Source organism: Rhinolophus hipposideros (assembly GCF_964194185.1).
Source record: "Rhinolophus hipposideros genome assembly, contig: HAP1_SCAFFOLD_30, whole genome shotgun sequence".
Classification (NCBI taxonomy): Eukaryota; Metazoa; Chordata; class Mammalia; order Chiroptera; family Rhinolophidae; genus Rhinolophus; species Rhinolophus hipposideros.
Genome location: NW_027669000.1, coordinates 316,943 through 389,031, shown reverse-complemented (window position 1 = coordinate 389,031; position 72,089 = coordinate 316,943). Strand labels below are relative to the sequence as shown.

General features: G+C 44.0%; 1 protein-coding gene across 1 annotated transcript; it reads right to left on the bottom strand.

Annotated features, from left to right (window-relative positions):
- Window positions 1-44,016: 44,016 nt before the first annotated feature.
- On the bottom strand, window positions 44,017-53,331 carry LOC308495723 (deoxyuridine 5'-triphosphate nucleotidohydrolase-like). The gene is made up of 2 exons (XM_081080707.1): window positions 49,266-53,331; window positions 44,017-44,125 (listed from the first exon to the last, which is right to left on the bottom strand). Exon 1 carries the CDS (start codon window positions 52,585-52,587, stop codon window positions 51,907-51,909), a length of 681 nt encoding a protein of 226 aa, XP_080936833.1. The 5' UTR covers window positions 52,588-53,331; the 3' UTR covers window positions 44,017-44,125; window positions 49,266-51,906.
- Window positions 53,332-72,089: the final 18,758 nt, after the last annotated feature.

The window sequence follows — 72,089 nt, the reverse complement described above, 5'->3', positions numbered from 1 at the left end:
GCATCCCACAACTAGATTGGAAACTGTTACTTGACAGGGAGCTGATGGGTCCTGGAAAAAACACTGTTCCCCAATTATAAAAAAAAAATTTGTTTCCAAAAGTTTTTTTTAAAAAAAGATATCTATACCTTGTTGAAGAAAATCAATCTTAAACAGGAGTTATTATCTATGAAAAGAGTACAAAAGTCATGTGAAAAAGTAGAGAATAAAAAGAGTGGAGATAAAAATTATTAAACCTCAAAATTCATATAGTCACGAATGTGGTAGAAAAGAGTGAAGCAGAACACAGTAATTTCTGGGATATTGAAGACTGAGCGAGACAGGATGTAGTAGAAAAAATTTTTTTAAATCTATTTTTACAGGTTAATTCATTGATTTTTAACACGCCTTAATTCATTTTGCTGCAAATTACGTTTTCGATATACATAGTGTATGTGATTCTTCTACTCCCCTTAACGGCAGTTGTTTTTATTTTTTATTTTTTTAGATTTCTGGAACTAAGGTGGTATTTGCTTCTCCTTTTAAATATTTCAGTTCCCATCATTATTATCACTCAATTGATCTTTGAGATTTGTTCTTTCTGGATAATCATTTGATTTTTAAGACCAATTGATATAAAACGAGACTCTTAGGAAATACAGAAAATAAAGTGCACCATATTCTTAGATTATTCAGTCATATTGTTCAATTTTTAAAATTTAATATTGATTCTCTTATTGGAATAGTCAAATGAGATGATTCAAAATATTTTCATGATTCAGATTTATTTTATTCCGTATAGATGATAAATATTTTAAACTTCAGCTTTTTTCACATTTAAATTGCCGTCCAAATCATTGACTTAAAACTAAAGAATACAAATAGACTGTAATTATTCAGTTTATAATTATTTTTAAAATGTATCCTTTCCGTTGGCTTTAGGAACCAGCAGCATCTCAAAAAAACGTACACCCGTTAAATGACCATGTTGGCGCTTCCATAAGTGACATGGAACTCAGAATTAAACGTCTGGAATCTGAACTCTTCAAAGTGAAAACTTCTTGTAAAATAGAATTGGAAGAATGTAAACACCTCTACCTAGAAGACTTAAAACTTAGAACATCATTGGAAAACAAACTAAACAAGTAAGTCCACAGTCAGAGAAAATCAATCGAGCTCATTAATTTGCCTCTAAAGTATAATTTTTGTCCAGGCAGATTCCTGAGATTGATAGGAAATGAAAGCTTACTAAATAGTATAATTTTGGAAAATGATGTTAGTGAATAAATTACTTGGGAGGGGGGTTCACAGTATGAGGGATATAAATGATGAACGTCTAAGTATTACCTTGTTTTGTACACCTGAAACTAATAAATAAATTAATTAATAAAAAAAAAATAAATAAAAAAAAAATAAAATGTTAGTTAGTTCAGGACATTTGCATCTCTCCCCATTTTTGGTTTTACATGATTGTATTTTTCCTTCTAGCGGTTTTCATAGAGTTAATCTGATCTACCAGTCTTTAAGCAAAGTGTTTTTGAAGCTTTATGATTTAGACAACACTATTTATTATAAAATTGCTTGTCAGAATTCCCCTAAATAGTTTTTAATGAGGTAACTATTATAAGATAACAACTTAAACCCAAAGGGTTAAGTACTCTGCATGTTCCGGCACTTGGTACATGTACTGTCTCCATTGTGCTCTGTGTTATTATCTCTGGAGGTCGCTTTCAGACAAGCTCTTCTTTCTAGTCTTTCTGATGTCCACAAGGCATATATGTGAAATATAGCGGAGGGTAAACAACGTAGGGGTGAGGGTAGTATAACCCAAGAAGTGGCTAAAAAGATAAGGTGGTGAGCCTGGGGGGGTGTGTGGAAGATAGAAAGCGCAGAGCCCACGCCCAGCGCCTTGGTCACAGTGTTATATTATAAGCTACACGCCTGCGGAGCGGTTTCATTCAGTAGGATCACCCACCAGGCTCCCTCCTTCTCCCCCAGAGGCTGTTGTTCTACATGACACCTCAGTCCTCAGGGTAATGAGGGCGTTACCCAAGGGCGGTGACAGCAAAGGCTTGAAAATATCTTGGTGGGATTTTTAAAAAATTCTAAACTCATTTGCTATGTACGTCTCATGGCAATCCTCAAGAATCTTATTGGTTCAGCCATTGCAGAAGGCAGCAAGTATTATCTGTGAAGCCGTCGATTTCACTGATAGCCCGTGTCCTCCCCTCCCTACTTTGAATTTCTTCTTAGTCTGGCATCCCCATAGAAACATATGTGCTTGTTTAGGATAATTTGAAAGCTATCCCTGTGCATGGTAGGTCTGCCCTGACGCATTTTCAATGTTAAAATGCTGTTTAATGGGAAATTTATTTTACTATTTATTATGGCAACTTGAAAAAAATGCAAGTCATTCAGGAAAAATAAAATACTAAGCCTTTGTTCTTACAATCTTCGCAGTGCTAATGATACGCTGGCAGAGATGAGAACCCAGCTTCTCATGAAGACACCACGGAACACTTTACTCAGCAGCGCTCCTGGGAGGCCTGTCCTGCTGCCACCTTGTATTGGAAGGATAAGTGATGGGTTCCTACCTCTAGGAAATCTCGCTCCAAGAGAACAGTCGGTGATTCCTAGGTCAACCCCACAGACTTCTAATAATAATGACACGTTCACCTACTTCATGAAGGTTAGTTATCTTCTTTCCTTTGGGTTTCAGTTGTCCGATATAATTCTTGTTCTTAACTTGGTGAGATTCTGAGTTGTTTCATTGACTAATGCACACAATGTGAAAGGCATAATTATGTGTGCTAATGTAGGAAGGAGACAGAAATTTTACAATCTTTTGTAAGTCCCTGCATCTCCCATGTTTTAAGAGCTAACTGTCATTAACTGTATTCAATAAATGTAATTGACTGACACATTTTAAATTTCTGGAAAAGCTGCTTTTCAATTAGATTTTACAAATGAAATGTTATTGCCTAACAACGAATGGTATGCTTTGAGATGCTTTGGCTTACTTCTGCATTGGTTTTAATTTGGCGATGGTTTATAACAATTTTAGTTGTCCTACAGCCCAGTTTTGCCACCCCTAAGCGTAAGTGAATGATTGACATTCACTCACTATATGTTGATGTTTCTTATTTCCATGAAACCGAGGTAAATCCTTGTTATGAATTCTGCAAACTTGTAACACTGAAAAGATTAATTTGTTCTTTCTAAGTTAAAAGTTGTTCTCTTTGTACATAATAGTACATCCTTAATTTCTATTTTACTTATAGCATTTTTTATTTTGATGAGTTAAACTGTTTTGCTTAAAAAGTAATAATAAAATAAAATATCTTGCTAAGCAACAGTACATTTTCTAAAGAGGTAAATTGAGCAAATATTTGAATTTTTAAAATGAAGTTCACTTATATCTGTACATCTTTTCTTTTAAATGGAGATTTAAGGAGATTAAAAAGAAATAGAAGTTGTAGCTCTAGAATTTAATTTAATTAGTTTCAGGTGCACAAGACAAGGTAATACTTAGACGTTCATCATTTATATCCCTCACACTGTGAACCCCCCCTCCCCCATTTCCCCTTTCACTATCCCTCCGACCTTGCACTGAGCCTTCACATTATATATATAAAATTATAGTTGGCATTCATTATTGTTCCGCTTTGGGTGTACAGTAGTACATTGATCAAGCATCTACATCTTCCCTGAGGTGGTCTCCCAGATGGGACCTGTGTCCATCAGATACCCTACAAAATCTTTACAACATTATTGATTACGTTCCCGAAATTATTTTTCAAAAACCCTGAGGCCATTTTGTGGTTACCGACTGTTTTCTAATCTCCTCACCTTCCCCCTTATCCCCACCCCCCCCACCCATTTAACAACCTTCAGCTTTTTCCTCTTTGTCCCCAGAACTGTTTCTGATTAGTTCATTCACTTATTCTTTTCTTTACATTCCGCATATAAGTGAGATCATATGGTACTTGTCTTTCTCTTTCTGACTTATTTCGCTTAACATAATGTTCTCTAGATCCATCCATGTTGTTGCAGATGGTAAGATTTCTTTTTTCTTTATGGCTGCGTAATACTCCAATATCTACATTTTGGCATCACTTGAATAATTGATGACTGAGGTGGCAATGATATGGCATCTTTAATAGCAACTTGTTTTCTTTGTGTAATATTGTTATTAAAATGTCCATTTTTGATCTCATTTCTTAAGTTCTTCATTCAGCTCCAGGATTTCTGTTTGGACCTTTTTTATAGTTTTCATATCTTAGATAAAGTACTCCTTCTGTTCGTTAATTTTACTCCTGAACTCGTTGAACTGCCTTGTGAGTTTTCTTGTATCTCATTGAGATTCTTCATGACTGCTGTTTTGAAATCTCGGTCACAGAGATCACAATCTTCATGACTTTGACTTGGTTTCTGGAGAAGTGTCATCTTCTCTCAGTGTTACCATGTCACCTTGGTTGTTCATGCTGCTGGATAGCTTGTTCTTCTGCAGGCTCATTTGAAATAGTGAACACTTTCTAATTTATGTACATTTTGATTCGAGCAATTCAGCAGCTAGATAATTAGACGTCTCTGTTTTGTTTTTCAGTAGCTGATGCAATAGCACAGTTTCTGTTGTCTCTCACTGGTGCTACCTGAGCCTGGGGGGTCCAGGTGTGGGGGCTTAGCTGTGAGTGTGGGAGTGCTGGCCTGGGTGACCAGGGTGATGGGTGTTGCTGCTGTATCCAGATCACCAGGGACTCTGGGCACCAGCACCGTGGGAGGGAACAGGGGAAGGGGGTGGTCAGGGAGAGCCTGTCTTGAGTCCACTGAGCCCACCTGGTTCCCTGTGGCCCTGGTAGCACTGTGCTGTGGGTGGAGGCTGGAGAAGTATTTCTGCTGCTGCTACTGGTCTCTGGTGGTTCCAGCACTGCTCTTCCTTCCTTCCTTCCTTCCTTCCTTCCTTCCTTCCTTCCTTCCTTCCTTCCTTCCTTCCTTCCGTTCTTCCTTCCTTCCTTCCTTCCTTCCTTTCTTTCGTAACAGCTTCAATGAGATGTAATGAACATAGCATGCAGTTCACTCATTTAAAGTATGCAGTGCAGTGGCTTTTAGTGTATTCAAAGCTTTACGCAGTCATCATCACAATCAGTTTTACAACATTTTCATCACCCTGGAAAGTATCTGTGTACTGTTAGCCTTCACTGTGTGCCAGTCTGCCCTTCCCACTCTTCCTAGCCCTAGGGAACCACTAGTGAACTCTCTGCTCCATATTGTGGTTTTGATGTATTTTCTGATGACTAATGATGCTGAGCTATCTTTTCACATACTTATTGTCCATTTGTATAACTTCTTTGAAGAACTGATGATTCAATTCCATTGCCCATTAAAATGGGTTCGTCTTTTTCTTGTTGAATTGTAAGAATTCTTTATATATTCTAGATACAAATCGCTTATCAGATATAGGATTTTCAAATATTTCTCCCTTTCATTAGCTTGCCTTTTCAGTTTTTCAATGGTGTCCTTTAAAGCATAAAGTTTTTTATTTTTTATTTTAATGAAGTCCAGTTATCTACTTTTGTTTGGTACTGTCATATCTAAGACACAATTGCCAACTCCAGTCATGAAGACATGAAGCTTCTTCAAAGCTTTTATAGTTTTGGTTTTACCTTTTGAAATAATTTTATATATGGTATGATGTAGAGGTTTAATTTTTCTTTTGCATGTGGATATCCAGTTGACCCAGTATCGTTAGTTCAAAAGACTGTTCATGCCCAACTGGATTTTTCGGCACCCTTGTCAAAAATCACTTGACTGTATATATGAGGGTTAATTTTTGGATCATCTTTTCCAATTTATTGATCTATAGATCTGTCCTTACGCCATTACCAAATCAAATGTTATGAGAACGCTTCCCCAGTCATCTTGCATATTACCAGATGCCTTATGGAATAATGAAATGTCAATGTAGGGGAATATCTTTAATTCCACTTCTGTGGAGATGTTTTGCTTCTAGATGGAGCCTGCGGCCCGCAGACCTTGGTGACCTTATGACATGATGGGATATTAGGCTTACAAAGTCGACTCATTCCTTTTGTTTTCTTCATTCAAAACATTAATCTTTAACCCAGTGCCTCCCTTTCACTCCCATTTCCATCAAATGTCGGTAATAGGATCTGATACTTGGTGGACAGCTTTCTTCATTTTGTCTATCTCCTAATCCATAGCCTCTTCCATAGATTTCACTGTCTAGGAAGGAGAAGATGAAACCTGGACCATCTGCTTTCCTCTTTAGAAATCTCTCTAATCCATCATCTTGCAATTGAAAAGTAGATTCTGTTTGACCCGGTTCTTTTCTGAAACACTGGTGCCAATCTTGTTCTTGGCATAGATCCTACATTCTCAGAAACACATTGAGATGCATAGTTGTATCTTTAGCTTCACATATAATTAATGGAATAAATATTTCATCCCATCCAAAGAAAACATTTCAAGAGTACAGCTGTTAAATTCAGGAAGTAATTAATCAATCAGAAACAAGTAAAAGATTTGTTTGCGGCACACAGCAGGAACACATACACCTGAACACCCGGCTCGCATTGTGGCCCGAGCCTCCCCACAACACGGGGCTGGATTCCAAGGTTCAGATCCTCAGAGACATAACCAACAGGAGTTGTGTTGCCCTTTGTGAAGGAGTCTTGGAATTCACACGGAATGTCTTTCAACATATTCTGTTCATTAGGAGCCAGTCACTAATGTTGACCCATATTCTAGTGGTTTTATGCAATGAATATTTCAAAATTTACGGACACATTTAAAAACCACCTTGATCTGTCCACTGGCCACAATTTTTTATATTCTCCCCACATGGAAAATACACTCATCCCTACACAATACTCGCCACAAGTCTCAATTTAATGGCATCAGGCTCAGGTTCGAAACTAAGATTTTACCATCTTAGTCTGGTGCAAATGGGGATGAAGGGCCTGGGTTTTGGTTTCTAGGATAAAGCCCCTTGAGGACAATTCCTTTCAATATGAAAACATGAGAAAGGAAGACAAGTTATCTACCACCCACACACCCAACATTCTGCTCGACTGCTGAAGTTTCCCCTGCAGAAATAGAAACTGGAAGGCACGTTAGTCCATAGCAATTCTGAAATACAGCCTGATGTGTGCTGTCCATTCTTTGATTAGGACTTAGTCCTAATCATGCCAATGCTTCTCCATGGCCCTTTGCTGTCCCCTGTGAGCTCTTTGTTCTGTCCTTTTCATAAGAAATGACCTGTGCTTGCAGCTCTTCCCTCAGCGTCATTCCTCCACCCAAATGTCTAAGACCCACAGGCCTCCTCTTACTTTTCACTCTCTTGGTTTTTATTAGTCCAAGGTAACAAGGTGGTTTTTTGCTACTTGATTATCCTAAAAACTTGGAGTTGCGTGAGAGTTTATTGGGGTTCGTGCCATCAGAAAAGCCACCGTCATACATCGTTTTGAGATAAGCTCTTGGGCTTCCTGTAGCTGTTGTAGGACCATGCCTTTAAAATTCTTTTCCTCTGAAGAGCCTTCCAGGAATTTAAGGCCCCACCTTAACACTTTCGAAGTCTTGAGGAAGGCTTTACAGTCTTGTCCTCATCCGTAGATCATGTCTTCCTGGGAGCACAGCGAATTTGATCTTCACTCAGAAGCCATTTCTTCATTTTAGCATGATTTGACAACAGGGCATGTGGGAGAGGCTGTAAATGGGAAACACATTTGAACACAATAAGTCCTGGTTCCTTTACAGTTCACAGTCTTTCGTTAGCTCATGTATCTCATGGATTTTACTTGGTTACTTCACAGCAAGAGTCCCCTTTTATCCAGATTTCAGACTCATTTTCTTCACTAGCTGAGAAGTCTTTGTGGCCAGCCCCTTTAGGGGCCCGCAAGCCCCCAATAACCGTCTCTTGGAGGCTCTTGTGGGTGTCGTTCTCATTCTTCTCCACATCCTTTCGGGTTCCATCTACCTCCTGGTGGAAAGGCACTCCTACAGGTTTTAGATTGCTTTTCTTGGTGGCCTCACACCATTTTGAATATCAGTATCAATGCCAGTTGTTCATTGCTGCTCAAGAAACCAACTCAAAAGCTAGTGGCTCAAAACAGCATCTGTTTTGTTCACCAGTGATGCAGTTGAGTGAAGCTCAGTGAGACTAGCTCATTTCTGTTCCACTTGGCATCAGCTGCGTTGCCATGAAGCTGCGAATGAGAATCATCTAAAGGCTGTTACACACACGTGTAGCAGTTGAAGCGGGGTTTTGGCCGGGACGCCCACTGGGGCTGTCTCAGCGCGAACATCTGTAGGAGGCCTCACTGTGTGTCCTGGGCTTCTTCATCTGCACAACATGGTGGCTGGGTTCTCAGGGCGAGCTTCCCGAGAGAAAGTCAGATGGAAGCTGTATCACATTTTCTGCCGCAGGCATAGCATTCTCACAGCAGTTCTGCCCTATTCCATGCACTAGAATCCAGTTACTTTTTAAGGCAAGCACATATTAAAAGGGAGGGAATTTCATGGAGAAATGTCAAGAATTTGTAGCCATGTTTTAAAAACACTACATCCATCCACTCTCCTCATCTTACCAAATAAGCATTGTATCTACAGGAAAGTAGTTCTACCCAACTCAGTATCACTGAAATCCCAGCAGATTTGTTGTTGTTATTATTGCTGTTTAGGATGTTCTTGTATATTGTGGAAAGAGAGGATTACAAGATAGCATTATCGAATTAAGACACTTTTTTGTTGTTGAAAAAAATGTAGCGATCATCTCACTAAACATTCACAGTGTGAGATGTAATTTCTCCTTAACCTTGGGAATCATTTCTTCTTGAAAGCAATTCAAATTACCATGAAACATTTGTAGCTGACGGAGGCCTAACTATCTCAAGATGAGTTACTTGTAACTCCCTACAACTTCGTAAGAAATTATCGAGAGTTAAAATGGGGAACAGGTGAGAGACTATCAACTCAGAGGTGACTTACAGTCATTTTATAGAAGAAAAACATGAACCAATCATTCAGGAAATCGTAGAAAATCAAGTACAGATGTTGTGTGGCAAAGTCGATGACAATAAAGGATACATTTTTGAGTCTCCTGGTGCTTTTCTCTTTGTTCTTCATTCTGAGTAATTCAAGTTTCCACATTCTAAGGATCTACTACAGTATCGATGACGTTTTATGGCAACTGAGTTTATTTCACAAATTGATACTGGTTTGGGGTTAGACTATTCTCAGTCAACTTCCTTCGTAACCAAATCATACTATCTTACTCATTCACAATGATGCTCTCAAAGCAAAACTGGAAACTGCATCTTCAGAATGTCTCCATCTCTGGGGTGGCCAGTTGGCTCCATGGTTAGAGCATCGTGCTGGTTCCAATCCTTGCTAACCAAGGTTGCTGGTTCGATTCCCACATGGTCCAGTTAGCTACACCCTCCACAACTAGGTTGAAAACAATGGCTGGAGCTTGGAGCTGAGCCCCCAGTGAGCGGCCGGCCAGTTGGTTCAGTGGTTAGAGCGCAGTGCTCATAACACCAAGGTTGCCTGTTCGATTCCTGCATGGGTCTGTGAACTGTACCCTCCATAACTAGTAGATTGAAGAGAACAATTTGACTTGGAGCTGAGCTGCGCATCCCACAACTAGATTGGAAACTGTTACTTGACAGGGAGCTGATGGGTCCTGGAAAAAACACTGTTCCCCAATTATAAAAAAAAAATTTGTTTTAAAAAGTTTTTTTATAAAAAGATATTTATGTTTTGTTGAAGAAAATCAATCTTAAACAGGAGTTATTATCTATGAAAGGAGTACAAAAGTCATGTGAAAAAGTAGAGAATAAAAAGAGTGGAGATAAAAATTATTAAACCTCAAAATTCATATAGTCACGAATGTGGTAGAAAAGAGTGAAGCAGACCACAGTAAATTCTGGGATATTGAAGATTGAGCAAGACAGGATGTAGTAGAAAAATTTTTTCAAATCTATTTTTGCAGGTTAATTCATTGATTTTTAACACGCCTTAATTCATTTTGCTGCAAATTACGTTTTCGATATGCATAGTGTATGTGATTCTTCTACTCCCCTTCATGGCAGTTGTTTTTATTTTATTTTTTTTACATTTCTGGAACTAAGGTGGTATTTGCTTCTCCTTTTAAATATTTCAGTTCCCATCATTATTGTCACTCAGTTGATCTTTGAGATTTGTTCTTTCTGCAAAATCATTTGATTTGTAAGACCAATTGATATAAAACAAGACTATTAGGAAATAAGGAAAATAAAATGCACCATTTTCTTAGATTATTAAGTCATATTGTTCAATTTTTAAAATTTAATATTGATTCTCTTATTGGAATAGTCAAATGAGATGATTCAAAATATTTTCATGATTCAGATTTATTTCATTCTGTATTGATGACAAATATTTTAAACATCAGCTTTTTTTACATTTAAATTGCCCTCCAAATCATTGACTTATACTAAAGAATACAAATAGACTGTAATTATTCAGTTTATAATTATTTTTAAAATGTATCCTTTCTGTTGGCTTTAGGAACCAGCAGCATCTCAAAAAAACCTACACCCGTTAAATGTCCATGATGGCGCTTCCGTAAGTGACATGGAACTCAGAATTAAACGTCTGGAATCTGAACTCTCCAAAGTGGAAACTTCTCGTAAAATAGAATTCGAAGAATGTAAACACCTCTACCTAGAGGAATTAAAACTTAGAACAGCAGCGGAAAACAAACTAAACAAGTAAGTGTAAACAAAGTCAGAGAAAATCAATCGAGCTCATTAATTTGCCTCTAAAGTATAATTTTTTTTTATAATATAGTCCAATTTATTGATAATTTCTTTGATAATAAATGGGTTTTTTTTTACTAATTTTATTGGGGTGACAATTGTTAGTAAATTTACATAGATTTCAGGTGTACAATTCTGTATTACATCGTCTATAAATCCCATTGTGTGTTCACCACCCAGAGTCAGTTCTCCTTCCATCACCATATATTTGATCCCCTTTACCCTCATCACCCACCCCCCACCCCCTTACCCTCTGGTAACCACTAAATTATTGTCTGTGTCTATGAGTTTTTGTTTCTCATTTGTTTGTCTTGTTCTTTTTGGTTTATATACCACATATCAGTGAAATCATAGGGTTCTCTGCTTTTTCTGTCTGACTTATTTCACTTAGCATTATTCTCTCGAGATCCATCCATGTTGTCACAAATGCTCCTATATCATCTTTCCTTAACGCCGAATAGTATTCCATTGTGTATATGTACCACAACTTCTTTATCCATTCATCTATCGAAGTATAATTTTTATCCAGGCAGATTCCCGAGATTGATAGGAAATGAAAGCTTACTAAATAGTATAATTTTGGAAAATGATGTTAGTGAATAAATTACTTTTAAAATGTTAGTTAGTTCAGGACATTTGCATCTCTCTCCATTTTTGGTTTACATGATTGTATTTTTCCTTCTCACGGTTTTCATAGAGTTAATCTGATCTACCAGTCTTTAAGCAAAGTGTTTTTGAAGCTTTATGATTTAGACAACACTATTTATTATAAAATTGTTTGTCAGAATTCCCCAAAATGGTTTTTAATGAGGTAACTATTTATTATAAGATAACAACTTAAACCCAAAGGGTTAAGTACTCTGTATATTCTGGCACTTGGTACATATACTGTCTCCATTGTGCTCTGTGTTATTATCTCTGGAGGTCGCTTTCAGACAAGCTTTTCTTTCTAGTCTTTCTGATGTCCACAAAGGCATATATGTGAAATATACCAGAGGGTTAACAACGTAGGGGTGAGGGTAGTATAACCCAAGAAGTGGCTAAAAGGATAAGGTGGTGAGCCTGAGGGGGTGTGTGGAAGACAGAAAGCGCAGAGCCCACGCCCAGCGCCTTGGTCACAGTGTTATATTATAAGCTACACGCCTGCGGAGCGGTTTCATTCAGTAGGATCACCCACCAGGCTCCCTCCTTCTCCCCCAGAGGCTGTTGTTCTAAATGACACCTCAGTCCTCAGGGTAATGAGGGCGTTACCCAAGGGCGGTGACAGCAAAGGCTTGAAAATATCTTGGTGGGATTTTTAAAAAATTCTAAACTCGTTTGCTATGTATGTCTCATGGCAATCCTCAAGAATCTTATTGGTTCAGCCATTGCAGAAGGCAGCAAGTATTATCTGTGAAGCCGTCGATTTCACTGATAGCCCGTGTCCTCCCCTCCCTACTTTGAATTTCTTCTTAGTCTGGCATCCCCATAGAAACATATGTGCTTGCTTAGGATAATTTGAAACCTATCCTTGTGCATGGTAGGTCTGCCCTGACGCATTTTCAATGTTAAAATGCTGTTTAATGGGAAATTTATTTTACTATTTATTATGGCAACTTGAAAAAAATGCAAGTCATTCAGGAAAAATAACATTCAAAGCTTTGTGTTTTACAATCTTCACAGTGCTAATGAAAGACTGGCAGAGGCCAGAATCTATCTTCGCATAAAGGAACAGCAGAACGAGTTTCTCAGCACTGCTCTTAGGAGGCGAGACCTTGAGCCACCTTGTGTTGGAAGTTTGAATACTGAGTTACTCCTCAGTGGAAATCCTGCTCCAAGAGAAAACTTGGTGATTCCTAAGTCAACCGCACGGGCTTCAAATGACAGCATGGGGTGTTACTGTACCAAGGTTAGTTATATTAGCTTCTTTCCCTTGGGTTTCATATTTCTTTGTTTTTTATTTCTTTGATATAATATTGTTTTGTTTTGTCTTATATATTCATTGGGGTGATATTGTTTAGTGAAATCATATGGGTTTCAAGTGTATATTTCTATAATACATCATCTATGTATTTCACTGTGTGTTCACCATCCGAGTCAGTTCTCCTTCCACCGCCATGTATTTGACCCCCTTTTCCCTCTTCTACCTATCTCTCTCCCCCCTCACCCACTAAGTGTTGTCTGTGTCTATGAGTTTTTGTTTCTTTGTTTGTCGTTGATGAAATTTTGAGTTGTTTCATTGACTAATGCACACGAGGTAAAAGGCATAATTATGTGTGCTAATATACATAGAAAGGAGACAGAAATTTTACAATCTTTTTTTAAGTCCCTAGAGCTCTCATGTGTTAAGAGTTATTTATTATTATTTAATAAATGTAACTAAAGTGATACATTTAAAATGCTTGAAAATTTGCCTTTAAATTTTATTTCAGATGTTAAATATCATTGCCTAATATATGCTTTGAGATGCTTTGGATTCTTAATTGGTTTTAGTTGGAGATGATTCATAAAAATTTTAAAGTTTTGTGCATCCCAGTTTTTCTTCCCCTAAGCGTAAGTGAATGATGGCCGGCCAAACACCTAACCACAAATGGATGTTTATTATTAAATGAAACAGATATAATCCTTTTTATTAATTCGGCAAACTTATAATACTGAAGAAAGATTAGTCTCTGTTTTTACGGTTAAAGTTATCTTCTAACAAGAGAGTATATCGTTAATTTTTATTTTATTCGTAGCACTACCTATTTCAGTGTTTTAAAATGAGTTGCTTCACAGTTGTACATATTCTAAATAGGGACATTAAGCAAATAATTGAATTTTTAAAATGAAGTTCACTTATGTCTATATGTCTTGACAACATTTGGGTAATTGATGAGTAAGGTGGCAGTGCTAGGGAGTCCTTAAATCACAACTCGTTTTCTTCGTGTGACGTGGTTGTTAAAAATACTCATTCTTGAGTTCTTGACCAGCAGGAGTTCTGTTCGGTTCTGTTTCATAGTTTCCATCTCTTTGATAAAGTTCTCCTCCGGGTCATTAATTTTACTCCTGAAGTCATTGAACTGCCTTCTGAGTGTTGTTATATCTCAGTGACATTCTTCATGCTGTTACTTTGTTTTGTTTTACCCTCCAAAATGTTTATTCCATTTAAGCAACATGGAGAATACAGGAAGGAAAGCACAAATCATCTGCTCGGATCAATTGGTCTAATTTATATGCAGCATACAATATAGAAAATTAGTTTAAAACGGTTAGTAGAGGTCAAATTGAGGAGGGCTTTAAGTGAGTTTGATTTTTTTTTCTCTAGGCAGCAGTAGGCATAAAACGGATAATGAAATAATAATTCTTTCATGGGGGAGTATATAATATGTGGCAGAGAGTCTGTTATCTCCTTTGTATTTGAAAAATTAAGTGAAGTATAATGTATGTCGTTAGTTTCAGGTGAACAAGCTTTTCCTGGTTCGTGCTAATCTTTGGCCCTAGAAGTAAATACTGTATGTCTTTTGACTATTGACATATAGTATTTTATATAATATAGTATATAATATACTCAGCTTCTTGCTGGGGCTACAGCTGAAAATAGCTCAGCCCTGTTTCTCTTTGCCCATGACTCGACTGTGTTGAACTGGGTTATTTTAAGCTGAGGGCCAGATTGCTGATTGATAAGTGTTATATATGTGCCTGAAAGTCATCAAGAAGTGCTATTTTTTTGTTTGTTTGTTTTACTGTGCAGATACTAGTTCTGTGTGTCTTCCTTTTTTTTCAGTGAATGAGTATTATTATTTTTAACTCTTTTTTATTATTAGTTTCAGGTGTACAAAACAATGTAATAGTTACACATTTATAATTTGTATGCCTCACATAATGATGACCCCTCTCCCCTCATCAACGACCCCTCTGACATCACATACAGCCATTACATTTCCACTGCCTCTATCCCTCATGCTGTACTCTACTTCTTGTAAACATATATATACATACATGTATATGTGTGTGTGAATAACAATTGTAGTTAACATTAACATTCATTATTGTTCAGCTTCAGCTTCAGGTGTACAGTGCAGTTGTCAGGCATCTACATCATCTCTGAGGTGCTCTCCCTAATGAGACAAGTGTAATCAGATACCCTACAAAATCTTTACATTATTGATTACATTCACCAAATTGACTTTCATATCCCCATGGCAATCTTGGGGTTATCGATTGTGCTTTGTAATCCCCTCACCTTCCCCCTTATTCCCACCCCCCTCCCATCTAGCAACCTTCAGTTTTTCCTCTGTGTCTCTGAGACTGTTTCTGATTAGTTCACTCATTTATTGTTTTCTTTAGATTCCATATATAAGTGAGATCATAAGGTATTTGTCTTTCTCTGTCTGACTTATTTCACTTAACATAATGTTCTCTAGGTCCATCCATATTGTTGCAAATGGTAAGATTTCCTTCTTCTTTATGGCTGCGTAATACTCCATTGTATAAATGTACCACAGTTTCTTAATCCAGTCGTCTACCGATGGGCATTTTGATTGTTTCCATGTCTTGGCTATTGTTATAGAACTGCAATAAACATAGGGGTGCATACATTTTTTTGAATTAGAGTTTTGGATTTCTCCGGATCCATGCCTAGGAGTGGAATTGCTGGCTCATAAGGTAGTTCCAGTCTCAGATTTTTGAGATACCTCCATACTGTTTTCCATAGTGGCTGCACCAATCTGCAATCCCACCAACAGTGCACAAGGGTTCCCTTTTCTCCACATCCTCGCCAGCGCTTGTTGTTTGTTGATCTGTTGACGATAACCATTTTGACTGGGGTGAGGTGGTATCTCATTGTGGTTTTTATTTGCATTTCTCTGATGGTTAGTGAGGTTGAGCCTTTCTTCATATGTCTGTTTGCCATCTGTATGTCCTCTTTAGAAAAATGTCTCCTCATGTCCTCTGCCCATTTTTTAATTGGGTTGATTGTTTTTTGGAGCTGAGTTGCGTGAGTTTTTTAATAAAGTTTGGATATGTCAATGGCAGATATCTTCTCCCATTCAGTAGGACCCTTTTTTGTTTTAATGATGGTTTCTTTACTGTGAAAAAAATGTTTAGTTTGATGTAATCCCATATGTTTATTTTTTCTGTTACTTCCCTTGCCCAAGGGGATGTATCAGTAAAAATCTTACTCCGGGTAATATATGTAAAGTTGCTTCTTATATTTTCTTCTAGGAGTTTTATGGTATGAGATGTTACATTTAAGTTTTTAACCCATTTTCAATTTATTCTTGTATATGGTGTAAGGAGGTGGTCCAGCTTCATCTTTTTGCATGTGTCTGTCCAGGTTTCCCAGCACCATTTATTGAAAAGACTGTCTTTACCTCACCGTAAATTCTTGCTTCCATTGTCGTAGATTAAATGGCCATATAGGCGTGGATTTATTTTTGTTCCGCTTGTGTGTTCACTGTTAACTTGTCTTCTAAGTCGCTGATTCGATTCTCTGACTCATCTAACCCACTGGTAATTCCTTGAAGCGTGTGCTTTATTTCACTTGTTATATTCTTTCGTTCTAACTGGTTGTTCATTATGATTTCTCTATCCTTCTTTATGTCGTCACTAAGCTCTTTAAACATTCTTATCATCAGTGTTCTGAACTCTGTCTCTGATAGGTTGGTTACCTCTATTTCATTTGGTTCCAATTCTGGAGGTTTCTTCTGTTCTTTTATTTGGGACATGTTTCTTTGTTTCCCCATTCTGGTTGACTCTCCGTGTTTGCTTCGATGTATTAGGTAGATCCCCTAGGATTCTCGGTCTTTGCTGGGTTATCTTATGTAGTGTGTGTCCTTTATATCTGACTTGCACCACTTCCCTATTCTCCTGTGCGTATGCTCCAAAGGTGACCCTGGTGTTGTGCATATTGTCCCGTGGAAAGTTGAACTTTCATTGCTTTTGGCTGGTCAGTAGGTGGGGTTATTCCTAGGCTGCCTAGTTGTGAGACTTAGCTCTGCCCTCGGTGGATGATCTGCTGCGTGAGGGTTGACCACTCCGATTAGACTTGGCCTCTATGGGCTCTTGTGCCTGTAGAGAATTCCCTCTGGGTGTGTCACTTGTAGGTCAAACCCAATAATACTCTGGTTGGGTCTGGAGTTGGTGTCAGGAGGTGTTGAATCTTGTGACTCTTGGGCTGGGCCCTGGGGTAGGGCAATTTCAGAACAAAGCCAATCACCAAGCACAACAGCAACAACAAAGTCAAAACCAAACACACTCACGTGTGAAAACAACCAATAACCCACACTCAACACAGGCAAAAATATCAAAGATACAAAAAAAAACAAAACAAAACAAAAAACGCAGCGCCAGTCTTGGCTTAAGCCCACTAAGTAATCTCCAGGCCGTCCTCTGCTGTACCAGAGAGTCCTCTGTGTATTGTTCAGGCGGAGCCGGTCACCTGGTGCCCAGAGTGACCCTGGGATGGCAGTTGTAGATGAGTGGGGCTATCGGGTCTGGATGGTAGCTTCTACAAAGTCAGTGCAGTTTCTGCTCTTGCCTGCACATATGTGCACTGAGAATAACACAACCAGCCCTGTGCCCAGGTCTCCTGAGTCTTAGGTCACTTCTTCCGTGTGTGTGTGCGTGCGTGCATGTGTGCGTGTGTGGTGGGAGATTTCTGAGCTGCTGAAAGCCCAGAGCTGCGACTGCTGCCTACTGCTAACCCCTGGGCATGTCTCCAGAGTTGTAATTGCCCTGCCCTGGGCTGGTCAGAAAAGGTGGGGACTGGGGATGGAGGAGTCTTCTCTCTCTCAGCCCAGCAGTGTCACACACTTCCCAGCTTCTTCCCTGGGTCACAGTAGCTACAAACCGGGTCCTCCCAGATCCTGAGCACTATGGGTCCTCTGTAATCTGACACTACTCCTCAGATCAGAGGCCAGCGTGAGTCTCTGGAAGGGTGGGGGTAGGATTGGGAGAGTCAGGGGAGGGGCCCAGGTAGGTGTTTACTTCCTTTGTCCCACCTAGGGCCCAGCTGGGGGTCTCAGCTGAGGTGACTGCCTCAAACTCTGCATATGCTGCTCTCTGGGCAGGGAGATGAGCTGTGGGACACAGGGAAAGAGCCCACCTCCTGGCTCCTGTGGTCTCTGTTCTGTCCTGGGACCACCTGCACCTCCGCAGCCATGGATGCGGGCCACGTCTCCCTTCCCACTTCCCCTGCTCGCCCAGTTTGCCCACCTTCAAGTCATCCTCCTACAAGTCTCTTAGCTGTTCTGTGTGATGAGCAGAGAGCATGACTGCTGTTTTGAAATCTCGGTCACAGAGATCACAATCTTCCGTAACTTTGACTTGGTTTCTGGAGAAGTGTCATCTTCTCTCAGTGTTAACCATGTCACCTTGCTTCTTCATGCTGCTGAATGGCTTGTTCCTCTACAGGCACATTTGAAGTAGTGAATACTTTCTTATGTAGGTACATTTCGATTTGAACAATTAAACAGATATATAATCAGAGGTCTTTCTTTTGTTTTCAGTAGATGGTACAATAGTGTAGTTTCTGTTTTCTCCCAGAGGTGCTCCTTGAGTATGGGAGGTCCAGGGGCGGGGGCTTAGCTGTGGGTGTGGGAGTCCAAGCATGGGTGACCAGGGAGATGGGTGTTGCAACTGTATCCAGGTCTCCAGGGTCTCTGGTCACCACCACCACTCAGGTGGGGGAAGTGGGTGGTTGAGGGGAGCCTGTTCTTGCGCCCGCTGAGCTGCTACCTGGTTCCCTATGTCTACTGGTAGCACTGTGTGTGGTCGTGAGACTGGAGAATTGTTTCTGCTGCTGCTACTGGTCCCTGGTGGTGCCAGCACTGCTGCATCTGGAGAGGGGTGGGGGGATGCTGCTGCTGCCCCGCTTAGCCTCCCCTGGTCAGTGATGTGGGAGCTGCACCCCGTCCCCTCCACCGCCACTGCCTTTGCTGGGGCTTCAGGCTCAGCCTTGTCCCCCTGGAACTGCAGCTGTGGGCTGTCCCTGTGCTTTCCTCCATCCTGCCTCCCTTTCACATCCAGTGCACCCTCCTTCCCTTTTACAGATGCGTGGTCTTTTAAGGAATCGTAGTGTGCTGAGCAGAAGATCCTTTCTTGGGCTATAGATGCCCGATGAGTTGTAGATATCGTGGAGATAGAAAGGGGTCTCTCTTGACATGATGTTTACATCATTCCAAAGGATATCCATTTTGATCAATGCAGGGTGGTTTGTGGTTTTGATGGTGTTTTGTGGCCTTCTTAATGCAGAGAAACATAGCACAGGCCTGTGCTAAATGGGACTCCAACCTTGTGTTTTCATTTAGCTTCCCCTTAATAAATCATAGGAGAACAAAGCCAAGGATTTTCGGACAGCCCTTCGGCTAAATGGAGTCCAAGTCCTTCAAAGAGGTGAACCTGGAGGAAGGACTGGGTACAAAAAGAAAGTGAATGGCCAACGCTTCTGTAAATTCTTAAGCATGATGCACAATTAAAATGTTCTCAGTGGTTTCACCACAGAAATCAGAAGATGAAAGAGTGTAAAGGCAGGAGCAATGAGAGAGAATATGCTTGTGGACATTTTTCCTTTAATTATTTTTTGGTAGGAAAGAGGTGTTTAGTTTTCAGTATTTCCTCATAAATTGGAAAATTGTTTATGTTAAAGTCAATGCCCTCATTCCAAGGCCAACGTTGTTCCCTTGTGAGGCGTTGGGTTGCCCAATCATGCAAGGCTGAATAAGAGATGGAAAAGCCCCACTCTGTCAAGATCCAGAGATAAGTGTCCCAAATCACTAGGGAACACTGGAAGGACTGATGATGCAATTGTGATGATGTGAGGTTGGACACAAGTGTACTAGATGGTAAAGAGAAATCTGTTTTGTGTTTCCAATTTCGCTATACTTAACCCCCACCATGAATAATACCTGTGTTGGTTTATATTGGTCACCCAAATTTGATTCTGAGGAAAAGACAAGTCATTTTAAGGAAGAATTTCCTCAACTTGAGTTTGCTTTCTTTAACTCATGATTTTCTCCTTCAAGTTCCCTTTTCTGTGTTTAGAAATGTTTATGCTTTATAAATTGAGTGTGTTTGACTTCTGTTAATAGGACTTGTGATATTAATCTGTCTTTATTTTTATTAATGACTTTAAAGCTAATACTTGAGTTAGAAAGCTACTATTTTGTTTCTCATGCTTTAACATTATTGAGCTACATGATAAAGTTTTACATATTCATTTTCTTTGAGTTGTACTCAGAAATTGATGGAATTTTCCGGAATATGAGGTAGTAGCTGGCATAGCACGCTAGCCTCAATAGGGAGACTTATCCCATTCCTGGCCCGCAGCTCCTTGGTTTGGTGACCTCAGGTGACCTATATAATCTCTGTGAGTCTTGGTTGCCTCTTATGCAAAATTAGGGACTTTCACTAAATAAGTGTCTTTCAGACCTGAAAAATATTCTTTTTATCAAAGAATAGTACCGTTCTTTGAGAAAATTTTTTTTGTTTAATGACTGTGTTTACCCAAAAATAAGACCTAGCCGGACAATCAGCTCTAATGTGTATTTTGGAATAAAAATTAATGTAAGATGCGTCACATCATGTCACATCATATCATATATCATACGCGGTCTTATATCATAGTAAAATAAGACCGGGTCTTAATTAATTTTTGTTCCAAAATGCATTAGAGCTGATTGTCTAGCTAGGTCTTATTTTCGGGGAAACACGGTATATAAAAACAGAGACCAAGGGTGGCCACATGCCTCAGTTGGTTAGAGTGCAAGTTCTTAACAACAAGGTTGTGGGTTCGATTCCCACATGAGCCAGTGAACTGCGCCCTCCACCACTAGATTGAAAACAATGGCTTGCACTTGGAGATGAACCATGGTGGGCAGCCGGTTGGCCCAGTGGTTGGAGCACTGTGCTCATAACACCAAGGTTTACAGTTCGATTCCCACATAGACCCATGGGAAGCAATGGGTTGAGCTTGGAATTGGGCTGCTGGTGGGGAGCCTGTTGGCTCAGTGGTTGGAGCGAGGTGCCCATAACACCAAGGTAACCGGTTCAAGTCCCACATTGGCAAGTGAGATGCACCATCCACAACTAGATTGAAAAAAAGAACAATTTGACATCCGGGAAAAGCAAACTGTTCCTCAGTAGTCCCCAATTAACACAAAACAAACCAAAGCAGAGATGTGTAGAGCTACCTAGCTAAAGGAGGGATGCAGACTCCTAAGCGGTGCTATCCCGTGGGTGTCCCCAGTGGAACCTGAGCTTTCTCTGAGACGTAGTCTAGTGAGAACTGCCAGTAATGAGAAAATCTTTCTAGTTGATATCCTTTGAATTAAAGTTTGCTGATACATTTTTTATGTATAATTTTCTCACCTTTGTATATATTTGATAAATGGAAAAGTATAAATAAGACTGCAGATATGTTGTCCTTATTAATGTTGGACTTCAAGCTACTTCCACCATCTGAACACACTCCTCACCTGGAAATAAACATACCGTGTTTCACCGAAAATAAGACATAGCTGGACCATCATCTCTAATGTGTCTTTTGGAGCAAAAATTAGTATAAGACCTGGTCTGATATTATTTTATATTACATAAGACCCATTCTTATATTATGTTAAAATAATACCGGGTCTTATATTAATTTTTGCTCCAAAGGTCGCATTAGAGCTGATGGTCCAGCTACATCTTATTTTCGGGGAAACACGATAGAAAGTGCTGAAGTAAATATTTAAGAAAAGAGCTGTTTTGGGGGAAAATAATAATAACGGTACATTGGTAGTTCCTTAATTCAAGTCGTGTAAAAATGTGATTTACATTTTATATTGTTGATTAACAATAACTTAAAACTGTTTCATGAAAGTCCTCTCCCTTCCTATGGTATTTAGTTATTGATTTTACACGGCCTGTCTGGTGATGTTGTTGTCACATTATTCACGTTATAAACCCTGTCTATCAAGCCATTCACAAAAAAAAGTGTTATGCAAATATTGGAAAACAAATTTGTCTTCCCCTGTCGGTGCCTGCCGACGAGACGAACAGTCCCTGAAGTGGGGAGTGAGGATTGAGAAAAAATAGAAGAGAGACAAAGATGGGATCGGGAGGGCAGGCAATTCTAAGTAGACTGCCGCAGTTCTAAGTAGACTGCTTCAGATCTAAGTAGGATGCCTGAGCTCAAGTTTATTTTTGCAGCTTATATACTCTGGGCATCAAAAAGTAACAGAACTGTCTGCAATCTAGTAGTTACAATAAAGGTAATACACAAGGGCCTGTTTTTTGGCCAGCTCCACACTTCCTGACCTTGTCTAGTTCTGTGTTCTCAAAGTAGCAAGTTTTGCCTTGCTGGGAGCACAAACCACTCAAGGAAGTCAAAGGTTCAACATTTCACAAAACAACACCTGCTAGCACTTCAGCACGGTTTCCCACAGGTCCCCCTTTTTTGTTATATATATATATACATATATATATATATATATATATATATATATATATATAATTAACACATGTGTTGCGCCTGGCTTAGGTGGTTGGTACAGATATGTCCATTTACCCGTCATAGGAGACCATCCCTCTAGTGAACGGTTCCTGTCTTAGGTTATGTACATTCTTACCAAATCCTTACCCGTCTTTGGCTGCCGACCCATTGTAGGGGCTTTATACACGGGTGTCAGTGACACGTTGAACCTGGGCAGATAATCTCAACTCATGAACCTTTGTTTGGAGATCGATGAAGCCCTTGAGTATTATCTTTCTGAGCAACGGAGTAAAACACATGAATAGAAGAACACCAACAAAGATTATTACAAAAGGCAGTAGCAAATGGAACAGAGCTAGAAAGGAGGGGAATTCTCCTCTGAGGTCCGAGTACCAAGGACCTGAAATGTTAACAGGTACCATAATGAAAGATGGTCAGTGGAGAACTACAGCTCTACTTTTGTCATTTGACCAATTGATGCTATTACTTAGGTTACACTGTATACAAGATACATTAAACTGGACCCCGTCAATAGGGGTGATGTTAGAATTTCCAATCATAAGCACATATGGAGCCTTGACACAAGCAGTGGTATTGCCTTCTACCTTGCCTCGACCCTCGTCCATACTCATAGTCACTGTATCCATTGCTCCCACTAGTTTCCAAATATGTCTTGGGGGCCGGGAGGTATACTGTCTCCAAAGGATGGATCTGCTGTTTTTTCTGTTCTCCTCACCGCAAGGACCATGGGCTTGTGGTGGAGGTGGGGATTTTATCCCTGATGTTTTTCCATCCTGCTGGCTGATGGAATGTGACACTCTGTCCTTGGTTGTCTCCGTGAATTGTCTGGCTGCCCACACGGAAACATCCGGTAACGTTGACAGTCTTTGCGAAGCATATGAGGAGTCCTATGCCTAAGCCGGTATGATTGAATCCAACAGCTTGTAGGACGGCAGGAGCAAATGGATGTCCTAATAGCCTAGTGTCATTTGTCCCACCAATGACTTCAGGCCCGTTCCACACAGTGGGGTGTAGCATGGGAGGGTCAGGAACATATGCCCAGTATGTCTCACCCTGAGGCATCTGCGCAACCAACAGGATCTCGAAGAGGCTCATCAGCAAGCCGCACCAACCTCTCAGGCAGCCACCGCGCACCTCCATTGCCCTGTGAATAAACACAAACATGCCCTCGTCCCCAAATTAGGATTGGGTCTGGCCCATGCCACTGGTTAGTAACTGGATCCCGCCATCTCACTTGGGCATAATCTTGTTCAGTGTTAGGATGCCAGAAACGATCTGCGGCAGATCTGCCACGCGCATCCAGGTTTAAAAATTTAGAACAAAGAGTGTGATTAAGGATTGTATGTGGGGAGATGGGGTAGACTCTAACGCTGCTGCCACACATTCTTGACATAGAGTAGGGCTTTAGCCATACCTTGGGGCAGCACCAGCCATTGATATCTCTTCATAGGTTCTTGTAAGTTAGTTGAAGCAAACCTTTTACAGTCCTTGGGGCACAATGGTATGGTATAAAAACAATCCTTTAAAGCCAGGATTCTCTTATATGTGTTTTGGGGTATAGCAGAAGGATTAGGCAATCCTGGTTGTAAAGCCCCCATGAGCTCCATAGTCTCATTTATTTTTCTCAAATCTTGTGACAACCTCCATTTACCTGATTTTTTCTTAATTACAAATATTGGAGATTTCCATGGAGAGTTAGAAAGTGTTGTATGTCCCTTATCGAGTTGCTCCTATTCCAGCAACCTTGCAGCCTGTATCTTTTCTGATGCTAGGGGCCACTGTTCTACCCAAACAGGTGCGTCGCTTTTCCAAGTGATAGCATCTGCATGGGGTACAGGAGGAGTAGTGACCCCCGTTAAAAATATCCCCAGCCAGCTCTCTGTGGTAAGGGCGAGGGAAAGATAGGCTCTTTTCTCCCTTGTCCAGAGGGACCTGAGCCATCTCTAGGCAGGAGTCCCTGATGGAACATCATCTTAGTGACCTGTTGATTAGGGCTGTACAGGTAAACTCCCATCTGACTCATGACATCTCTGCCCCATAGATTGACAGGCAATCCTGCCACTATGTATGGTTGAAAGGATCCTTCATGTCCCTCTTGATCTTTCCACAACAATATATCACTGCTCAGTTCTGGTGATTGAGATTGTCCTATGCCTTGTAACTGGGTTACTGTTTGCTGCTTTGGCCAGTGGCTAGGCCACTGATCTGCAGTTAAAACAGAGACATCGGCCCTGTGTCTAAAAGGCCCATGAAGGAACGGCCGTTAATGGATAGTGGTAATTCTGGCCTGGTGGTGAATGGCCTGGACCCAATAAGCATCTGATGAACCAAGGCCCGCGTCGCCTCGGGATTTATGGCCTGCTGTTTTACCCGGTTTGACATGTGGAATTAACAATGATTGTGCTATGCGTGGGCCCTTATCGATCACTGAAGTGCCTCCAGGCGAATGTGTCGTAATCTTGATCTCTCCTGTATAATCCATATCCACAACTCCCGGAGCAACCAATATCCCTTTCATGGTAATACTACTCCTTCCTAGGATTAGTCCCACAGTTTGTGGAGGCAGAGGCCCAAAGACCCCTGTAGGAATAGCTCGCATTCCCATCTCAGGTGTTAGTATTGTGTAGGCGGCGCTACTGAGGTCCAATCCTGCGCTGCCTGGGGTTGCTGGGAAGAGTTCCTGAATGGATTTCCCTGGTGGGGGACCAACTGCGGCAGCGCCCCATAGCATTGTTGCGGGGCCTGGGGCTGGCCCCTCTTCCTGTTTCCTGGAAGAAGAGGATTACCGGAGGCATCCCTCTTAGATTTACATGCATTGGCCCAGTGTTTACCTCTCTTACATTTTGGGCATAATCCAGGTTGTTTTGGGCCCTCCTTCCTTTGAGGCTGACCTTGTTTATTAGGGAAGTTTTTGATCATATGGCCCGGCTGTCCACACCCAAAACAGATGCCCTGTCCCTTTATTTTCTTTTGTTGTTGTTGTTGGAATAACATTTCTCTAACAGTCTTTCCTTGCAAAGCAGCGGCCATTGCAAGACCCTGTGTATAAGAAGGTCCTATTTTTGAGCACAACCAGACATAATCTGACAAGTCACTCTTATTTTTGTAAGGTCATAATGCAGCCTGGCATGCAGAATTAGCATTCTCAAAAGCGAGCTATTTAACTAACAGCATGCTGGCATCTGAGTCTCCCAGAATTCTTCCAGCCGCCTGCATTAATCGCGAAAGGAAGTCTTGGAAAGTCTCATCAGGCCCCTGGATAATTTTAGAGAGGTCCTCAGAACGTTTTCCAGGCATAGGAAAATTTTTGCATGCACGCCTGGCGGCAGCACTTGTTTGTGCATAAGCAGCCGGGTCAAAATTTAATTGTGTTTGCAAGTCTCTATAAGGTCCTTCACCTGCCAACATATCAAAGGAGATAGGAATGTTTTGTGTCTGATTTATCTCTGCAGTACTCTGACAGAATTCTGCAAAGTCAGACTGCCATAAGATATAGTCCCCTCCTGATAAGCAAGCCCTAGCAAGTTGCTTCCAATCACTAGGCGGCAGGGCTTCTGTAGCTAGTGATTCTAGCAGGGCCTGGGTGAACGGGGCATTAGGACCATATTGAGAACATGCCATTTTTAATTCTTTTAAACTTTTGAATGCAAAAGGCACATGGTCTCGGACAGGATTTCCTTGTGCGTCCTGTCTTTCTATCACTGGAAATGCCAACCCAGAATCTCCAGTATCTTCCCCTAACTTGCAGGCGGTTTGCAAAACCTTACGCAGAGGAGAATCACGAGGGCAAGTCTGTTCTGCCTGCCTCGATTGTACCATCTGCACCTGCACAGAGAGGGAGGCAATTGCTGACTGCAATCCATCAATCTCTGCCTGGAGAGGATTCAGATGTCCTGTCTTAGCACCTGTTTCTGTCTGAACCACCCCATTATAATCTTCAGGGTCATGATATCGAGGACCGGCTTCCTCTAGGCCTTCCTCATCTAGGCCCTCCTCACCTTGGGGGTCCAGTCCGTTTAGCACACTTTTAACATTTGAGTAAAAGACATTCTGCTTTTACCCTGTCCCATGATTTTTTACTCCCGACTGTGGTATCTCACCGCACCCCTTACCTTATGTGACGCGTCTCAGCTCCTTGCGGTGTCCTTCACTTTATCCCCAGTATTCAGGTCCCTGTTCGGGCGCCACTTGTCGGTGCCTGCCGACGAGACTAACAGTCCCTGAAGTAGGGAGTGAGGGTTGAGAAAAAAGAAGAGAGACAAAGATGGAATGGGGGGGAGGGGAGGAGGGGGGGCAGGCAATTCTAAGTAGACTGATGCAGTTCTAAGTAGAATGCCTCAGTTCTAAGTAGAATGACTCACCCCAAGTTTATTTTTGCAGCTTATATACTCTGGGCCTCAAAAAACTAACAGAACTGTCTGCAATCTAATAGTTACAATGTTGGGATACACAAGGGCTTGTTTTTTGGCCAGCTCCACACTTCCTGACCTTGTCTGGTTCTGTGTTCTCAGAGTAGCAAGTTTTGCCTTGCTGGGAGCACAAACCACTCAAGGAAGTCAAAGGTTCAACATTTCACAAAATGACATCTGCTAGCAATTCAGCACGGTTTCCCACATTAGTGTATTCAAAGCTTTATGCAGTCATCATCACAGTCAGTTTTACAACATTTTCATCACCCTGGAAAGTATCTGTGTACTGTTAGCCTTCACCGTGTGCCCGTCTGCCCTTCCCACTCTTCCTAGCCCTAGGGAACCACTAGTGAACTCTCTGCTCCATATTGTGGTTTTGATGTATTTTCTGATGACTAATGATGCTGAGCAATCTTTTCACATGCTTATTGTCCATTTGTATAACTTCTTTGAAGAACTGATTATTCAATTCCATTGCCCATTAAAATTGGTTTGTCTTTGTCTTGTTGAATTGTAAGAATTCTTTATATATCCTAGATACAAATCGCTTATCAGATATAGGATTTTCAAATATTTCTCCCTTTCATTAGCTTGCCTTTTTAGTTTTTCAATGGTGTCCTTTAAAGCATAGAGTTTTTTTTTATTTTAATGAAGTACAGTAATCTACTTTTGTTTGGTACTGTCATATCTAAGACACAATTGCCAACTCCAGTCATGAAGACATGAAGCTTCTTCAAAGCTTTTATAGTTTTCGCTTTTACCTTTTGAAATAATTTTATATATGGTATGATATAGAGGTTTAATTTTTCTTTTGCATGTGGATATCCAGTAGACCCAGTATCGTTAGTTCAAAAGACTGTTCATGCCCAACTGGATTTTTCGGCACCCTTGTCAAAAATCACTTGACTGTATATATGAGGGTTAATTTTTGGATCATCTTTTCCAATTTATTGATCTATAGATCTGTCCGTACACCATTACCAAATCAAATGTTATGAGAACGCTTCCCCAGTCATCTTGCATATTACCAGATGCCTTATGGAATAATAAAATGTCAATGTAGGGGAATATCTTTAATTCCACTTCTGTGGAGATGTTTTGCTTCTGGATGGAGCCTGTGGCCCGCAGACCTTGGTGACCTTATGACATGATGGGATATTAGGCTTACAAAGTCGACTCATTCCTTTTGTTTTCTTCATTCAAAACATTAATCTTTAACCCAGTGCCTCCCTTTCACTCCCATTTCCATCAAATGTCGGTAATAGGATCTGATACTTGGTGGACAACTTTCTTCATTTTGTCTATCTCCTAATCCATAGCCTCTTCCATAGATTTCACTGTCTAGGAAGGAGAAGATGAAACCTGGACCATCTGCTTTCCTCTTTAGAAATCTCTCTAATCCATCATCTTGCAATTGAAAAGTAGATTCTGTTTGACCCGGTTCTTTTCTGAAACACTGGTGCCAATCTTGTTCTTGGCATAGATCCTACATTCTCAGAAACACATTGAGATGCATAGTTGTACCTTTAGCTTCATATATAATTAATGGAATAAATATTTCATCCCATCCAAAGAAAACATTTCAAGAGTACAGCTGTTAAAATTCAGGAAGTAATTAATCAATCAGAAACAAGTAAAAGATTTGTTTGGGGCAGACAGCAGGAAGACCTACACCTGAACACCCGGCTCGCATTGTGGCCCGAGCCTCCCCACAACACGGGGCTGGATTCCAAGGTTCAGATCCTCAGAGACATAACCAACAGGAGTTGTGTTGCCCTTTGTGAAGGAGTCTTGGAATTCACACGGAATGTCTTTCAACATATTCTGTTCATTAGGAGCCAGTCACTAATGTTGACCCATATTCTAGTGGTTTTATGCAATGAATATTTCAAAATTTACGGACACATTTAAAAACCACCTTGATCTGTCCACTGGCCACAATTCTTTACATTCCCCCCACATGGAAAATACACTCATCCCTACGCAATACTCGCCACAAGTCTCAATTTAATGGCATCAGGCTCAGGTTCGAAACTAAGATTTTACCATCTTAGTCTGGTGCAAATGGGGATGAAGGGCCTGGGTTTTGGTTTCTAGGATAAAGCCCCTTGAGGACAATTCCTTTCAATATGAAAACATGAGAAAGGAAGAGACAAGTTATCTACCACCCACACACCCAACATTCTGCTCGACTGCTGAAGTTTCCCCTGCAGAAATAGAAAGTGGAAGGCACGTTAGTCCATAGCAATTCTGAAATACAGCCTGATGTGTGCTGTCCGTTCTTTGATTAGGACTTAGTCCTAATCACGCCAATGCTTCTCCATGGCCCTTTGCTGTCCCCTGTGAGCTCTTTGTTCTGTCCTTTTCATAAGAAATGACCTGTGCTTGCAGCTCATCCCTCAGCGTCATTCCTCCACCCAAATGTCTAAGACCCACAGGCCTCCTCTATTTTTCACTCTCTTGGTTTTTATTAGTCCAAGGTAACAAGGTGGTTTTTTGCTACTTGATTATCCTAAAAACTTGGAGTTGCGTGAGAGTTTATTGGGGTTCGTGCCATTAGAAAAGCCACCGTCATACATCGTTTTGAGATAAGCTCTTGGGCTTCCTGTAGCTGTTGTAGGACCATGCCTTTAAAATTCTTTTCCTCTGAAAAGCCTTCCAGGAATTTAAGGCCCCACTTTAACTCTTTCGAAGTCTTGAGGAAGGCTTTACAGTCTTGTCCTCATCCGTAGATCATGTCTTCCTGGGAGCACAGCGAATTTGATCTTCACTCAGAAGCCATTTTTTCATTTTAGCATGATTTGACAACAGGGCATGTGGGAGATGCTGTAAATGGGAAACACATTTGAACACAATAAGTCCTGGTTCCTTTACAGTTCACAGTCTTTCGTTAGCTCATGTATCTCATGGATTTTACTTGGTTACTTCACAGCAAGAGTCCCCTTTTATCCAGATTTCAGACTCATTTTCTTCACTAGCTGAGAAGTCTTTGTGGCCAGCCTCTTTAGGGGCCCGCAAGCCCCCAATAACCGTCTCTTGGAGGCTCTTGTGGGTGTCGTTCTCATTCTTCTCCACATCCTTTCGGGTTCCACCTACCTCCTGGTGGAAAGGCACTCCTACAGGTTTTAGATTGCTTTTCTTTGTGGCCTCACACCATTTTGAATATCAGTATCAATGCAGTTGTTCATTGCTGCTCAAGAAACCAACTCAAAAGCTAGTGGCTCAAAACAGCATCTGTTTTGTTCACCAGTAATGCAGTTGAGTGAAGCTCAGTGAGACTAGCTCATTTCTGTTCCACTTGGCATCAGCTGCGTTGCCATGAAGCTGCGAATGAGAATCATCTAAAGGCTGTTACACACACGTGTAGCAGTTGAAGCGGGGTTTTGGCCGGGACGCCCACTGGGGCTGTCTCAGCGCGAACATCTGTAGGAGGCCTCACTGTGTGTCCTGGGCTTCTTCATCTGCACAACATGCTGGCTGGGTTCTCAGGGCGAGCTTCCCGAGAGAAAGTCAGATGGAAGCTGTATCACATTTTCTGCCGCAGGCATAGCATTCTCACAGCAGTTCTGCCCTATTCCATGCACTAGAATCCAGTTACTTTTTAAGGCAAGCACATATTAAAAGGGAGGGAATTTCATGGAGAAATGTCAAGAATTTGTAGCCATGTTTTAAAAACACTACATCCATCCACTCTCCTCATCTTACCAAATAAGCATTGTATCTACAGGAAAGTAGTTCTACCCAACTCAGTATCACTGAAATCCCAGCAGATTTGTTGTTGTTATTATTGCTGTTTAGGATGTTCTTGTATATTGTGGAAAGAGAGGATTACAAGATAGCATTATCGAATTAAGACACTTTTTTGTTGTTGAAAAAAATGTAGCGATCATCTCACTAAACATTCACAGTGTGAGATGTAATTTCTCCTTAACCTTGGGAATCATTTCTTCTTGAAAGCAATTCAAATTACCATGAAACATTTGTAGCTGACGGAGGCCTAACTATCTCAAGATGAGTTACTTGTAACTCCCTACAACTTCGTAAGAAATTATCGAGAGTTAAAATGGGGAACAGGTGAGAGACTATCAACTCAGAGGTGACTTACAGTCATTTTATAGAAGAAAAACTTGAACCAATCATTCAGGAAATCGTAGAAAATCAAGTACAGATGTTGTGTGGCAAAGTCGATGACAATAAAGGATACATTTTTGAGTCTCCTGGTGCTTTTCTCTTTGTTCTTCATTCTGAGTAATTCAAGTTTCCACATTCTAAGGATCTACTACAGTATCGATGACGTTTTATGGCAACTGAGTTTATTTCACAAATTGATACTGGTTTGGGGTTAGACTATTCTCAGTCAACTTCCTTCGTAACCAAATCATACTATCTTACTCATTCACAATGATGCTCTCAAAGCAAAACTGGAAACTGCATCTTCAGAATGTCTCCATCTGTGGGGTGGCCAGTTGGCTCCATGGTTAGAGCATCGTGCTGGTTCCAATCCTTGCTAACCAAGGTTGCTGGTTCGATTCCCACATGGTCCAGTTAGCTACACCCTCCACAACTAGGTTGAAAACAATGGCTAGAGCTTGGAGCTGAGCCCCCAGTGAGCGGCCGGCCAGTTGGTTCAGTGGTTAGAGCGCAGTGCTCATAACACCAAGGTTGCCTGTTCGATTCCTGCATGGGTCTGTGAACTGTACCCTCCATAACTAGTAGATTGAAGAGAACAATTTGACTTGGAGCTGAGCTGCGCATCCCACAACTAGATTGGAAACTGTTACTTGACAGGGAGCTGATGGGTCCTGGAAAAAACACTGTTCCCCAATTATAAAAAAAAAAAAATTGTTTTAAAAAGTTTTTTTATAAAAAGATATTTATGTTTTGTTGAAGAAAATCAATCTTAAACAGGAGTTATTATCTATGAAAGGAGTACAAAAGTCATGTGAAAAAGTAGAGAATAAAAAGAGTGGAGATAAAAATTATTAAACCTCAAAATTCATATAGTCACGAATGTGGTAGAAAAGAGTGAAGCAGACCACAGTAAATTCTGGGATATTGAAGATTGAGCAAGACAGGATGTAGTAGAAAAATTTTTTCAAATCTATTTTTGCAGGTTAATTCATTGATTTTTAACACGCCTTAATTCATTTTGCTGCAAATTACGTTTTCGATATGCATAGTGTATGTGATTCTTCTACTCCCCTTCATGGCAGTTGTTTTTATTTTATTTTTTTTACATTTCTGGAACTAAGGTGGTATTTGCTTCTCCTTTTAAATATTTCAGTTCCCATCATTATTGTCACTAAGTTGATCTTTGAGATTTGTTCTTTCTGCAAAATCGTTTGATTTGTAAGACCAATTGATATAAAACGAGACTATTAGGAAATAAGGAAAATAAAATGCACCATATTCTTAGATTATTAAGTCATATTGTTCAATTTTTAAAATTTAATATTGATTCTCTTATTGGAATAGTCAAATGAGATGATTCAAAATATTTTCATGATTCAGATTTATTTCATTCTGTATTGATGACAAATATTTTAAACATCAGCTTTTTTTACATTTAAATTGCCCTCCAAATCATTGACTTATACTAAAGAATACAAATAGACTGTAATTATTCAGTTTATAATTATTTTTAAAATGTATCCTTTCTGTTGGCTTTAGGAACCAGCAGCATCTCAAAAAAACCTACACCCGTTAAATGTCCATGATGGCGCTTCCGTAAGTGACATGGAACTCAGAATTAAACGTCTGGAATCTGAACTCTCCAAAGTGGAAACTTCTCGTAAAATAGAATTGGAAGAATGTAAACACCTCTACCTAGAGGAATTAAAACTTAGAACAGCAGCGGAAAACAAACTAAACAAGTAAGTGTAAACAAAGTCAGAGAAAATCAATCGAGCTCATTAATTTGCCTCTAAAGTATATTTTTTTTTTTATAATATAGTCCAATTTATTGATAATTTCTTTGATAATAAATGGGTTTTTTTTTTACTAATTTTATTGGGGTGACAATTGTTAGTAAATTTACATAGATTTCAGGTGTACAATTCTGTATTACATCGTCTATAAATCCCATTGTGTGTTCACCACCCAGAGTCAGTTCTCCTTCCATCACCATATGTTTGATCCCCTTTACCCTCATCACCCACCCCCCACCCCCTTACCCTCTGGTAACCACTAAATTATTGTCTGTGTCTATGAGTTTTTGTTTCTCATTTGTTTGTCTTGTTCTTTTTGGTTTATATACCACATATCAGTGAAATCATAGGGTTCTCTGCTTTTTCTGTCTGACTTATTTCACTTAGCATTATTCTCTCGAGATCCATCCATGTTGTCACAAATGCTCCTATATCATCTTTCCTTAACGCCGAATAGTATTCCATTGTGTATATGTACCACAACTTCTTTATCCATTCATCTATCGAAGTATAATTTTTATCCAGGCAGATTCCCGAGATTGATAGGAAATGAAAGCTTACTAAATAGTATAATTTTGGAAAATGATGTTAGTGAATAAATTACTTTTAAAATGTTAGTTAGTTCAGGACATTTGCATCTCTCTCCATTTTTGGTTTACATGATTGTATTTTTCCTTCTCACGGTTTTCATAGAGTTAATCTGATCTACCAGTCTTTAAGCAAAGTGTTTTTGAAGCTTTATGATTTAGACAACACTATTTATTATAAAATTGTTTGTCAGAATTCCCCAAAATGGTTTTTAATGAGGTAACTATTTATTATAAGATAACAACTTAAACCCAAAGGGTTAAGTACTCTGTATATTCTGGCACTTGGTACATATACTGTCTCCATTGTGCTCTGTGTTATTATCTCTGGAGGTCGCTTTCAGACAAGCTCTTCTTTCTAGTCTTTCTGATGTCCACAAAGGCATATATGTGAAATATACCAGAGGGTAAACAACGTAGGGGTGAGGGTAGTATAACCCAAGAAGTGGCTAAAAAGATAAGGTGGTGAGCCTGAGGGGGTGTGTGGAAGACAGAAAGCGCAGAGCCCACGCCCAGCGCCTTGGTCACAGTGTTATATTATAAGCTACACGCCTGCGGAGCGGTTTCATTCAGTAGGATCACCCACCAGGCTCCCTCCTTCTCCCCCAGAGGCTGTTGTTCTAAATGACACCTCAGTCCTCAGGGTAATGAGGGCGTTACCCAAGGGCGGTGACAGCAAAGGCTTGAAAATATCTTGGTGGGATTTTTAAAAAATTCTAAACTCGTTTGCTATGTATGTCTCATGGCAATCCTCAAGAATCTTATTGGTTCAGCCATTGCAGAAGGCAGCAAGTATTATCTGTGAATCCGTCGATTTCACTGATAGCCCGTGTCCTCCCCTCCCTACTTTGAATTTCTTCTTAGTCTGGCATCCCCATAGAAACATATGTGCTTGTTTAGGATAATTTGAAACCTATCCTTGTGCATGGTAGGTCTGCCCTGACGCATTTTCAATGTTAAAATGCTGTTTAATGGGAAATTTATTTTACTATTTATTATGGCAACTTGAAAAAAATGCAAGTCATTCAGGAAAAATAACATTCAAAGCTTTGTGTCTTACAATCTTCACAGTGCTAATGAAAGACTGGCAGAGGCTAGAACCGATGTTCAGGCAAAGGAACAGCCGAAGGAGTTTCTCAGCACTGCTCTTAGGAGGGGAGTCCTTGAGCCACCATGTGTTGGAAGTTTGAATAGTGAGTTTCTCCTCAGTGGAAATCCTGCTCCAAGAGAAAATTTGGTGATTCCTAAGTCAACCGCACGGGCTTCAAATGACAGCATGGGGTATTACTGTCCCAAGGTTAGTTATATTAGCTTCTTTCCCTTGCGTTTCATATTTCTTTGTTTTTTATTTCTTTGATATAATATTGTTTTGTTTTGTCTTATATATTCATTGGGGTGATATTGGTTAGTGAAATCATATGGGTTTCAAGTGTACATTTCCATAATACATCATGTATATATTTCACTGTGTGTTCACCATCCGAGTCAGTTCTCCTTCCATCGCCATGTATTTGACCCCCTTTTCCCTCTTCTACCTCTCTCTCTCCCCCCTCACCCACTAAGTGTTGTCTGTGTCTATGAGTTTTTGTTTCTTTGTTTGTCGTTGATGAAATTTTGAGTTGTTTCATTGACTAATGCACACGAGGTAAAAGGCATAATTATGTGTGCTAATATACATAGAAAGGAGACAGAAATTTTACAATCTTTTTTTAAGTCCCTAGAGCTCTCATGTGTTAAGAGTTATTTATTATTATTTAATAAATGTAACTAAAGTGATACATTTAAAATGCTTGAAAATTTGCCTTTAAATTTTATTTCAGATGTTAAATATCATTGCCTAATATATGCTTTGAGATGCTTTGGATTCTTAATTGGTTTTAGTTGGAGATGATTCATAAAAATTTTAAAGTTTTGTGCATCCCAGTTTTTCTTCCCCTAAGCGTAAGTGAATGATGGCCGGCCAAACACCTAACCACAAATGGATGTTTATTATTAAATGAAACAGATATAATCCTTTTTATTAATTCGGCAAACTTATAATACTGAAGAAAGATTAGTCTCTGTTTTTACGGTTAAAGTTATCTTCTAACAAGAGAGTATATCGTTAATTTTTATTTTATTCGTAGCACTACCTATTTCAGTGTTTTAAAATGAGTTGCTTCACAGTTGTACATATTCTAAATAGGGACATTAAGCAAATAATTGAATTTTTAAAATGAAGTTCACTTATGTCTATATGTCTTGACAACATTTGGGTAATTGATGAGTAAGGTGGCAGTGCTAGGGAGTCTTTAAATCACAACTCGTTTTCTTCGTGTGACGTGGTTGTTAAAAATACTCATTCTTGAGTTCTTGACCAGCAGGAGTTCTGTTCGGTTCTGTTTCATAGTTTCCATCTCTTTGATAAAGTTCTCCTCCGGGTCATTAATTTTACTCCTGAAGTCATTGAACTGCCTTCTGAGTGTTGTTATATCTCAGTGACATTCTTCATGCTGTTACTTTGTTTTGTTTTACCCTCCAAAATGTTTATTCCATTTAAGCAACATGGAGAATACAGGAAGGAAAGCACAAATCATCTGCTCGGATCAATTGGTCTAATTTATATGCAGCATACAATATAGAAAATTAGTTTAAAACGGTTAGTAGAGGTCAAATTGAGGAGGGCTTTAAGTGAGTTTGATTTTTTTTCTCTAGGCAGCAGTAGGCATAAAAAGGATAATGAAATAATAATTCTTTCATGGGGGAGTATATAATATGTGGCAGAGAGTCTGTTATCTCCTTTGTATTTGAAAAATTAAGTGAAGTATAATGTATGTCGTTAGTTTCAGGTGAACAAGCTTTTCCTGGTTCGTGCTAATCTTTGGCCCTAGAAGTAAATACTGTATGTCTTTTGACTATTGACATATAGTATTTTATATAATATAGTATATAATATACTCAGCTTCTTGCTGGGGCTACAGCTGAAAATAGCTCAGCCCTGTTTCTCTTTGCCCATGACTCGACTGTGTTGAACTGGGTTATTTTAAGCTGAGGGCCAGATTGCTGATTGATAAGTGTTATATATGTGCCTGAAAGTCATCAAGAAGTGCTATTTTTTTGTTTGTTTGTTTTACTGTGCAGATACTAGTTCTGTGTGTCTTCCTTTTTTTTCAGTGAATGAGTATTATTATTTTTAACTCTTTTTTATTATTAGTTTCAGGTGTACAAAACAATGTAATAGTTACACATTTATAATTTGTATGCCTCACATAATGATGACCCCTCTCCCCTCATCAACGACCCCTCTGACATCACATACAGCCATTACATTTCCACTGCCTCTATCCCTCATGCTGTACTCTACTTCTTGTAAACATATATATACATACATGTATATGTGTGTGTGCATAACAATTGTAGTTAACATTAACATTCATTATTGTTCAGCTTCAGCTTCAGGTGTACAGTGCAGTTGTCAGGCATCTACATCATCTCTGAGGTGCTCTCCCTAATGAGACAAGTGTAATCAGATAACCTACAAAATCTTTACATTATTGATTACATTCACCAAATTGACTTTCATATCCCCATGGCAATCTTGGGGTTATCGATTGTGCTTTGTAATCCCCTCACCTTCCCCCTTATTCCCACCCCCCTCCCATCTAGCAACCTTCAGTTTTTCCTCTGTGTCTCTGAGACTGTTTCTGATTAGTTCACTCATTTATTGTTTTCTTTAGATTCCACATATAAGTGAGATCATAAGGTATTTGTCTTTCTCTGTCTGACTTATTCACTTAACATAATGTTCTCTAGGTCCATCCATATTGTTGCAAATGGTAAGATTTCCTTCTTCTTTATGGCTGCGTAATACTCCATTGTATAAATGTACCACAGTTTCTTAATCCAGTCCTCTACCGATGGGCATTTTGATTGTTTCCATGTCTTGGCTATTGTGTATAGAGCTGCAATAAACATAGGGGTGCATACATTTTTTTGAATTAGAGTTTTGGATTTCTCCGGATCGATGCCTAGGAGTGGAATTGCTGGCTCATAAGGTAGTTCCATTCTCAGATTTTTGAGATACCTCCATACTGTTTTCCATAGTGGCTGCACCAATCTGCAATCCCACCAACAGTGCACTAGCGTTCCCTTTTCTCCACATCCGCGCCAGCGCTTGTTGTTTGTTGATCTGTTGACGATAACCATTTTGACTGGGGTGAGGTGGTATCTCATTGTGGTTTTTATTTGCATTTCTCTGATGGTTAGTGAGGTTGAGCATTTCTTCATATGTCTGTTTGCCATCTGTATGTCCTCTTTAGAAAAATGTCTCCTCATGTCCTCTGCCCATTTTTTAATTGGGTTGATTGTTTTTCGGAGCTGAGTTGAGTGAGTTTTTTAATAAAGTTTGGATATGTCAATGGCAGATATCTTCTCCCATTCAGTAGGACCCTTTTTTGTTGTAATGATGGTTTCCTTTACTGTGAAAAAAATGTTTAGTTTGATGTAATCCCATGTGTTTATTTTTTCTGTTACTTCCCTTGCCCGAGGGGATGTATCAGTAAAAATCTTACTCCGGGTAATATATGTAAAGTTGCTTCCTATATTGTCTTCTAGGAGTTTTATGGTATCAGATGTTACATTTAAGTTTTTGACCCATTTTCAATTTATTCTTGTATATGGTGTAAGGAGGTGGTCCAGCTTCATCTTTTTGCATGTGTCTGTCCAGGTTTCCCAGCACCATTTATTGAAAAGACTGTCTTTTCCTCACCGTAAATTCTTGCTTCCATTGTCGTAGATTAAATGGCCATATAGGCGTGGATTTATTTTTGTTCCGCTTGTGTGTTCACTGTTAACTTGTCTTCTGAGTCGCTGATTCGATTCTCTGACTCATCTAACCCACTGGTAATTCCTTCAAGCGTGTGCTTTATTTCACTTGTTGTATTCTTTAGTTCTAACTGGTTGTTCATTATGATTTCTCTATCCTTCTTTATGGTGTCACTAAGCTCTTTAAACATTCTTTTCGTCAGTGTTCTGAACTCTGTCTCTGATAGATTGGTTACCTCTATTTCATTTGGTTCCAATTCTGGAGGTTTCTTCTGTTCTTTTATTTGGGACATGTTTCTTTGTTTCCCCATTCTGGTTGACTCTCCATGTTGCTTCGATGTATTAGGTAGATCCCCTAGGATTCTCGGTCTTTGCTGGGTTATCTTATGTAGTGTGTGTCCTTTATATCTGACTTGCACCACTTCCCTATTCTCCTGTGCGTGTGCTCCAAAGGTGACCCTGGTGTTGTGTATATTGTGCTGTGTAAAGTTGAACTTCCATTGCTTTTGGCTGGTCAGTAGGTGGGGTTGATCCTAGGCTGCCTAGTTGTGAGACTTAGCTCTGCCCTCGGTGGATGATCTGCTGCGTGAGGGTGGACCACTCCGATTAGACTTGGCCTCTATGGGCTCTTGTGCCTGTGGAGAATTCCCTCTGGGTGTGTCACTTGTAGGTCAAACCCAATAATACTCTGGTTGGGTCTGGAGTTGGTGTCAGGAGGTGTTGAATCTTGTGACTCTTGGGCTGGGCCCTGGTGTAGGGGAATTTCAGAACAAAGCCAATCACCAAGCACAACAGCAACAACAAAGTCAAAACCAAATACACTCACGTGTGAAAACAACCAGTAACCCACACTCAACACAGGCAAAATATCAAAGATACAAAAACAAAACAAAACAAAAAACGCAGCGCCAGTCTTGGCTTAAGCCCACCAAGTAATCTCCAGGCCGTCCTCTGCTGTACCAGAGAGTCCTCTGTGTATTGTTCAGGCAGAGCCGGTCACCTGGTGCCCAGAGTGACCCTGGGACGGCAGATGTAGATGAGTGGGGCTATCGGTTCTGGATGGTAGTTTCTACAAAGTCAGTGCAGTTTCTGCTCTTGCCTGCACATATGAGCACTGAGAGTAACACAACCAGCCCTGTGCCCAGGTCTCCTGAGTCTTAGGTCACTTCTTCCGTGTGTGTGTGCGTGCGTGCATGTGTGCGTGTGTGGTGGGAGATTTCTGAGCTGCTGAAAGCCCAGAGCTGCGACTGCTGCCTACTGCTAACCCCTGGGCATGTCTCCACAGTTGTAATTGCCCTGCCCTGGGCAGGTCAGAGAAGGTGGGGACTGGGGATGGAGGAGTCTTCTCTCTCTCAGCCCAGCAGTGTCACACACTTCCCAGCTTCTTCCCTGGGTCGCAGTAGCTACAAACCGGGTCCTCCCAGATCCTGAGCACTATGGGTCCTCTGTAATCTGACACTACTCCTCAGATCAGAGGCCAGCGTGAGTCTCTGGAAGGGTGGGGGTAGGATTGGGAGAGTCGGGGGAGGGGCCCAGGTATGGTGTTTACTTCCTTTGTCCTACCTAGGGCCCAGCTGGAGGTCTCAGCTGAGGTGACTGCCTCAAACTCTGGATATGCTGCTCTCTGGGCAGGGAGATGAGCTGTGGGACACAGGGAAAGAGCCCACCTCCTGGCTCCTGTGGTCTCTGTTCTGTCCTGGCACCACCTGCATCTCCGCAGCCATGGATGCGGGCCACGTCTCCCTTCCCACTTCCCCTGCTCGCCCAGTTTGCCCACCTTCAAGTCATCCTCCTACAAGTCTCTTAGCTGTTCTGTGTGATGAGCAGAGAGCATGACTGCTGTTTTGAAATCTCGGTCACAGAGATCACAATCTTCCGTAACTTTGACTTGGTTTCTGGAGAAGTGTCATCTTCTCTCAGTGTTAACCATGTCACCTTGCTTCTTCATGCTGCTGAGTGGCTTGTTCCTCTACAGGCACATTTGAAGTAGTGAATACTTTCTTATGTAGGTACATTTCGATTTGAACAATTAAACAGGTATAAAATTAGGGGTCTTTCTTTTGTTTTCAGTAGATGGTACAAGAGTGTAGTTTCTGTTTTCTCCCACAGGTGCTCCTTGAGTATGGGGGTTCCAAGGGCGGGGGCTTAGCTGTGGGTGTGGGAGTCCAAGCCTGGGTGACCAGGGAGATGGGTGTTGCAACTGCATCCAGGTCTCCAGGGTCTCTGGTCACCACCACCACGCAGGTGGCGGAAGTGGGTGGTTGAGGGGAGCCTGTTCTTGAGCCCGCTGAGCTACTACCTGGTTCCCTATGTCTACTGGTAGCACTGTGTGTGGTCGTGAGACTGGAGAATTGTTTCTGCTGCTGCTACTGGTCCCTGGTGGTGCCAGCACTGCTGCATCTGGAGAGGGGTGGGGGGATGCTGCTGCTGCCCCACTTAGCCTCCCCTGGGCAGTGATGTGGGAGCTGTATCCCGTCCCCTCCACCGCCACTGCCTTTGCTGGGGCTTCAGGCTCAGCCTTGTCCCCCTGGAACTGCAGCTGTGGGCTGTCCCTGTGCTTTCCTCCATCCTGCCTCCCTTTCACATCCAGTGCACCCTCCTTCCCTTTTACAGATGCGTGGTCTTTTAAGGAATCGTAGTGTGTTGAGCAGAAGATCCTTTCTTGGGCTGTAGATGCCCGATGAGTTGTAGATATCGTGGAGATAGAAAGGGGTTGTCTCTCTTGACATGATGTTTACATCATTCCAAAGAATATCCATTTTGATCAATGCAGGGTGGTTTGTGGTTTTGATGGTGTTTTGTGGCCTCCTTTTATTTTTTTTTTAGTTTTATTTTATTTTTACTTCCCTCACAACGTGAACCCCCTTCCCCCCATCCACCACCACCCCGACCTCACACCGAGCCATCACATTATACACATAAAATCATAGTTGGCATTCATTAATGTCCAGTCTCTGGTGTACAATGCCATGACCAAGCATCCACCGCATCCCTGAGGTGGTCTCCCAAACAGGAAACATGTCCATCGGACACCCAAAAAAATCCCCAAACACTATTGAGTAAATTCCCCAAAGTAATTCTCAAAAGACCCTGAGGCCATCCTGTGGTCACCAACCGCCCCCCAATCCCTTCAAACTTCCCCCCATCTCCAACCCCCTCCCCCCCACCCATCTAACAACTGTGGCCTTCTTAATGCAGAGAAACATAGCACAGGCCTGTGCTAAATGGGGCTCCAACCTTGTGTTTTCATTTAGCTTCCCCTTAATAAATCATAGGAGAACAAAGCCAAGGATTTTCGGACAGCCCTTCGGCTAAATGGAGTCCAAGTCCTTCAAAGAGGTGAACCTGGAGGAAGGACTGGGTACAAAAAGAAAGTGAATGGCCAACGCTTCTGTAAATTCTTAAGCATGATGCACAATTAAAATGTTCTCAGTGGTTTCACCACAGAAATCAGAAGATGAAAGAGTGTAAAGGCAGAAGCAATGAGAGAGAATATGCTTGTGGACATTTTTCCTTTAATTATTTTTTGGTAGGAAAGAGGTGTTTAGTTTTCAGTATTTCCTCATAAATTGGAAAATTGTTTATGTTAAAGTCAATGCCCTCATTCCAAGGCCAACGTTGTTCCCTTGTGAGGCGTTGGGTTGCCCAATCATGCAAGGCTGAATAAGAGATGGAAAAGCCCCACTCTGTCAAGATCCAGAGATAAGTGTCCCAAATCACTAGGGAACACTGGAAAGACTGATGATGTAATTGTGATGATGTGAGGTTGGACATAAGTGCACTAGATGGTATAGAGAAATCTGTTTTGTTTTTCCCATTTCGCTATACTTAACCCCCACCATGAATATTACCTGTGTTGGTTTATATTGGTCAGCCAAATTTGATTCTGAGGAAAAGACAAGTCATTTTAAGGAAGAATTTCCTCAACTTGAGTTTGCTTTCTTTAACTCATGATTTTCTCCTTCAAGTTCCCTTTTCTGTGTTTAGAAATGTTTATGCTTTATAAATTGAGTGTGTTTGACTACTGTTAATAGGACTTGTGATATTAATCTGTCTTTATTTTTAATTATGACTTTAAAGATAATACTTGAGTTAGAAAGCTACTATTTTGTTTCTCATGCTTTAACATTATTGAGCTACATGACAAAGTTTTGCATATTCATTTTCTTTGAGTTGTACTCAGAAATTGATGGAATTTTCCGGAATATGAGGTAGTAGCTGGCATAGCAGGCTAGCCTCAATAGGGAGACTTATCCCATTCCTGGCCCGCAGCTCCTTGGTTTGGTGACCTCAGGTGACCTATATAATCTCTGTGAGTCTTGGTTGCCTCTTATGCAAAATTAGGGACTTTCACTAAATCAGTGACTTTCAGACCTGAAAAATATTCTTTTTATCAAAGAATAGTACCGTTCTTTGAGAAAATTTTTTTTGTTTAATGACTCTGTTTACCCAAAAATAAGACCTAGCCGGACAATCAGCTCTAATGTGTCTTTTGGAACAAAAATCAATGTAAGATCCGGTCACGTCACGTCACATCATATCATATATCATACGCGGTCTTATATCATAGTAAAATAAGACCGGGTCTTAATTAATTTTTGTTCCAAAATGCATTAGAGCTGATTGTCTAGCTAGGTCTTATTTTCGGGGAAACACGGTATATAAAAACAGAGACCAAGGGTGGCCACATGCCTCAGTTGGTTAGAGTGCAAGTTCTTAACAACAAGGTTGTGGGTTCGATTCCCACATGAGCCAGTGAACTGCGCCCTCCGCCGCTAGATTGAAAACAATGGCTTGAACTTGGAGATGAACCATGGTGGGCAGCCGGTTGGCCCAGTGGTTGGAGCACTATGCTCATAACACCAACGTTGACAGTTCGATTCCCACATAGACCCGTGAGAAGCAATGGGTTGAGCTTGGAATTGGGCTGCTGGTGGGGAGCCTGTTGGCTCAGTGGTTGGAGCGAGGTGCCCATAACACCAAGGTAACCGGTTCAAGTCCCACATTGGCCAGTGAGATGCACCTTCCACAACTAGATTGAAAAAAAGAACAATTTGACATCCGGGAAAAGCAAACTGTTCCTCAGTAGTCCCCAATTAACACAAAACAAACCAAAGCAGAGACGTGTAGAGCTACCTAGCTAAAGGAGGGATGCAGACTCTAAGCTGTGCTATCCCGTGGGTGTCCCCAGTGGAACCTGAGCTTTCTCCGAGACGTAGTCTAGTGAGAACTGCCAGTAATGAGAAAATCCTTCTAGTTGAAATCCTTTGAATTAAAGTTTGCTGATACATTTTTTTGTGTATAATTTTCTCACCTTTCTATATATTTGATAAATGGAAAAGTATAATAAGACTGCAGATATGTTGTCCTTATTAATGTTGGACTTCAAGCTACTTCCACCATCTGAACACACTCCTCACCTAGAAATAAACATACCGTGTTTCCCCGAAAATAAGACATAGCTGGACCATCATCTCTAATGTGTCTTTTGGAGCAAAAATTAGTATAAGACCTGGTCTGATATTATTTTATATTACATAAGACCCATTCTTATATTATGTTAAAATAAGACCGGGTCTTATATTAATTTTTGCTCCAAAAGTCGCATTAGAGCTGATGGTCCAGCTACATCTTATTTTCGGGGAAACACGACAGAAAGTGCTGAAGTAAATATTTAAGAAAAGAGCTGTTTTGGGGGAAAATAATAATAACGCTACATTGGTAGTTCCTTAATTCAAGTCGTGTAAAAATGTGATTTACATTTTATATTGTTGATTAACAATAACTTAAAACTGTTTCATGAAAGTCCTCTCCCTTTCTATGGTATTTAGTTATTGATTTTACACGGCCTGTCTGGTGATGTTGTTGTCACATTATTCACGTTATAAGCCCTTTCTATCAAGCCATTCACAAAAAAAAGTGTTATGCAAATATTGGAAAACAAATTTGTCTTCCCCTGTCCGTGCCTGCCGATGAGAAGAACAGTCCCTGAAGTGGGGAGTGAGGATTGAGAAAAAATAGAAGAGAGAAAAAGATGGGATCAGGAGGGCAGGCAATTCTAAGTAGACTGCCGCAGTTCTAAGTAGAACGCCTCAGATCTAAGTAGAATGCCTCAGCCCAAGTTTATTTTTGCAGCTTATATACTCTGGGCATCAAAAAGTAACAGAACTGTCTGCCATCTAGTAGTTACAATAAAGGTAATACACAAGGGCCTGTTTTTTGGCCAGCTCCACACTTCCTGACCTTGTCTGGTTCTGTGTTCTCAGAGTAGGAACTTCTGCCTTGCTGGGAGCACAGACCACTCAAGGAAGTCAAAGGTTCAACATTTCACAAAACAATACCTGCTAGCACTTTAGCACGGTTTCCCACATTCCCCCTAAATTTGTACAAGGATTGGCTGTCACATTGTTGTCACCATAGTGTCTATTAATTTCTGGATATTATTTTAAGCACTACTTTGGACATTTTGTGAGAGGATAGCTTTCAGAAGAAAGGTTTCAGTAAGACCACTCTAGACTGGGACACTTGTAATATAGTTTGAAATACTCCCACACATTTCATAATTAAATAGACTATAACTACAGCTATTTTAGTGTTTCAAAAATTGGACCTGATCTCTAAGGAACAAAGTCACATTTAAAAATTATATATTATTTTTTGTTTCTAACTCTACAAAGTCATAAATGAGAAAGTAAATTTGAAAACTGGCTCTAGGTCTTACTTTATTCAAGCAGCTTTTCGGAAATCTTTCTGTGCATACGAATACGGTAATGTTTCAGTCATAGACTGCAAAATCGTTTTGGTTATTGTTTCTGTCAGTAGAATTTTCACATGACGGCAGAGTACCACTTTCATCATTTTATGTCTTTAAGGTTCTATGCTGAAAAATGAAGAGCCTAGAATACACCTTAAGATTACTTTTCTAGAAGTGCAAGAATGGAAAGCTCATTTTAAGGAAAAGTCCATTAAAGTAAAAACAAAGAACAAGAAACATTTATAAAGGACAATTTTTCTAAAAATTGCAAAGTAATGCATTCAGTGTAAAATATGACTTGACTTGTTTAAACTTCATTGTACCAATCAAATCAAACGTCACTCTTTTGAAATTATGTATCTTAGGTAGACCAATATCAATTGCACTGTTGGTCAGATTAATCTAAATAGCATCTCATATAGATGGTCTCTATTATGTACAATCAAAATAAGCAGTAATTTATGTTATTCATTTTTAAACTTTTTTGTATTTATATAAATCATACGTTAAGTCTATTCTCTAAAGGCATTATTTAAAGAGCACATTTCATAAGATATATCATTTCTACAGTAAAGTCTCTTGTTTACCTTAAATGCTATAATAAGATTTGATTTATTTCAGTCGCTGCTGGAGTACCAGGAAAAAAAAACTAAAGAACTATACAAAGACGGTATGTTGCCAAAATGTATTAATTCAAGTTAGATATCATTGATTTCTGGAATAAAATGTAAATATTAAATGGCATCCCTTTCCATGTTCTGATAATAGATACTACATTAAATATTTTCTTGGCCTTAGCAAATAAAAAAGGTGAAAGCATAAACATTCATAGTGAAGACAAGGTCATATGAGTAATATCTCAAGAGTCTATGTATCTCTTTTTATTTATGGCCTGTCCCCTTCCTTTCTTCTGCCATCCCTATGGAACTTTCCACCTGCACGTTGAAAACGGGGCTTCATCAACTTTTATGTTTTTGCCAGTGTAATGAGGCCCAATAACAAGACTTATCTAGTGATACTTAAGCAATTACTGTTCATATATGGTGTTTCCCCGAAAATAAGACCTAACCGGAAAATAATACCTAATGTGTCTTTGGGAGCAAAAATGAATATAAGTCCCGGTCTTATTTTTGGGGAAATACGGTACCTCCTAGAAGGGCCAAGCTACCATATTTCCCCGAAAATAAGACCAGGTCTTATATTAATTATAGCTCCAAAAGACGCATTAGGGCTTAATTTCTGGTTAGTCTTATTTTTGGAGGAAACACTGTAGCTGTCACCTGATGGGTGACATTTAAATCTCCAGTCATTTACTTTGTCATTAGTTTACCATGTACCCTCAGGAGAAACTCCACATTGCTTTGCATGGAATGAAAACACCCAAATCAATGTAGTTCTCACCAAACATCTCAGCCTATATCTTGCTACCAACCCTCGTTTGCCCCTTTGCTCTAGCATCTAGCTAAACCAGACTACTTCTCGTTCCGTAGTGTTCTCCCCCACACTAGTCTTCGCATCTGCGTCTTCCCTCTCTCTGGCATCCTCTGTCCTTGTCCTTCAGGCATCAACATCCATGTCACCTCCACCAGAGAGCAGACAATCAATACTGGGATGTCCCTTTTGTGGGTCCCACTCGCGTCCTGTTGTGCATTTGTATGGTATAGGGGCCTCTGAATGGAAATTGCCTGTTCATCTGTTCCTTCAGCTTATAGTAGATGATGGGTCAGGGCTGGACCGTGTCATCTTCGTCTTGTAACTTCAGTGCTTGTCGTACGACCTTGTTTATAAATGAATGAAGGATGAGACAACCAGAAGCTCTGATACTTGGCCACAATAGCAGTCAAGTCAGTGTGCAGCCGTGGGCAAACTGTATTGAATATGATCTCCTGTTGTGAGCTGTGGCCTCATCTAGAGGTTTTCTCATTCTTCTTAACACTTATACTTAGTTGTATTTTAAAGAACATAATTCTGTCTTTTTCTTTCCAGCTCCTGCTGAATTTGAATCTAAATTCAATCGAAAAGTTCCTCTATCACCTATTGATAATCTACTTGAGAATATAAAACTAGAAATCGTCTACGATTTGAAAAAAAAGTATAAGCTCTAAAATATAAATAGTACAAGTGTATTTACTGGGCTGTTTAAACAACATGTTAATTGTATCCCAAAATATATGGCATGTGAAATCCTTATTACAGGAAAATATTTTTGTATCATATGTTGTGGGGACAGAGCCTGTGGGGACAAAACCCCAAAAAACAGTTTCCAGGCTCTCGGCCTCACATAGAAAAGGTGCTGGCTCGGGTAGTAAATGGCCATAAACTGTGATCAGATGCCAGCAGCTGTGGCTAGTTGGCCGTCAGCTGTAACCCGTAAGCCATTGGCCACTAATATAACGGCTGTGGCTATGCTAGCAAAAAGGAATGGGGGCTAGCAAGAAGATGGTGGCTGGCAAGCGCGGACTGCTGTTAGGCAGATTATGTAGATCCTACTTCCTGTGTCTCCAGCCCAGCCGCCAGCGAGAATATATTGGTTTGACTCCCCTATCTATGGCTCCGTGGGTGTTCCTTTTTGGCCTTACCGTGTCCTGCGTTCTTGGGCGGGGAGCGGGAGCTGAGACCCTGCACGACAAATGGCGCAGCGAGCAGGGTCCACCGCGTGACACATGGCGTAGTCGGCAGGATACGGTGCTGGCCAAAGCTCTCCGAAGGGCAGTGGAGCAGTTTGTGCGTATGAAAGCTCAGTCTGAGGAAGACCAGGAGGAGCAGCTGCCGGAGAGCTCGATTTCCGTGGAGCGGTGGGAAGATGTGGATGGTTCCCCAACCAGCAGAGGCCGGAGAAAGCGGAGAAAGCGAAGGTTGTTGCGGCCCTGTGGGCTGGGAACTGCTTGCTGACGCAGCCTGGATGCGGGACTTGTCCCAGGAGGAAACGCTTGCTGAGTCCTCATTGTGAGATGAGGGTGAGGTCAAGGTCATCCCTCACCCCCAGGACAGCCCTGGCGAATGACTATGGACTATGAGGAATTGCCTTCTATCCCTGATTTAATGGACGCTTGACTGTTTGGGAACATACCATCATGTAGTGGGACTGGCGGATGTTTGCTTTTGTGTCTTGACTGGCCACCATTGATAATATGTAAGCACCTTGATGTGAGCCACTGTTGTTCCAGCACGGTACCCCGAGAGGCCCAGAGAGAGAGTGGCAGTGCCCTGAGAGCCCTGGCTGTGTCCAGGAAGTCTGGCTGTGCCCAGAGAGAGTGGCAGTGCCCTGAGGCCCTGGCTGTGTCCAGGAAGTCTGGCTGTGTCCAGGAAGTCTGGCTGTGTCCAGAGAGTGGCAGTGTCCTGAGAGGCCCTGGCTGAGTCCAGGAAGTCTGGCTGTGCCCAGAGAGAGTGGCAGTGCCCTGTGAGCCCTGGCTGTGTCCAGGAAGTCTGGCTGTGCCCAGAGAGAGTGGCAGTGCCCTGAGAAAAGCTGGCTGTGCCCGGGGAAACAGGTGGTACCCTAAGAAGCCCAGGATGTCTGGCTGTGCCCAGAAGTACTGGGGTGGTGCCCTGAGAAACCCTGGCTGTGCCCGGGGAGACTGGTGGTACCTTAAGAAGCCCAGGAAGTCTGGCTGTGCCCAGAAGTACTGGTGGTGCCCTGAGAAACCCTGGCTGTGCTCAGAGAGCCTGGCTGTGTCCAGGATATTGCATTCACCTCCAGGCTCCTCGCACAGGGACCCTCGCGGAAGACACTTGTCGCGTAGATTGTGAGGCGAGAACCTGTAGGGGTGGAGTGTGGGGACAAAACCCCAAAAAACAGTTTCCAGGCTCTCGGCCTCACATAGAAAGGTGCTGGCTCGGGTAGTAAATGGCCATAAACTGTGATCAGATGCCAGCAGCTGTGGCTAGTTGGCCGTCAGCTGTAACCCGTAAGCCATTGGCCACTAATATAACGGCTGTGGCTATGCTAGCAAAAAGGAATGGGGGCTAGCAAGAAGATGGTGGCTGGCAAGCGCGGACTGCTGTTAGGCAGATTATGTAGATCCTACTTCCTGTGTCTCCAGCCCAGCCGCCAGCGAGAATATATTGGTTTGACTCCCCTATCTATGGCTCCGTGGGTGTTCCTTTTTGGCCTTACCGTGTCCTGCGTTCTTGGGCGGGGAGCGGGAGCTGAGACCCTGCACGACAAATGGCGCAGCGAGCAGGGTACCCCGCACGACAGAGCCCCAGAGAGCAGTTTCCAGGCTCTCGGCCTCACGTGGAGGGGTGCTGGCTCAGGTAGTAGATGGCCATCAACTGTGGTTGGATGGCCGTCAGCTGTGGCTAGTTGGCCGTCAGCTGTAACCAGTGAGCCACTGGCCACTAATATAACTGCTGTGGCTACACTAACTGTCGGTGCCTGCCGACGAGACGAACAGTCCCTGAAGTGGGGAGTGAGGATTGAGAAAAAAGAAGAGAGACAAAGATGGGATCGGGAGGGCAGGCAATTCTAAGTAGACTGCCGCAGTTCTAAGTAGAATGCCTCAGCCCAAGTTTATTTTTGCAGCTTATATACTCTGGGCATCAAAAAGTAACAGAACTGTCTGCAATCTAGTAGTTACAATAAAGGTAATACGCAAGGGCCTGTTTTTTGGCCAGCTCCACACTTCCTGACCTAGTCTGGTTCTGTGTTCTCAGAGTAGCAAGTTTTGCCTTGCTGGGAGCACAAACCACTCAAGGAAGTCAAAGGTTCAACATTTCACAAAACAACACCTGCTAGCACTTCAGCACGGTTTCCCACAGGTACCCCTTTTTTATATAAAATTAACACAAGGGTTGCGCCTGGCTTAGGTGGTTGGTACAGATATGTCCATTTACCCGTCATAGGAGACCATCCCTCTAGCGAACGGTTCCTGTCTTAGGTTATGTACATTCTTACCAAATCCTTACCCATCTTTGGCTGCCGACCCATTGTAGGGGCTTTATACACGGGTGTCAGCGACACGGTGGACCTGGGCAGATAATCTCAACTCATGAACCTTTGTTTGGAGATCGATGAAGCCCTTGAGTATTACCTTTGTGAGCAACGGAGTAAACCACATGAATAGAGGAACACCAACAAAGATTATTACAAAAGGCAGTAGCAAATGGAACAGAGCTAGAAAGGAGGGGAATTCTCCTCTGAGGTCCGAGTACCAAGGACCTGAAATGTTAACAGGTACCATAATGAAAGAGGGTCGGTGGAGAACTACAGCTCTACTTTTGTCATTTGACCAATTGATGCTATTACTTAGGTTACACTGTATACAAGATACATTAAACTGGACCCTGTCAATATGGGTGATGTTAAAATTTCCAATCATAAGCACATATGGAGCCTTGACACAAGCAGTGGTATTGCCTTCTACCTTGCCTCGTCCCTCGTCCATACTCATAGTCACTGTATCCATTGCTCCCACTAGTTTCCAAATATGTCTTTGGGGCCGGGAGGTATACCATAATCCCACAACCACTCCAGTCTTAGTCCCATGTTGGACATCAGCACCTGTGTCATGGCCTCCGGACCATCTATAACAGCTTGATTAAACCCAGGGACACTATATTCCCCGGGTTCTTTATAACATTGTCTCCAAAGGATGGATCTGCTATTTTTTCTGTTCTCCTCACTGCAAGGATCATGGGCTTGTGGTGGAGGTGGGTTTTTATCCCTGATGTTTTTCCATCCTGCTGGCTGATGGAATGTGACACTCTGTCCTAGGTTGTCTCCGTGAATTGTCTGGCTGCCCACACGGAAACATCCGGTAACGTTGACAGTCTTTGCGAAGCATATGAGGAGTCCTATGCCTAAGCCGGTATGATTGAATCCAACAGCTTGTAGGACGGCAGGAGCAAATGGATGTCCTAATAGCCTAGTGTCATTTGTCCCACCAATGACTTCAGGCCCGTTCCACACAGTGGGGTGTAGCATGGGAGGGTCAGGAACATATGCCCAGTATGTCTCACCCTGAGGCATCTGCGCAACCAACAGGATCTCGAAGAGGCTCATCAGCAAGCCGCACCAACCTCTCAGGCAGCCACCGCGCACCTCCATTGTCCTGTGAATAAACACAAACATGCCCTCGTCCCCAAATTAGGACTGGGTCTGGCCCATGCCACTGGTTAGTAACTGGATCCTGCCATCTCACTTGGGCATAATCTTGTTGAGTGTTAGGATGCCAGAAGCGATCTGCGGCAGATCTGCCACGCGCATCCAGGTTTAAAAAATTTAGAACAAAGAGTGTGATTAAGGATTGTATGTGGGGAGACGGGGTAGACTCTAACGCTGCTGCCACACATTCTTGACATAGAGTAGGGCTATTAGCCATACCTTGAGGCAGCACCAGCCATTGATATCTCTTCATAGGTTCTTGTAAGTTACTTAAAGCAAACCTTTTACAATCCTTGGGGCACAATGGTATGGTATAAAAACAATCCTTTAAAGCCAGGATTATCTTATATGTGTTTTGGGGTATAGCAGAAAGATTAGGCAATCCCGGTTGTAAAGCCCCCATGAGCTCCATAGTCTCATTTATTTTTCTCAAATCTTGTGACAACCTCCATTTACCTGATTTTTTCTTAATTACAAATATGGGAGAGTTCCATGGAGAGTTAGAAAGTGCTGTATGTCCCTTATCGAGTTGCTCCTGTTCCAGCAACCTTGCAGCCTGTATCTTTTCTGATGATAGGGGCCACTGTTCTACCCAAACAGGTGTGTCGCTTTTCCAAGTGATAGCATCTGCATGGGGTACAGGAGGAGTAGTGACCCCCGTTAAAAATATCCCAAGCCAGCTCTTTGTGGTAAGGGCGAGGGAAAGATAGGCTCTTTTCTCCCTTGTCCAGAAGGACCTCAGCCATCTCTAGGCAGAAGTCCCTGATCGAACATCATCATAGTGACCTGTTGATTAGGGCTGTACAGGTAACCTCCCATCTGACTCATGACATCTCTGCCCCATAGATTGACAGGCAATCCTGCCACTATGTATGGTTGAAAGGATCCTTCATGTCCCTCTTGATCTTTCCACAACAATATATCACTGCTCTGTTGTGGTGACTGAGATTGTCCTATGCCTTGTAACTGGGTTAGTGTTTGCTGCTTTGGCCAGTGGCTAGGCCACTGATCTGCAGTTAAAACAGAGACATCGGCCCCCGTGTCTAAAAGGCCCATGAAGGAACGGCCATTAATGGATAGTGGTAATTCTGGCCTGGTGGTGAATGGCCTGGACCCAATAAGCATCTGATGAACCAAGGCCCGCGTCGCCTCGGGATTTATGGCCTGCTGTTTTACCCGGTTTGACATGTGGAATTAACAATGATTGTGCTATGCGTGGGCCCTTATCGATCACTGAAGTGCCTCCAGGCGAATGTGTCGTAATCTTGATCTCTCCTGTATAATCCATATCCACAACTCCCGGAGCAACCAATATCCCTTTCATGGTAATACTACTCCTTCCTAGGATGAGTCCCACAGTCTGTGGAGGCAGAGGCCCAAAGACCCCTGTAGGAATAGCTCGCATTCCCATCTCAGGTGTTAGTACTGTGTAGGCGGCGCTACTGAGGTCCAATCCTGCGCTGCCCGGGGTTGCTGGGAAGAGTTCCTGAATGGATTTCTCTGGTGGGGGACCAACTGCGGCAGCGCCCCATAGCATTGTTGCGGGGCCACAGTAAGCTGGGAAGGCGGCCAGGCCGCTGTGCCAGGTGAGGTAGCCGCAATAAGACTGCCACAACCACGCGTGCACCTGCCGGGAGTCCTCGCGGGCGCTCAGCTGCGCGGGTTTCTCCCGCGGCGCCGTGGCCTCTGGCCTCCAGCGTCTCGCAGCCCGCAGGCTCGGGCAGCCCTGCCCCGGAGCTGGATATCGCATCCCCGCGCTTCACAGGCTCGCACTGTGGCTCCCACTCCTCGGCGGTGGCCGTAGTGGAGGCGAGGCCCGCGGCTCGTCCCAGGGATGCGGGGTGGCGGCAGGAGGGCCCGTCAGAGAAGTGACGGGCTCTTGGTCTCCTCCACCTTCGCCCCGCCCGGGACGGTGGCCTTGGGCCTCGTCCGGCCCCTCTGCCATGTCTCAGCCCCACTCTGCTGTCTTGTCACTGCACCGTCTACCACCCTCACTGGCCCCTCCCCATCTAGGCCCTCCTCATCCTGGGGGTCCAGTCCGTTTAGCACACTTTTTAACATTTGAGTAAAAGACATTCTGCTGCTACCCTGTCCCATGATTTTTTACTCCTGACCGTGGTGTCTCACCGCACCCCTTACCTTATGCGACGCGTCTCAGCTCCGTGCGGTGTCCTTCACTTTATCCCCAGTATTCAGGTCCCTGTTCGGGCGCCACTTGTCGGTGCCTGCCCACGAGAGGAACAGTCCCTGAAGTGGGGAGTGAGGATTGAGAGAAAAGAAGAGAGACAAAGATGGGATCGGGAGGGCAGGCAATTCTAAGTAGACTGCCGCAGTTCTAAGTAGACTGCTGGAGTTCTAAGTAGAATGCCTCAGCCCAAGTTTATTTTTGCAGCTTGTATCCTCTGGGCATCAAAAAGTAACAGAACTGTCTGCAATCTAGTAGTTACAATGTTTGGATACACAAGGGCTTGTTTTTTGTCCAGCTCCACACTTCCTGACCTTGTCTGGTTCTGTGTTCTCAGAGTAGCAAGTTTTGCCTTGCTGGGGGCACAAACCACTCAAGGAAGTCAAAGGTTCAACATTTCACAAAGCAACACCTGCTAGCACTTCAGCACGGTTTCCTACAGGTTCGGATTGTCCGCGTTTGAGTTCGAGTTCGGGTTCGAGTTCAGAGATCAAAAATTCACGACCAAAACCATTGTCATCCTATGGTGACTGTAGTTACATGCAAAGCTGCACCTCCTTGGGGAGTAACAATAGAGGCTTAACAGTGGGGGAGGAAAAATAGGCTTCAGGAAAGTAATGTAAACATGTACTGAACACGCAAATAAGCCAATAACAATAGCAATACATCAATAGCAGGTTAGACATTCATTTCAGGTACCCAAGGAACATTCTCTAGGATAGACATTGTGCTAGGCCATAAAAAAATTAAAATAAATTTAAAAGAAAAGAAATAACACAAATTATGTTTTCTGACAATATGGAATAAAAGCAGAACTAGCAGCAGAACAACACACTAATATATACTAATCGGTCAAAATATAAATCACAAAGGAAATCCTAAAAATAAAAAATATTTTGAAATGAATAAAAATAAAGACAAAATAAATAAAGTTTTCTGATGCATCTAAAACAGTACTTAGAGGAAAATATACAGCTATAAAATATGTATATTAAGAAAAAGAAATATCTCAAGTCAATAATCTAACCTTTCATCCTCAAATGCTGAAAAGAGAGGAACAAACTAAACCTAAAGAAATTGTGAAGGAAATAATATATATTAGGGCAGAAATTAGTGTAAGAGAGAAGAGAAAAATAATAGAGAAAAATCAATAAAAATGTCAGCAAAATTGATAAACATTTAGCTATATTGATCAAGAGAAAAAGAGAGAAGACTCAATTCTAGAATCATAATCAAAAAAGGGGGCATTACCTTACAGAAATAAAAAGATAATAAAGGAATACTATGAAAAACTGTACACCAACAAATAAGATAACTTGATGAAATAATAATTCCTAGACAGACACAAACTAACAAAGTTGACTCAAGAAGAAATAAACCGATTAAGTAAAGATATGAATAGGTAACGAAAAATGAGTCATAAAGAAATGCCCAGAAGTTCTCACTGAATTCTACCAAAGGTTAAAGAATTAATGCCAATTCTTCACAAACTATTCCAAAAGGTAGACGAGGGAACGTATCTCAACTCATTTTATGAGACCAGTGTTACACTGATTCCAAACCAAACACATCAAAAGAAAATATACCTAAAGGCTAATATTTCTTATGAAAGTGGATGTAAAAATCCTCAGCAAAATACTAGCAAATCATATTCAGCAAAATACAGAAAAAAAGCATATTCCATGACCATGTGAGATATCCCTGAAATACAAAGTTGATTTAAAACTCAAACATCACTTAATGTAACACATCATATTAATTAAACAAAAAACACTATCATGATCATTGCTACAACTTCAGTAAAAGCATTTAACAAAATTCAATGCCTTTTCATGAAAAACAAAACAAACAAAAAACAAAAACAATCAACAACAACAACAAAAAAAATACCTCAACCAACTAAGCATGTGAGATAATTCTCTAAACCTGAAAAGAGCATCTATAGAACAGCTATAACTTGCATAATATTTAAGAGTGAAAGCCTGGATGCTTTCTTCCTAAGACAGTGAACTCGAAAGGATGACAACTGTGGCCAGTTCTATTCAATATTGTACTGAATATTTTATCCAGAGCAATTAGGTAAGACATGGAAATAAAAGCCATTCATATTGGAAAGACAGAAGCAAAATGCTCTCTATTCACAGATTACATAACCTGTAGTATACGACATTATGAGAATTCCACTTAAGAACTACAGTAAGTCCTCACTTAACATCATGGGTAAGTTTTACGCTTTAAGTGAAACCACATATAAGGAAACCAATTTTACCACAGGCTGACTGCTATAAACAAGAGGTGCATTCCTGCCACAACTCATGCAAGTTATAAGGAAACAACTCTGACCAAGGCCCAGCTGTATTTGCATGTATAAGTCAGCAGATTTGCAGGATTCAAGATCAATATATAAAAACCAGTTGCATTTCTGCATACTTCAACTCAATTTGCAACAGCATCAAAAATAATAGAATACTTAGGAATATATTTAACAAAATAAGAGCCAAACTTATTCTCTAAAAACTGCAAAACTGATGGAAATAAATTAAAGACAACCTACTTGGGAAAATATTCCACGATTTTGGTCTGAACACTGTTAACATGGCCATATTCCTCAACCTATTAGGTCAGATACGGGCATGGTCAAAAAGGCAGGGAGCAAAGTCATACCCCTCTGCCAAGTCAGACCCCTCCTCGCATGATGGAAACTGGGGCCCCTGGCATTTCCCAGAAGAGGCAGCAGACCTTGGTGCAATAAACAACTCCAGACACAGCCACTGGGGCCCTATCTGCACTGGGGGTGCGGGCTTGCTCATCTGCCACCTCACTCAGCCAACCCCCTCCCCCAAATCGCATATCTGCCTCCCTCCTCTGCCCTGGGAGCGACTTCACCAGCCCCGTCTGCGGACCGCTGCACCTCGCCCGGGAGCGCAGAATAAAGCCCTCACTTTTCTCAAGCTGCCTGACTCTCTTAGCTTCACTATCTCGCCTCAAGCCTTACACAACCTAATCAACAAATTCAACAGGAATCTTTCAAAGAATCCCAGCTAATTGTTTGTGCAGCAATTGACAAGCTGCGTGGGGCCGGGGCAGCGAGATTGTAGTGCTGTGTGGCGCCACCCATTCCTCTCCCCCTGCCCACTAGCCCCCCCAGCGCCACCCCTGGCCTGGGTTTATTAGGCGGGCTGGGCCACTCCCGAAGGACGAGGGCCGGGGCGGCCGCAAAAGGAGTGGCGGGCGGAAGCAGAGGGCACCCGGTATTCCCGGGCGGTCCCCCATCCAAGTACTGACCAGGCCCGACCCTGCTTAGCTTCCCAGATCAGAGGACATCGGGCGCGTTCAAGGTGCTGTGGCCACAGACGCTGGGAGCAGGCCCCCGCGCCACAACCATAAAATATCTAGAAGAAAATATGGGAAGAAACTTCATGGACATTACCCGGAGTAAGATTTTTACTGATATATCCCCTCGCGCGAGCGAAGTAAGAGAAAAAATAAACATGTGTGATGACATCAAACTGAAAAGTTTTTTCACAGCAAAGGAAACCATCAATAAAACAAAAAGGGATCCTACTGTATGGGAAAAGATATTTGCCAATGATATATCTGATAAGGGATTAATATCACAAATCTATAAAAAACTTACTCAACTCAACTCCAAAAAAACAAACCACCCAATTAAAAAATGGGCAGAGGACTTGGGGAGACATTTCTCTAAAAAGGACATACAGAAGGCAAGAAGACATATGAAGAAATGCTCAACCTCACTAACCAGCAGAGAAATGCAAATAGAAACCACAATGAGATACCACCTCACTCCAGTCAAAATGGCTATTATCAATAAATCAACAAACAACAAATGCTGGCGCGGATGTGGAGAAAAGGGAACGCTAGTGCACTGTTGGTGGGACTGCAGATTAGTGCAGCCACTATGGAAAACAGTATGGAGGTATCTCAGGAATCTGAAAATGGAACTCCCCTATGATCCAGTAATTCCACTCCTAGGCATCTACCCGGAGAAATCCAAAACTCCAATTCAAAAATCTGTATGCACTCCTATGTTTATTGCAGCACTTTACACAATAGCCAAGATATGGAAACAACCAAAATGCCCATCGGTAGATGACTGGATTAAGAAGCTGTGGTACATTTATACAATGGAGTATTACGCAGCCATGAAGAAGAAAGAAATCTTATCATTTGCAGCAACATGGATGGATCTAGAGAGCATTATGTTAAGTGAAATAAGTCAGAAAGAGAAAGACAAGTACCATATGATCTCACTTATATATGGAATCTAAAGAAAAGACTATGTGAATGAACTAATCAGAGACAGTTTTGGGGAAGCAGACAAAAAACCGAGAGTGGTTAGATGGGTGTGTGGGAGGGGGTTGGCCATAAGGGGAAAGGTGAAGGGATTTGGAAGCAGCTGGTAACCACAAGATGGCCTCAGGGTTTTTTTGAAAATTAATTTGGGGAAGGTATTCTATAATGTTTTAAAGATTTTTTTGGGTATCTGATGGACATGCGTCCTATTTGGGAGACCACCTCAGGGATACAGTGGATACCTGATCATGGCATTGTACACCAGAAGCTAAACATTAATGAATGCCAACAATAATTTTATATATATAATGTGATGGTTCCGTATGAGGTCGGAGGGATAGTGGATGGGGGTGGGGTGTTCACAGTATGAGGGATATAAATGATGAACGTCTAAGTATTACCTTGTTTTGTACACCTGAAACTAATAAATAAATTAATTAATAAAAAAATAAATAAATAAATAAAATAAAAAGAATAATGAGCAGCGGACCGCCCTGTATGGTGAGCGCGAACCAGGCTGCCGGGCTGCTCCCGTCCGGAGCATCTCCCCGTTGGCCGGCTCCGCCAGGACCCCGCCTCCCGCCTGCTCCCCGCCTCCTCAAAACGCCGCCTGGGTGGACTGCCTTTTCCTCCTTGCCCGCAGCGAGGCCCCTTCGCGCCATCCGAGACTCCACGGGGCCTCTACCACTTCCCTGGAGGTGGCAGAAGACAGACAGACAGGGGTTGGGAGTTGGGGAGGAGGGGGGACTGACGCACAGGATGGGACACCGACTGGGACAGAGGCACTGAGGCTGAGTTGAAGTGGCGGCTTCCCCACAGGAGTGCGGTGGTGCCCGGGGCTGGGCTGCGTTACGGAGGCAGTGCCCGGGCGCTGGCAGTCACCGTGGGACCCCGGGGCAGGCCTCCAGGGTCCGCGGATCGCCGCCGGGCTCCGAGCCCCGCCCGGGGTCCCGCATGAGGGAGGAGAGGAGCAGCCCCAGGCACCCTCCTCGTGTGGGTTGTGTGCATGCCCGCCTGCCTGCTTTTCCCCTGTGCTGGTCTCTCCTGGAGCCGGAGGGCACGTGTGCTCCCAACTCCTGCCGTTTTGTCCCTGCTCTTTTGGTGCTGTGGGCGGGGCCACCGAGTTCTGCGGGAACGGAGGGCGCCTGGTGCTCCGGGGAGATGAAAGGGGGGCGGGGAGGGGTCGCGGTGCCGGCCATCAGAGACGGAGCTATCCGGTGGGGTGGGGCTGGTGGCGTTCCCCTTGGTCCGGTGTCGGGCGACACCCGGAGTCTCTGTCTAGGGGCCCAGGGGCAGGCAGAGCGATGGTCGTGCCCTGGGCTGGGTCCCGAGGTGTCAAGCACCAGCACGTCCCTGGCTGGAGAAAGCCGCCCAAGGCCCAGGCAGGCCTGCGCCTGCAGGCAGATCGGGGCTTGGGCCTTGGGGGCGGGGCGAACGGCTGCTGGCAGAGTGCTTGCGGGAGGGAAGGGGACTAAGAAGGTGGTGGGGGGGAGGGGGGAGCCCGGGCCGAAGGGCCTGGCGTGGGGCCGGGGCAGCGAGATTGTAGTGCTGTGTGGCGCCACCCATTCCTCTCCCCCTGCCCACTAGCCCCCCCAGCGCCACCCCTGGCCTGGGTTTATTAGGCGGGCTGGGCCACTCCCGAAGGACGAGGGCCGGGGCGGCCGCAAAAGGAGTGGCGGGCGGAAGCAGAGGGCACCCGGTATTCCCGGGCGGTCCCCCATCCAAGTACTGACCAGGCCCGACCCTGCTTAGCTTCCCAGATCAGAGGACATCGGGCGCGTTCAAGGTGCTGTGGCCACAGACGCTGGGAGCAGGCCCCCGCGCCACAACCATAAAATATCTAGAAGAAAATATGGGAAGAAACTTCATGGACATTACCCGGAGTAAGATTTTTACTGATATATCCCCTCGCGCGAGCGAAGTAAGAGAAAAAATAAACATGTGTGATGACATCAAACTGAAAAGTTTTTTCACAGCAAAGGAAACCATCAATAAAACAAAAAGGGATCCTACTGTATGGGAAAAGATATTTGCCAATGATATATCTGATAAGGGATTAATATCACAAATCTATAAAAAACTTACTCAACTCAACTCCAAAAAAACAAACCACCCAATTAAAAAATGGGCAGAGGACTTGGGGAGACATTTCTCTAAAAAGGACATACAGAAGGCAAGAAGACATATGAAGAAATGCTCAACCTCACTAACCAGCAGAGAAATGCAAATAGAAACCACAATGAGATACCACCTCACTCCAGTCAAAATGGCTATTATCAATAAATCAACAAACAACAAATGCTGGCGCGGAAGTGGAGAAAAGGGAACGCTAGTGCACTGTTGGTGGGACTGCAGATTAGTGCAGCCACTATGGAAAACAGTATGGAGGTATCTCAGGAATCTGAAAATGGAACTCCCCTATGATCCAGTAATTCCACTCCTAGGCATCTACCCGGAGAAATCCAAAACTCCAATTCAAAAATCTGTATGCACTCCTATGTTTATTGCAGCACTTTACACAATAGCCAAGATATGGAAACAACCAAAATGCCCATCGGTAGATGACTGGATTAAGAAGCTGTGGTACATTTATACAATGGAGTATTACGCAGCCATGAAGAAGAAAGAAATCTTATCATTTGCAGCAACATGGATGGATCTAGAGAGCATTATGTTAAGTGAAATAAGTCAGAAAGAGAAAGACAAGTACCATATGATCTCACTTATATATGGAATCTAAAGAAAAGACTATGTGAATGAACTAATCAGAGACAGTTTTGGGGAAGCAGACAAAAAACCGAGAGTGGTTAGATGGGTGTGTGGGAGGGGGTTGGCCATAAGGGGAAAGGTGAAGGGATTTGGAAGCAGCTGGTAACCACAAGATGGCCTCAGGGTTTTTTTGAAAATTAATTTGGGGAAGGTATTCTATAATGTTGTAAAGATTTTGTTGGGTATCTGATGGACATGCGTCCTATTTGGGAGACCACCTCAGGGATACAGTGGATACCTGATCATGGCATTGTACACCAGAAGCTAAACATTAATGAATGCCAACAATAATTTTATATATATAATGTGATGGTTCCGTATGAGGTCGGAGGGATAGTGGATGGGGGTGGGGGGTTCACAGTATGAGGGATATAAATGATGAACGTCTAAGTATTACCTTGTTTTGTACACCTGAAACTAATAAATAAATTAATTAATAAAAAAATAAATAAATAAATAAAATAAAAAGAATAATGAGCAGCGGACCAGCCTGCGTGGTGAGTGCGAACCAGGCTGCCGGGCTTCTCCCGTCCGGAGCATCTCCCTGCTGGCCGGCTCCGCCAGGGCCCCGCCTCCCGCCAGCTCCCCGCCTCCTCAAAACGCCGCCTGGGTGGACTGCCTTTTCCTCCTTGCCCGCAGCGAGGCCCCTTCGCGCCATCCGAGACTCCACGGGGCCTCTACCACTTCCCTGGAGGTGGCAGAAGACAGACAGACAGGGGTTGGGAGTGGGGGAGGAGGGGGGACTGACGCACAGGATGGGACACCGACTGGGACAGAGGCACTGAGGCTGAGTTGAAGTGGCGGCTTCCCCACAGGAGTGCGGTGGTGCCCGGGGCTGGGCTCCGTTACGGAGGCAGTGCCCGGGCGCTGGCAGTCACCGTGGGACCCCGGGGCAGGCCTCCAGGGTCCGCGGATCGCCGCCGGGCTCCGAGCCCCGCCCGGGGTCCCGCATGCGGGAGGAGAGGAGCGGCCCCAGGCACCCTCCTCGTGTGGGTTGTGTGCATGCCCGCCTGCCTGCTTTTCCCCTGTGCTGGTCTCTCCTGGAGCCGGAGGGCACGTGCGCTCCCAACTCCTGCCGTTTTGTCCCTGCTCTTTTGGTGCTGTGGGCGGGGCCACCGAGTTCTGCGGGAACGGAGGGCGCCTGGTGCTCCGGGGAGATGAAAGGGGGGCGGGGAGGGGTCGCGGTGCCGGCCATCAGAGACGGAGCTATCCGGTGGGGTGGGGCTGGTGGCGTTCCCCTTGGTCCGGTGTCGGGCGACACCCGGAGTCTCTGTCTAGGGGCCCAGGGGCAGGCAGAGCGATGGTCGTGCCCTGGGCTGGGTCCCGAGGTGTCAAGCACCAGCACGTCCCTGGCTGGAGAAAGCCGCCCAAGGCCGAGGCAGGCCTGCGCTTGCAGGCAGATCGGGGCTTGGGCCTTGGGGGCGGGGCGAACGGCTGCTGGCAGACGGCTTGCGGGAGGGAAGGGGACTAAGAAGGTGGTGGGGGGCAGGGGGGAGCCCGGGCCGAAGGGCCTGGCGTGGGGCCGGGGCAGCGAGATTGTAGTGCTGTGTGGCGCCACCCATTCCTCTCCCCCTGCCCACTAGCCCCCCCAGCGCCACCCCTGGCCTGGGTTTATTAGGCGGGCTGGGCCACTCCCGAAGGACGAGGGCCGGGGCGGCCGCAAAAGGAGTGGCGGGCGGAAGCAGAGGGCACCCGGTATTCCCGGGCGGTCCCCCATCCAAGTACTGACCAGGCCCGACCCTGCTTCGCTTCCCAGATCAGAGGACATCGGGCGCGTTCAAGGTGCTGTGGCCACAGACGCTGGGAGCAGGCCCCCGCGCCACAACCATAAAATATCTAGAAGAAAATATGGGAAGAAACTTCATGGACATTACCCGGAGTAAGATTTTTACTGATATATCCCCTCGCGCGAGCGAAGTAAGAGAAAAAATAAACATGTGTGATGACATCAAACTGAAAAGTTTTTTCACAGCAAAGGAAACCATCAATAAAACAAAAAGGGATCCTACTGTATGGGAAAAGATATTTGCCAATGATATATCTGATAAGGGATTAATATCACAAATCTATAAAAAACTTACTCAACTCAACTCCAAAAAAACAAACCACCCAATTAAAAAATGGGCAGAGGACTTGGGGAGACATTTCTCTAAAAAGGACATACAGAAGGCAAGAAGACATATGAAGAAATGCTCAACCTCACTAACCAGCAGAGAAATGCAAATAGAAACCACAATGAGATACCACCTCACTCCAGTCAAAATGGCTATTATCAATAAATCAACAAACAACAAATGCTGGCGCGGATGTGGAGAAAAGGGAACGCTAGTGCACTGTTGGTGGGACTGCAGATTAGTGCAGCCACTATGGAAAACAGTATGGAGGTATCTCAGGAATCTGAAAATGGAACTCCCCTATGATCCAGTAATTCCACTCCTAGGCATCTACCCGGAGAAATCCAAAACTCCAATTCAAAAATCTGTATGCACTCCTATGTTTATTGCAGCACTTTACACAATAGCCAAGATATGGAAACAACCAAAATGCCCATCGGTAGATGACTGGATTAAGAAGCTGTGGTACATTTATACAATGGAGTATTACGCAGCCATGAAGAAGAAAGAAATCTTATCATTTGCAGCAACATGGATGGATCTAGAGAGCATTATGTTAAGTGAAATAAGTCAGAAAGAGAAAGACAAGTACCATATGATCTCACTTATATATGGAATCTAAAGAAAAGACTATGTGAATGAACTAATCAGAGACAGTTTTGGGGACGCAGACAAAAAACCGAGAGTGGTTAGATGGGTGTGTGGGAGGGGGTTGGCCATAAGGGGAAAGGTGAAGGGATTTGGAAGCAGCTGGTAACCACAAGATGGCCTCAGGGTTTTTTTGAAAATTAATTTGGGGAAGGTATTCTATAATGTTGTAAAGATTTTGTTGGGTATCTGATGGACATGCGTCCTATTTGGGAGACCACCTCAGGGATACAGTGGATACCTGATCATGGCATTGTACACCAGAAGCTAAACATTAATGAATGCCAACAATAATTTTATATATATAATGTGATGGTTCCGTATGAGGTCGGAGGGATAGTGGATGGGGGTGGGGTGTTCACAGTATGAGGGATATAAATGATGAACGTCTAAGTATTACCTTGTTTTGTACACCTGAAACTAATAAATAAATTAATTAATAAAAAAATAAATAAATAAATAAAATAAAAAGAATAATGAGCAGCGGACCGGCCTGCGTGGTGAGCGCGAACCAGGCTGCCGGGCTTCTCCGGTCCGGAGCATCTCCCCGTTGGCCGGCTCCGCCAGGGACCCGCCTCCCGCCAGCTCCCCGCCTCCTCAAAACGCCGCCTGGGTGGACTGCCTTTTCCTCCTTGCCCGCAGCGAGGCCCCTTCGCGCCATCCGAGACTCCACGGGGCCTCTACCACTTCCCTGGAGGTGGCAGAAGACAGACAGACAGGGGTTGGGAGTGGGGGAGGAGGGGGGACTGACGCACAGGATGGGACACCGACTGGGACAGAGGCACTGAGGCTGAGTTGAAGTGGCGGCTTCCCCACAGGAGTGCGGTGGTGCCCGGGGCTGGGCTCCGTTACGGAGGCAGTGCCCGGGCGCTGGCAGTCACCGTGGGACCCCGGGGCAGGCCTCCAGGGTCCGCGGATCGCCGCCGGGCTCCGAGCCCCGCCCTGGGTCCCGCATGCGGGAGGAGAGGAGCGGCCCCAGGCACCCTCCTCGTGTGGGTTGTGTGCATGCCCGCCTGCCTGCTTTTCCCTGTGCTGGTCTCTCCTGGAGCCGGAGGGCACGTGTGCTCCCAACTCCTGCCGTTTTGTCCCTGCTCTTTTGGTGCTGTGGGCGGGGCCACCGAGTTCTGCGGGAACGGAGGGCGCCTGGTGCTCCGGGGAGATGAAAGGGGGGCGGGGAGGGGTCGCGGTGCCGGCCATCAGAGACGGAGCTATCCGGTGGGGTGGGGCGGGTGGCGTTCCCCTTGGTCCGGTGTCGGGCGACACCCGGAGTTTCTGTCTAGGGGCCCAGGGGCAGGCAGAGCGATGGTCGTGCCCTGGGCTGGGTCCCGAGGTGTCAAGCACCAGCACGTCCCTGGCTGGAGAAAGCCGCCCAAGGCCGAGGCAGGCCTGCGCCTGCAGGCAGATCGGGGCTTGGGCCTTGGGGGCGGGGCGAACGGCTGCTGGCAGACGGCTTGCGGGAGGGAAGGGGACTAAGAAGGTGGTGGGGGGGAGGGGGGAGCCCGGGCCGAAGGGCCTGGCGTGGGGCCGGGGCAGCGAGATTGTAGTGCTGTGTGGCGCCACCCATTCCTCTCCCCCTGCCCACTAGCCCCCCCAGCGCCACCCCTGGCCTGGGTTTATTAGGCGGGCTGGGCCACTCCCGAAGGACGAGGGCCGGGGAGGCCGCAAAAGGAGTGGCGGGCGGAAGCAGAGGGCACCCGGTATTCCCGGGCGGTCCCCCATCCAAGTACTGACCAGGCCCGACCCTGCTTAGCTTCCCAGATCAGAGGACATCGGGCGCGTTCAAGGTGCTGTGGCCACAGACGCTGGGAGCAGGCCCCCGCGCCACAACCATAAAATATCTAGAAGAAAATATGGGAAGAAACTTCATGGACATTACCCGGAGTAAGATTTTTACTGATATATCCCCTCGCGCGAGCGAAGTAAGAGAAAAAATAAACATGTGTGATGACATCAAACTGAAAAGTTTTTTCACAGCAAAGGAAACCATCAATAAAACAAAAAGGGATCCTACTGTATGGGAAAAGATATTTGCCAATGATATATCTGATAAGGGATTAATATCACAAATCTATAAAAAACTTACTCAACTCAACTCCAAAAAAACAAACCACCCAATTTAAAAATGGGCAGAGGACTTGGGGAGACATTTCTCTAAAAAGGACATACAGAAGGCAAGAAGACATATGAAGAAATGCTCAACCTCACTAACCAGCAGAGAAATGCAAATAGAAACCACAATGAGATACCACCTCACTCCAGTCAAAATGGCTATTATCAATAAATCAACAAACAACAAATGCTGGCGCGGATGTGGAGAAAAGGGAACGCTAGTGCACTGTTGGTGGGACTGCAGATTAGTGCAGCCACTATGGAAAACAGTATGGAGGTATCTCAGGAATCTGAAAATGGAACTCCCCTATGATCCAGTAATTCCACTCCTAGGCATCTACCCGGAGAAATCCAAAACTCCAATTCAAAAATTTGTATGCACTCCTATGTTTATTGCAGCACTTTACACAATAGCCAAGATATGGAAACAACCAAAATGCCCATCGGTAGATGACTGGATTAAGAAGCTGTGGTACATTTATACAATGGAGTATTACGCAGCCATGAAGAAGAAAGAAATCTTATCATTTGCAGCAACATGGATGGATCTAGAGAGCATTATGTTAAGTGAAATAAGTCAGAAAGAGAAAGACAAGTACCATATGATCTCACTTATATATGGAATCTAAAGAAAAGACTATGTGAATGAACTAATCAGAGACAGTTTTGGGGAAGCAGACAAAAAACCGAGAGTGGTTAGATGGGTGTGTGGGAGGGGGTTGGCCATAAGGGGAAAGGTGAAGGGATTTGGAAGCAGCTGGTAACCACAAGATGGCCTCAGGGTTTTTTTGAAAATTAATTTGGGGAAGGTATTCTATAATGTTGTAAAGATTTTGTTGGGTATCTGATGGACATGCGTCCTATTTGGGAGACCACCTCAGGGATACAGTGGATACCTGATCATGGCATTGTACACCAGAAGCTAAACATTAATGAATGCCAACAATAATTTTATATATATAATGTGATGGTTCCGTATGAGGTCGGAGGGATAGTGGATGGGGGTGGGGGGTTCACAGTATGAGGGATATAAATGATGAACGTCTAAGTATTACCTTGTTTTGTACACCTGAAACTAATAAATAAATTAATTAATAAAAAAATAAATAAATAAATAAAATAAAAAGAATAATGAGCAGCGGACCAGCCTGCGTGGTGAGTGCGAACCAGGCTGCCGGGCTTCTCCCGTCCGGAGCATCTCCCCGTTGGCCGGCTCCGCCAGGGCCCCGCCTCCCGCCAGCTCCCCGCCTCCTCAAAACGCCGCCTGGGTGGACTGCCTTTTCCTCCTTGCCCGCAGCGAGGCCCCTTCGCGCCATCCGAGACTCCACGGGGCCTCTACCACTTCCCTGGAGGTGGCAGAAGACAGACAGACAGGGGTTGGGAGTGGGGGAGGAGGGGGGACTGACGCACAGGATGGGACACCGACTGGGACAGAGGCACTGAGGCTGAGTTGAAGTGGCGGCTTCCCCACAGGAGTGCGGTGGTGCCCGGGGCTGGGCTCCGTTACGGAGGCAGTGCCCGGGCGCTGGCAGTCACCGTGGGACCCCGGGGCAGGCCTCCAGGGTCCGCGGATCGCCGCCGGGCTCCGAGCCCCGCCCGGGGTCCCGCATGCGGGAGGAGAGGAGCGGCCCCAGGCACCCTCCTCGTGTGGGTTGTGTGCATGCCCGCCTGCCTGCTTTTCCCCTGTGCTGGTCTCTCCTGGAGCCGGAGGGCACGTGTGCTCCCAACTCCTGCCGTTTTGTCCCTGCTCTTTTGGTGCTGTGGGCGGGGCCACCGAGGTCTGCGGGAACGGAGGGCGCCTGGTGCTCCGGGGAGATGAAAGGGGGGCGGGGAGGGGTCGCGGTGCCGGCCATCAGAGACGGAGCTATCCGGTGGGGTGGGGCTGGTGGCGTTCCCCTTGGTCCGGTGTCGGGCGACACCCGGAGTCTCTGTCTAGGGGCCCAGGGGCAGGCAGAGCGATGGTCGTGCCCTGGGCTGGGTCCCGAGGTGCCAAGCACCAGCACGTCCCTGGCTGGAGAAAGCCGCCCAAGGCCGAGGCAGGCCTGCGCCTGCAGGCAGATCGGGGCTTGGGCCTTGGGGGCGGGGCGAAAGGCTGCTGGCAGACGGCTTGCGGGAGGGAAGGGGACTAAGAAGGTGGTGGGGGGGAGGGGGGAGCCCGGGCCGAAGGGCCTGGCGTGGGGCCGGGGCAGCGAGATTGTAGTGCTGTGTGGCGCCACCCATTCCTCTCCCCCTGCCCACTAGCCCCCCCAGCGCCACCCCTGGCCTGGGTTTATTAGGCGGGCTGGGCCACTCCCGAAGGACGAGGGCCAGGGCGGCCGCAAAAGGAGTGGCGGGCGGAAGCAGAGGGCACCCGGTATTCCCGGGCGGTCCCCCATCCAAGTACTGACCAGGCCCGACCCTGCTTAGCTTCCCAGATCAGAGGACATCGGGCGCGTTCAAGGTGCTGTGGCCACAGACGCTGGGAGCAGGCCCCCGCGCCACAACCATAAAATATCTAGAAGAAAATATGGGAAGAAACTTCATGGACATTACCCGGAGTAAGATTTTTACTGATATATCCCCTCGCGCGAGCGAAGTAAGAGAAAAAATAAACATGTGTGATGACATCAAACTGAAAAGTTTTTTCACAGCAAAGGAAACCATCAATAAAACAAAAAGGGATCCTACTGTATGGGAAAAGATATTTGCCAATGATATATCTGATAAGGGATTAATATCACAAATCTATAAAAAACTTACTCAACTCAACTCCAAAAAAACAAACCACCCAATTAAAAAATGGGCAGAGGACTTGGGGAGACATTTCTCTAAAAAGGACATACAGAAGGCAAGAAGACATATGAAGAAATGCTCAACCTCACTAACCAGCAGAGAAATGCAAATAGAAACCACAATGAGATACCACCTCACTCCAGTCAAAATGGCTATTATCAATAAATCAACAAACAACAAATGCTGGCGCGGATGTGGAGAAAAGGGAACGCTAGTGCACTGTTGGTGGGACTGCAGATTAGTGCAGCCACTATGGAAAACAGTATGGAGGTATCTCAGGAATCTGAAAATGGAACTCCCCTATGATCCAGTAATTCCACTCCTAGGCATCTACCCGGAGAAATCCAAAACTCCAATTCAAAAATCTGTATGCACTCCTATGTTTATTGCAGCACTTTACACAATAGCCAAGATATGGAAACAACCAAAATGCCCATCGGTAGATGACTGGATTAAGAAGCTGTGGTACATTTATACAATGGAGTATTACGCAGCCATGAAGAAGAAAGAAATCTTATCATTTGCAGCAACATGGATGGATCTAGAGAGCATTATGTTAAGTGAAATAAGTCAGAAAGAGAAAGACAAGTACCATATGATCTCACTTATATATGGAATCTAAAGAAAAGACTATGTGAATGAACTAATCAGAGACAGTTTTGGGGACGCAGACAAAAAACCGAGAGTGGTTAGATGGGTGTGTGGGAGGGGGTTGGCCATAAGGGGAAAGGTGAAGGGATTTGGAAGCAGCTGGTAACCACAAGATGGCCTCAGGGTTTTTTTGAAAATTAATTTGGGGAAGGTATTCTATAATGTTGTAAAGATTTTGTTGGGTATCTGATGGACATGCGTCCTATTTGGGAGACCACCTCAGGGATACAGTGGATACCTGATCATGGCATTGTACACCAGAAGCTAAACATTAATGAATGCCAACAATAATTTTATATATATAATGTGATGGTTCCGTATGAGGTCGGAGGGATAGTGGATGGGGGTGGGGTGTTCACAGTATGAGGGATATAAATGATGAACGTCTAAGTATTACCTTGTTTTGTACACCTGAAACTAATAAATAAATTAATTAATAAAAAAATAAATAAATAAATAAAATAAAAAGAATAATGAGCAGCGGACCAGCCTGCGTGGTGAGCGCGAACCAGGCTGCCGGGCTTCTCCCGTCCGGAGCATCTCCCCGCTGGCCGGCTCCGCCAGGGCCCCGCCTCCCGCCTGCTCCCCGCCTCCTCAAAACGCCGCCTGGGTGGACTGCCTTTTCCTCCTTGCCCGCAGCGAGGCCCCTTCGCGCCATCCGAGACTCCACGGGGCCTCTACCACTTCCCTGGAGGTGGCAGAAGACAGACAGACAGGGGTTGGGAGTTGGGGAGGAGGGGGGACTGACGCACAGGATGGGACACCGACTGGGACAGAGGCACTGAGGCTGAGTTGAAGTGGCGGCTTCCCCACAGGAGTGCCGTGGTGCCCGGGGCTGGGCTCCGTTGCGGATGCAGTGCCCGGGCGCTGGCAGTCACCGTGGGACCCCGGGGCAGGCCTCCAGGGTCCGCGGATCGCCGCCGGGCTCCGAGCCCCGCCCGGGGTCCCGCATGCGGGAGGAGAGGAGCGGCCCCAGGCACCCTCCTCGTGTGGGTTGTGTGCATGCCCGCCTGCCTGCTTTTCCCCTGTGCTGGTCTCTCCTGGAGCCGGAGGGCACGTGTGCTCCCAACTCCTGCCGTTTTGTCCCTGCTCTTTTGGTGCTGTGGGCGGGGCCACCGAGGTCTGCGGGAACGGAGGGCGCCTGGTGCTCCGGGGAGATGAAAGGGGGGCGGGGAGGGGTCGCGGTGCCGGCCATCAGAGACGGAGCTATCCGGTGGGGTGGGGCTGGTGGCGTTCCCCTTGGTCCGGTGTCGGGCGACACCCGGAGTCTCTGTCTAGGGGCCCAGGGGCAGGCAGAGCGATGGTCGTGCCCTGGGCTGGGTCCCGAGGTGCCAAGCACCAGCACGTCCCTGGCTGGAGAAAGCCGCCCAAGGCCGAGGCAGGCCTGCGCCTGCAGGCAGATCGGGGCTTGGGCCTTGGGGGCGGGGCGAAAGGCTGCTGGCAGACGGCTTGCGGGAGGGAAGGGGACTAAGAAGGTGGTGGGGGGGAGGGGGGAGCCCGGGCCGAAGGGCCTGGCGTGGGGCCGGGGCAGCGAGATTGTAGTGCTGTGTGGCGCCACCCATTCCTCTCCCCCTGCCCACTAGCCCCCCCAGCGCCACCCCTGGCCTGGGTTTATTAGGCGGGCTGGGCCACTCCCGAAGGACGAGGGCCAGGGCGGCCGCAAAAGGAGTGGCGGGCGGAAGCAGAGGGCACCCGGTATTCCCGGGCGGTCCCCCATCCAAGTACTGACCAGGCCCGACCCTGCTTAGCTTCCCAGATCAGAGGACATCGGGCGCGTTCAAGGTGCTGTGGCCACAGACGCTGGGAGCAGGCCCCCGCGCCACAACCATAAAATATCTAGAAGAAAATATGGGAAGAAACTTCATGGACATTACCCGGAGTAAGATTTTTACTGATATATCCCCTCGCGCGAGCGAAGTAAGAGAAAAAATAAACATGTGTGATGACATCAAACTGAAAAGTTTTTTCACAGCAAAGGAAACCATCAATAAAACAAAAAGGGATCCTACTGTATGGGAAAAGATATTTGCCAATGATATATCTGATAAGGGATTAATATCACAAATCTATAAAAAACTTACTCAACTCAACTCCAAAAAAACAAACCACCCAATTAAAAAATGGGCAGAGGACTTGGGGAGACATTTCTCTAAAAAGGACATACAGAAGGCAAGAAGACATATGAAGAAATGCTCAACCTCACTAACCAGCAGAGAAATGCAAATAGAAACCACAATGAGATACCACCTCACTCCAGTCAAAATGGCTATTATCAATAAATCAACAAACAACAAATGCTGGCGCGGATGTGGAGAAAAGGGAACGCTAGTGCACTGTTGGTGGGACTGCAGATTAGTGCAGCCACTATGGAAAACAGTATGGAGGTATCTCAGGAATCTGAAAATGGAACTCCCCTATGATCCAGTAATTCCACTCCTAGGCATCTACCCGGAGAAATCCAAAACTCCAATTCAAAAATCTGTATGCACTCCTATGTTTATTGCAGCACTTTACACAATAGCCAAGATATGGAAACAACCAAAATGCCCATCGGTAGATGACTGGATTAAGAAGCTGTGGTACATTTATACAATGGAGTATTACGCAGCCATGAAGAAGAAAGAAATCTTATCATTTGCAGCAACATGGATGGATCTAGAGAGCATTATGTTAAGTGAAATAAGTCAGAAAGAGAAAGACAAGTACCATATGATCTCACTTATATATGGAATCTAAAGAAAAGACTATGTGAATGAACTAATCAGAGACAGTTTTGGGGACGCAGACAAAAAACCGAGAGTGGTTAGATGGGTGTGTGGGAGGGGGTTGGCCATAAGGGGAAAGGTGAAGGGATTTGGAAGCAGCTGGTAACCACAAGATGGCCTCAGGGTTTTTTTGAAAATTAATTTGGGGAAGGTATTCTATAATGTTGTAAAGATTTTGTTGGGTATCTGATGGACATGCGTCCTATTTGGGAGACCACCTCAGGGATACAGTGGATACCTGATCATGGCATTGTACACCAGAAGCTAAACATTAATGAATGCCAACAATAATTTTATATATATAATGTGATGGTTCCGTATGAGGTCGGAGGGATAGTGGATGGGGGTGGGGGGTTCACAGTATGAGGGATATAAATGATGAGCGTCTAAGTATTACCTTGTTTTGTACACCTGAAACTAATAAATAAATTAATTAATAAAAAAATAAATAAATAAATAAAATAAAAAGAATAATGAGCAGCGGACCGGCCTGCGTGGTGAGCGCGAACCAGGCTGCCGGGCTTCTCCTGTCCGGAGCATCTCCCCGCTGGCCGGCTCCGCCAGGGCCCCGCCTCCCGCCAGCTCCCCGCCTCCTCAAAACGCCGCCTGGGTGGACTGCCTTTTCCTCCTTGCCCGCAGCGAGGCCCCTTCGCGCCATCCGAGACTCCACGGGGCCTCTACCACTTCCCTGGAGGTGGCAGAAGACAGACAGACAGGGGTTGGGAGTTGGGGAGGAGGGGGGACTGACGCACAGGATGGGACACCGACTGGGACAGAGGCACTGAGGCTGAGTTGAAGTGGCGGCTTCCCCACAGGAGTGCCGTGGTGCCCGGGGCTGGGCTCCGTTACGGAGGCAGTGCCCGGGCGCTGGCACTCACCGTGGGACCCCGGGGCAGGCCTCCAGGGTCCGTGGATTGCCGCC

Excerpts from the sequence above, each read along its gene's own strand:
- LOC308495723 (XM_081080707.1), bottom strand. The coding sequence starts at position 52,587 with ATGCGATATCCAGCTCCGGGGCAGGGCTGCCCGAGCCTGCGGGCTGCG.